The sequence below is a fragment of the Manduca sexta genome, chromosome 6, assembly GCF_014839805.1.
Source record: "Manduca sexta isolate Smith_Timp_Sample1 chromosome 6, JHU_Msex_v1.0, whole genome shotgun sequence".
Taxonomy (NCBI): domain Eukaryota; kingdom Metazoa; phylum Arthropoda; class Insecta; order Lepidoptera; family Sphingidae; genus Manduca; species Manduca sexta.
Genome location: NC_051120.1, coordinates 5,310,858 through 5,376,553, shown reverse-complemented (window position 1 = coordinate 5,376,553; position 65,696 = coordinate 5,310,858). Strand labels below are relative to the sequence as shown.

The 65,696-nt window shown below is 34.4% G+C and overlaps 2 protein-coding genes and 1 non-coding gene across 3 annotated transcripts; 2 read left to right on the top strand and 1 right to left on the bottom strand.

Annotated features, from left to right (window-relative positions):
* Positions 1-1,293: 1,293 nt before the first annotated feature.
* LOC115456000 lies at positions 1,294-1,400 on the top strand. The gene has a single exon (XR_003939843.2). It is a non-coding gene; the product is annotated as a U6 spliceosomal RNA (small nuclear RNA).
* A 5,541-nt stretch (positions 1,401-6,941) lies between these two features.
* Positions 6,942-9,994, top strand: LOC119193768. The gene is made up of 2 exons (XM_037447454.1): positions 6,942-7,197; positions 7,604-9,994. Exons 1-2 carry the CDS (start codon positions 7,088-7,090, stop codon positions 9,468-9,470), a joined length of 1,977 nt encoding a protein of 658 aa, XP_037303351.1. The 5' UTR covers positions 6,942-7,087; the 3' UTR covers positions 9,471-9,994.
* Positions 9,995-46,190: 36,196 nt separating this feature from the next.
* Positions 46,191-48,082, bottom strand: LOC115455980. Its single transcript, XM_030184822.2, has 4 exons — positions 47,854-48,082; positions 47,238-47,451; positions 46,732-46,871; positions 46,191-46,351 (listed from the first exon to the last, which is right to left on the bottom strand). The coding sequence occupies exons 1-4, from the start codon at positions 48,061-48,063 to the stop codon at positions 46,238-46,240; spliced, it is 678 nt and encodes a 225-aa protein (XP_030040682.2). The 5' UTR covers positions 48,064-48,082; the 3' UTR covers positions 46,191-46,237.
* Positions 48,083-65,696: the final 17,614 nt, after the last annotated feature.

Sequence of the window (65,696 nt, the reverse complement as noted above, 5' to 3'; positions counted from 1 at the left end):
AAACCAACCACCAGTAAAAAATACTGGTAATATACATTGTTATGTTAGCCCAATTATTTCTACATTGTTTACATTGAATTTTAATGAGCCTCCACATAATTGGCAGATTACCGTGACATCTGACGCTTTGCAATTCTAAATAGGACGTTCGGAACATCGCAAATCCGAGATAAGAGCAACGTAATTGCTCCCGTTTTTTAACCGTTCTATCTGATTTCTCTTCAACGTCACTGTCCATGTTTGGGTCTGACCAAGCGGGTTCTGGTCTCACATCAAAAAGAAACTTTACTTCTAAATTATTAAAGCTCATGTTGGCTTCTTTCAAGATTCTCCAATGGTTTTCAGACATCTATCAGGCTGGACAACCGTTCTTTAGAGCGAGCAATTGGACGTTGGTCGGATCTTTTTAAATCGCCACGATTTACGCGAAAATAATAGTCGGAAAGCAATTTGAAGGAGTTTTTCTCAGGTTGAAGAATTGGAATCTTTTAATTTGATGGATTAGACCAGTTTCTTTTATCATAGATTGAATAAAAAAAATGGATTTTAAATTTCTCATTGTTATCATCAGTCGGCATTTAGACAAACAGAAAATAGTATCTAAAATATTATTAATTAGATGTAATATTGTTGGAAAAGAAAATATTTTTGTGAAATATTGTGTACGGACCGAAGCAATTGGTCATTGACTCACGTACCGGTCGGTTGATTGATATCTTTCTGAAAGTATTTCTGTAAATTAAGTGGTAGATATTTTTATTTACATCAAAATCGTTTCAATTCCTAACAATGTATTAACTTGTGGAATTATATTAATCAGTGAGATGACGCAATTCGATGACGCATTCAGTTCATGTTAATACTACATGAATTATGGACTGTTTTCAAATAGTTTCTTTAAATATTTTGCTTTTATATGGTTATTTTATCACACATTTATAAAAAGGATTTAAAAATCTATTCCAATAATTATATGTGAGAATAATGTCACCTCCAGAGGACCGATCTACCATTGGTATGTAAAGTTTTAATTATCACCCGATAGATGGCGCTGTACGTGAAACGCGTATTTCATTGGAGAAAAAAACGATTACTACAATTTAAATATTAAAATGTTATCTTAATTAGGATGATAATGGTTTATTTAAGTTTATAGTTTATTTATTTTGCAATTTGTACTCGTAAAAAGCGTCAAAAATCGTTGTTAAATGAAATGTAGAGTCGAAACCTGAATCGCGCTGGTAACATTTTCCGCACGGTAAGTATATATACTTAGCGAACAGCATACCAAGTGTACTTGCTTCGGCAGTACATATACTAAAATTGGAACGATACAAAGAAGATTAGCATGGCCCCTGCGCAAGGATGACACGCAAAATCGTGAAGCGTTCCACATTTTTTGAAAATACTCATTTCTTACATTCTATATACTTTACGTGTTTAATTCCGATAATACGAAACAAACAGTGAGTCATCAGAGAGCATGGTTCTTGTATTCTTGTACATATTGAAATAGTGTTTTTATATTACCAGAACATTAATGTGTTTTACTCTTCACTATATTATCAGGTCATATTACTCCAGCCCCGGATCTATGGGGAGGGGGGGGGGTCAAGCCGGGGCCCATGCCCCGATGATGACAAAGTTAAAAATATAGGTGGTCGGGGACGGGATTATCCAAATTTTGCCCCGCCTTAAAAAAATTCAAGATCCGGGACTGTATTACTCTTTATGTGTATAATATTATAAGTAAGTTAACATGAAACTATTACAGAAGTGAGACAATCTGCTAATAAATAAATTACTGTTTAGAATCAGTCACACATTAAAAATCATTGACAACTGCACATATTCCTTAATATATTAAAAAGAAATAGCATTTGCACTATCTTCATAGAACCAACATCACAAAACCAATATGTACTTCACAAAATCCATCACAAAGATTGATATTAACACGATGCCATACAAAAACTTCACCCTTTCGCCCTAACCGAATTCACAGACGCGACGACCATTAATCTTAGTGTATGCAAATTTGGACTGATAAATTGATGGTCAAGTCGGTACAGTCTGGATTTACATTGTTTAATGTTTGTAGCTTGTTTTGATGACGTTACTTCACTGATCCTAAAATTCTTAATAATATAATAATTAATCGTGTATTATATACTGTCTCATTGCTAGGCACGAGTCTTCTTTACTACTGAGAGGGATAAGGCCTTAGTCCACCATGCCAACCTAGTGCGAATTGGTAGACTTCACAAACCCTCAAAATTCCTATAGTGAATTTCTGATGTATGCAGATTTCCTCACGTTTTTTTTCAAAGATAAAGCAAGCGATAATTCACAAAAAATACACACATGATTTTAGAATATTTAGACGTATGTGCCCTTGGGATTTGAACCTGCGGACATTTGTCTCGGCAGTCTGTTCCACAAGTCGTACTTACACGGACTTATACGTACGTACGTACACTAGTCAATGAAAGTTAAATGATCACCTCGAGCCTGCCTAATACCTTTCTCTGCGGATCTAGTTCACATAACCGAACGAAAAACTCCCATATAAAGTGCCTAACGTCGGATTAGAACTCCGGACCTCCATTGCCATATTATTCAGCCATCAAAACAAGTAGGCAAAACATTTTCACTTACAATATAAATAAGAAAGTAATAATCAATAGCGATTATTACGGTTTTTTATTCGCAAGACGCTAAATAATCACCACTAGCAGCCCTCTCCCAGCAGTGGGATAGCGTCATACAGGGCTGGTACTATTATTAATATTTTAAACAACCTATATAATATATGCACTTCCACGTCTTTATGCCTGAAAGGATAGTCAGAGTCGAAATTATGCACAAACTTTTGCCGTATTTTCCTTCCCATGATAGAGGCGACTCTATCGCCATATCAATCACTAATTCTAGACTTCCAGCTTATACTGAGCTCAAAATCCAACCTTAGTTCACCCGGGATTAGAACCCGAAACCCGAGAGCGAATCGAACATCCCTATATTAGTATAATCAATAAACAATCATACCTCGATACCTAACACTCCTTCCGCTCGCGGCGGATCGACCCCACTTGTCCCGAAGGCGCCTGGGTCGCTGTATAACCATATAGCAAGTGTAATCCAATTAGTGCTTCTGGTATGCCTTTGATGTTCGTACGTTGGTATATCGTTACGTTTTATTTTGTTTTGACAATAGGGTACCGGACTCATTTTTGTTCTTTATTATTATCAAATATTTACTTAATATAAATTACAACACAGAAAGAATTATTTAAATCCGGTAAAAAATCAACAAGTTATAAGTCTTTCAATTTCGGTAGAAGGGGTAAGTAACAAGAAACAGAAACGAGGCGCAATACCCACGTGTGACGTCATCGGGCATTACGACGCGTGCGAAAGAAAGAGATGAAGCGATATTCCCACTTCGCGCCCACTTCGGCACATAGTAATATTTGAAATATGAATTACTGGCTCATTTTTTAACCAATTTTTATGCAGTTTTCGCAAGAGTGCTTCTTTTTCGTATTATTAACCATTACATATAAAATAATGTACAAAATCAAGCATAGGCCGGTCCCCTATTGTTTATTTATTTATTTATTAGGTTTTCCAGCAGACTTAACACTACGATTACAATCATTTAAATGTTATAACTTATAGCTATAATGTAAGCCCAAGTTAGGAAAACTCAATATGCAAATAGTTTAAATAGCAGCTATGAGAAACATATATACATAGTATCACGCCTGTATACCATAGGGGTAGACAGAGACTATGGATTGCCACTTTGCTAGATTCTGGCATACTTCTCGCGCTTTCTCCACCTACATTAATCTTTTCATGCATTTTCGCCAATTCCGCCGAGAAACTATTCTGGTGGGTTAATTCTTTTTTTATTTATTTAGGATACTAATGAAAACGAGCGTGTCTCGTAGTCAAATTTAAAAGTTTGGCGAGTATATAGTAAGCATTTGTTGTATTCTTTTTATAATAAATTATAACATTGCAAACACAAACATGAATTTTAGTAGCATAAGTCAAGAATACAGATTTTTTTAATATGCGAGTCAAAAGCTTACTTGCGAATACAACTAATAAAACAGACCGGCATAATTTTGACGTTGGTTGTTGCGCACAACTCTCTTTGATTTTTTTGGGTAACGTTCTAATTAGCATTAGAACTAGTGCCATCTGTGTAAGTGATTTATAAAAATGTACATTAGATATGTAAGTTTTAGTATTCTAAGTTTTTATATTTATTTTCTTTATAATGGCTTCAAAAACTGCCTAAAAAGTAAGTTTTGTAAAAATAACAACAATATTATTTAAAATTATAAAAAATATGTGTAATATTGTACAATAAATCAAATAAATACGGACTATAATTTTTATTTCTACATTCACGAACGACGCGTGCGGATCAAAAATTAAAATAATATAAATCAAACAAAAATTAAGACATTTTCTCACGCCTCTAACATTAGGCTGTAATTACAAATACATTTAAACGTGACAAACGATTTAAATCCACTCATGTGTGAAGACGCGTGTTGGTGATTCTAACTTAAGTTAATTTATTCCATTTTCAATCTTATTGACAGAGCAAAAAAGTTATTACTAAAAAAACGTTACATAACTATATTCTACAAAATATTTGACAGGAAATTGAAAAGCCGAGGTTTAAAAAATTTTGATATAAAGTTTAAATTTGGAACGATATTTATTTCTTGTTTAATTTTTTTTTCTGGAGTTTACATAATGATTAAGGTAAAAAAGTTTTATTCATGGCATTTGCAATAATATTTGGATGTAATTTTAACGCATTTCATTTAATTAATAATCAGATGCCTAACTGTCTTCATTAACCCTCAAACTAAATCAAAGAGAATTTATTCCGAAAATCAAAAGTGAATATTTCCTCTTTAATCTTTAGGCGCTTTTAACAATTATATATTCTACCTTTTTACTCAAGTCTATATTCTTTTTAAATTTAAACCAGAATTCTAAAATTCATAAAAGTAAACATATCACACCCCTATATAAGTATTTAAGATTTATAGTGAAATAAACACATGTATTTGTGTACAATGCGCCATACACCCAATTGATTGTGCATTACTAAGCATGGGACATTAACTTTGTCGCCCTTGGGAAATATGCTCTAAAGTGTCATTTAATTTATGTTTTTAAACATCGTGGGAAGGTTAGTGGCCTGTAGAGAATTAAAAATAAAATCTCTCTATCTATACTAATATTAAGAGTTTGTTTGTACGCGCTAATCTCAGGAACTGGTTCGAATTGAAAAAATATTTTAGTGTTAGATAGCATATATGTAAGCTATAGGCTATAGGTAATATAAATGTGTAATTTGGTGATAATATTTGGGTATTAGTAAAAAATAAACGGCAAAACCGCTAAACCAATTTAGGTGAGATTTGGCCCAAAGACTATGGCTATACATTAACATATTAAATGCTAATTTTTAATTTTTATCCCAGAATCGCATGGCACTTATTCCAGAAAATTCTATAGAAGACAATTATACTAAACCTTGCTTGCAGCTTCTTCTGAATTCCTTTGTTTCTTGTCAAAAAAAACATTTACAACACCCTTATCTAAACAGTGTAACCCTAACAACTATTTGTCCACTCACAAACAATAGTGAGGATCAAGGAAAACGCACGATTCACTCAAACGGCACGTCCTGCGCGTTTAACTTTCCTAATAGAATGGGACGGAATTAGGATGATACCGGGGGTCTAATTCATAAGAATTTATTAAAAATTAAATAAGTCAAGTAATCAATATAACTACTACTACATATTTTTGTTATATGTGCATTTTATAACTGAGCATATAAATTGTAAGTGGTATCTGTTACATATTATGTTTTTGTTGGAAATAAATAAATAAAAAATCCGTAGTGGCATACAGGCGTGAACCGACGTAAGCGGCGCCGCGTTTGATATCTACACTTAAATAATTAATTTAAGTATGTTCATATTATATGACATTCCTTCCGGAGTCTGCTGTAAGACTTATCACTTAGTTTTTCATACTATCAGCATAATAATATGTTTTTGTAAGGCCCAAGACTTCCACTGTTAGTAAATTACTTATCTGTATATTCAAAATGTAAGCTAGAAGTCATAATTGCTGTATCTTTAAGAAAACTTTAACATGAATTATTACTTATTTACAGCTTCAAATATAATATTATTATTAATATAATATAGTCAATTAAAGTAACTAAAATAAATTCTATATATTTTGAAGAAAACGTGTTAAATAATAAACTGTCTACAAGTCCCCGTATCGCCACCCAAATCCCTCCCTACCCGATCGGAGTCGGTGAAGTTGGCAAGGAATTAGACTGGACATTGATAGATGTGCGCCGAGCGATCCAAATGACCGCTCTGTATGTTTTATCCGACAGACTTTTAGGACACAATTTAGTTGGATTTTGTTGATTGCTACGGCTTTGGTATTAATTTAGTCAGACAATTATTTTACGCGGTAATATTTTTTTAGTCTTGTTTAGTTTAGGGTAAGAAATTTGTGACGGTTTGCGAAGAAAATATAATTATAAATTTATTGTGTTGTAAATATGGTATATGTTCTTAGTAATTAAATAAAGTTAGTAAAAAGATGTTATTGACACGAGTGTTTATTTCGGACTAAATAGAAGTAACTATGGCAAACAAAATACGATTAGTTCTAAAAATAGAACATATAAAAAATAATAAGTCACGACGAAGGTTACAATCTCCAACAGCCGCCCTTAATCGCAGTTGTGACAGAAACAAAACAAATAAAATAATTAAGTTTCTAAACCTAAGTTAACTACACATCGTTTGTGTGCTAGAGGTCCGAGGGCCTTCGTTAGTACATCAGCAGGCATATCGTTACTTTTTATATCGCACCCACGGTGCAATAATGTCACTTATGCATTTTATGTTAAAATAAACTGAGTACGCAAAAAGTTGTCTAAAGTCCCTCTGCACTTGGAGCGTTATTGTCACTTTTGTAGTACGTTTAGTTTCCGTGTGAGGGCAGAAGTGTCTTTATGGTTTTGGCGCGAATGCACGGGTCACCGGGAGAAATAATGTCTCATTGGTCAGTTGCGTGCAGCGCCCCGCACGAGCAGGAGTCTCTTGGTGCTATAACGACACTAAGGTAATTGTGACAATTTATTTCGTTGATTTTGGGGCAATAATGACACAACTACAGTAGTGACATTCTTTCTTTAGAATTAAATTTGTTTAATAATTTTGACTTGTAGCAACAACGACTCTTATGTATATAACGACATTGTTTCTCCAACTTACTTTTAATTTCAAAGTCCAAATTGTGACATTGTTTCTTCGGAACTCAATCAGTTCAATAGTTGGGTTTTGCAGTTAACAATTTTTATAATTATTTGCTTAATAAGTTTAATTATGGAATTGACTTTATACATACAATATAACGGAACCAAATATTATAGTAAAACCTTTTTTTATGAGTAAATTCTAACAACTTTATGCGATTTATTCATTTAATATATTTTAGTTGTAATTACTATAACTTATATTTGTTTTAGATCAACAATGCTGCCACGTGGTAAAAAACTTGTGCTACTTGCACGATCAAGTAGCAATTTAAGTTATAATTCTAGAGAGCAAACAGCATCAAATGATACCATTCCGACCGCACCAGTAAGAACACTACCAGAAGAACATTACACTGTTATAATTCATCAAAGCATTACGGAACATGCACCAGCAACCAGCAGCAGTACTATTCTGGATGAGCCACTAGCACTACCTTCACTGCAAAATGAGACTATTATATCACGCCCAAACTCGCCGTCTATTTTAGGTGACAATGATGTTATCCATGAACAGGAAAACCAGCTAATGGTTAATTTTTCCGGAACCGATTCTAGTGACGAGTTTAGGCCTAGTCCTAATAAGTCTTCATCCGATAGCTCCAGTAGTAGTTCCAGTAGTAGTTCCAGTAGCAGTTCCAGTAGTCAATCGTCCGATGATAGTAGTTCTGATAACAACGATGTTGAAAATGAGACCAGCCATCCACCAAACCTAGCACCTAAACCGAAAGGAAGGAAACGAATTCGTAATCCAACAACCTGGAAAAAGAACATCGCGAAACGATTAAAAAATTCTGGCCAAGGCTATACTTCAATAAAAACTAAAAAAGAAAATTCTGCTAAGAAAATGGGTCCCGTATGCTCAATAAAATGTCGGCTGTCATGTTCATCGAAATTTAATGAAGAAAAGAGAAATGAAATTTTTCAGTCTTATTGGCAGTTGGGAAGTTTAGAGAGACAGCGAGATTTTTTAAATAATTGTACGAGACCACTGAAATGTGCATACCGTCGCATAAAGACAAATAATAGGAAATACGAGAGGAAAGAAAATACTGCATTTTACTTACTTAATGAAAACAAAGACATCCGCGTCTGCAAAACTTTTCTGATCAATACTTTAGGCATAACACAAAGGATTATAAGAACCGTTATTGATGGCAAAGCACGCTCCGATGGTTTTATTCCAACAGATTTACGTGGAAAACATGGAAACCAATGCACATTAGATCCAGACGTAATACAAGCTGTAAAAGATCATATAGAATCAATTCCAAAAGTAGAAAGCCACTATCTCAGGGCTAGTACGAGTAGAATGTTTATTGATGGTGGCTTATCAGTTGCAGAGTTGCATAGAAACTATATAAAAATTCAAAAAGAACAGCAGAAGCCATTTGTAAATTACGATGCATATTCACGAATATTTAACTGTGATTTTAATATTGGTTTTTTTAAACCAAAAAAAGATCGTTGCGACCAGTGTGAGGCATATGAAAATGCTCCGGCAGAAGAAAAAAATAATTTACAGGCCAGCTATAAGCTACACCATGAAGAAAAAAGCTTAAGCAGACTTGAAAAAGACAAAGATATGAAACGATGCCACGAGCCCGGGGACACATCAATTGTTATCACTTATGACTTACAAGCTGTGATGCCTTGCCCTGTAGGAAATTCGTCAGCTTTTTACTACAAGTCTAGATTGAATTGTTACAATTTCACTATGTCAAATGCGAAAGACCATGAAACAACGTGTTTTTTTTGGCATGAAGGCTTGGGCAACAGAGGAGCCATTGAAATCGGATCATGCGTGTATGTATACTTAAAGGACATTGCTGTAAAATATCCAGGGTCGGACGTGATTTTCTACTCAGACAATTGCTGTGGTCAGCATAAAAACAGATTCGTATTTGCGATGTACTACTATGCAGTTACAACGTTAAATATAAATTCGATCCAACATAGCTTTTTGATTCGCGGACATACTCAAAACGAAGGCGACACAGCCCATTCAGTTATTGAAAAAGCCATTACCAAGGCCAAAAATCAGGCCCCATCTATGTTCCTGATCAATACATATCCCTAATACGCGGGGCAAAAAAGACTGGTAAACCATTCGTAGTGAAAGAAATGACCTATAAGGATTTCTTCGATCTCAAATCATTAGAAGTTAAATTAAATTTTAACATGACAAAAAAATATTAATGGAGATGTAATTAGAGTAAGTGACATAAAAAGTATTAAGTTCTCTAAAAATAACAGAAATTATAAATATCGCACAACTTATAAGACTGAATTGTGGGACGAGGCAAATGCTAGAATAGAACCAAGAAGAAAGAATTTACGCGGGAATAAAACAAACATCCAAAGCATAGACAAGATTTCTTTGAAACCGGCGTACTCTTCGAAGATCCCAATTCCAAATCGCAAGACGCGTGATCTTATGCAACTAGTCGAAACAAATATTGTTCCACGTTATTATGAAAAATTCTACAAAGATCTAATTTAATTTTTCTAATTCTATACTAGCTAGGCGAGTAATTAGTATCTAATTGATTTTTGATTTATTCTTACTAAATACAAAGTTTCTGTAATTTAATTAAATAAAAATGTTTATCTATACTATTATATAAAGCTGAAGAGTTTGTTTGTTTGTTTGTTTGTTTGTTTGTTTGTTTGAACGCGCTAATCTCAGGAACTACCGGTCCAAACTGAAAAATTCTTTTTGCTTTGGATAGCCCTTTGTTCGTGGAGTGCTATAGGCTATATATCATCACGCTATACCCAATAGGAGCGGGGCAGTAATGGCTAATCTCAGGAACTACCGGTCCAAACTGAAAAAATCTTTTTGCGTTGGATAGCCCTTTATTCGTGGAGTGCTATAGGCTATATATCATCATGCTATGACCAATAGGAGCGGAGCAGTAATGAAACATGTTGCAAAATCGGGGAAAATTATGAGTTTTGAGAGCTTCCGTTGCCTGCGCTGCGTAAACGGTTAAAGTTATGCAACAATGATGTATGACGGGATTGTTTCACTTAAAAAGTTCTAAATAATATAACAAAAGTCCCCCGCTGCATCTGTCTGCCTTAACGTGTTAAACTCAAAAACTACCTAACGTATTAAGATGAAATTTGGTATGGAGACAGTTTGAGACCCTGGGAAGAACATAGGCTCCCGGAAAACTACTATTTTTATAACGAAAAACTTTAGCCTGAAAAACTTTATAACGCGGGCGGAGCCGCGAGCAAAAGCTAGTTTTTAATATTTTGATAGAGATGTTAATGAATGACTGTTGCTATAAATACAGGGTACAATTTAGAATTATATTGTTACTGCGCTCATGTAATTTAAAGTCTGATTAAACTAAGATAGTAGTTTTGTAAGCGTATTTTCTATATTTTATAAAGAAATTTTAATAAAACTTTGGCTGATTTCATGATCGTTGGTTTTAATCACTGTGTCACAATTATAATTTATACATTAGTTTAGTGCCACAACGTCACTACTGAGAGGGTTTTATTATTAAAAACGGTCTAATTTCTTATAACAATATTTTATAATATTTTCGCTTCTTTTATTATAATAGTAAAAGTATACGTAAAGATATGACATACTTTTTTTGTTTTAATTAGGAAGTGTAATTGTTTTTAACAACGGTAATTTTTCAAATACGTGTCCTGTAAAAACAACTTTTTGCACAAGTGACTTTATTGCACCGGAGGTACGATATATTCTAACTTAACAATATTATTAGATACCTTTTCCCTAATAAAGTGAAACCTAGTATCTATATGCTTCGTCCTGCTGTGGTGTACAGGATTTCGAACAAGATTAATGGCACTTTGGCTGTCAGAAGCTAAGTTAACTGAACAAAGTATACCTGTTATCTCGTATATAAACCGACGTAAGTAACACGCTTCCTTCGTGGCAGACGCTAATGCCATATATTCTGACTCGGCCGAACTTAACGCAACAGTAGGTTGCTTCTTGGATTCCCATGATACTGGACCTCCACTTAACTTGTAAACATAACCGGTGTATGACCTTCTGTCGATTGGACAGTTTGCCCAGTCTGCGTCACAAAAACCCTTTAAAGGTTCTCTATTCTTCCTGTAAACCAATGAATAGTTTAGGGTACCTTTTAGGTATTGCAGAATCCTTTTAGCAGCATTCCAGTGTTCTTTAGTAAAACACGTATTAAATTGACTTAAATAGCTCGTGGCGTAAGCGATGTCTGGTCGTGTGTTTACCGCTAGATACATGAGGCATCCTATTAAGTTTTGATAAGGATAAGACTCACCGACTTGACCATCCATTCTTTTTTTCCATATTCTTTTTAATTAATGGAGTATCCACGGCCTTACAATCCTTCATATTAAATTTTTCTAATATAGAAAGAATATAATTTCGCTGGTTCAACCTTATACTCTCGGAATCACTTTCAACTTGTAGTCCCAAATAACATTTCAGTATTCCGAGATCTTTTAATGAAAAATATTTCGACAAATCATTCTTGACAGTGTCAAATGTCAAATCAGAATTAAAGAAGACTATTATGTCATCAACAAAGATTCCTAATATTACAAGTTCTTTACCAAAAAGTTTAGTATACACACAAGGTTCGGAAGGAGTTCCTATGAAACCTATTTTAGAAAGCGTTTCATTTAACTTTTTTATTCCAAGCTCGCGGTGCCTGTTTAAGACCGTAAAGAGATTTCTTCAATAAACAAACTTTGTTTTCTTTACCCTTTTCAATAAAACCAAGAGGTTGCTCCATGAAAACTTCTTCTTCTAAATCTCCGTTAAGGAAAGCTGTATCGACATCTAAGTGCTTCATTCTCAACTTCATATCTGCAGCTATCGCAAACAACGTGCGGAGGGAAGAATGACGAATCACTGGTGCGAACGTCTCGTTGTAGTCTACACTTTCAACTTGATGAAAACCTTTGACGACGAGTCTCGCTTTATACTTGATAATATTACCATAAGCATCCCTTTTAATTTTGTAAATCCATTTACATGGTATAACCTTTTGTTAGGTCTATCTACTAAATTCCATGTATGGAGTTTCCTTAAGGAACTATACTCATCAACCATAGCATGTTGCCACTTATCAGCATCATCGGCATGAGTAGCTTCGTAATATGTCGTAGGTTCATTAAAATCTACCATTGACGTATTGTAAGCTTTATAAAAATTTGTTGCTTTTCTATCTCTGGAAGGGTATCTGCGCTCAGGGTGCGATTCCTGTTCCAAATTCGCTGTCACTTCTTCCACACTAGGCAGCCTTAAGTCACTGAGAGACTCTCGCTCTTCCAGAGTCACTGACTCTTTTGCATTTTCTAGATTTACTGGTAAAGTTGCTTCAGCCGCCGGGCTGATACTCTCATCACAGTCATAGAATTGACAGTCATGATCAAACTCAGACTCAATCTCTTTTTGTTCATCAAATAACAATATAGATTCTGACTGTGCGACAGATTGCTTCTGCTTTAGCGCTGTAAAGCAATTTTCAAAAAAGGTTGCATCTCTGGATATAATAACTTTTCGTGGGTTAGCAGGATCCCTAAAAATATAAGTGCCTGGATTTTCAGAATAACCGACGAAAATTGCTTCCTGTGCCTTGAAATCTAATTTCTTCCTGTGATACGAAGGTATATGGACTAGAGCTCTACAACCAAATACTTTTAGATGGCTAAGATCACCTTTTCGTCCATACCATTTGTCATAAGGAATTTGTCCACCTAAGGCTCGATGAGGAGACCTATTTTTAAGGTAAATGGCAACTTGGAATGCATCTTCCCAGAATGCTTTCGGTAGTGAACTTTCAGCTAGCAACGTTCTTGCCTTTTCTGTAACCGAACGATGGGTGCGTTCCGCTACTCCAACTTGCTGAGGACTATAAGGCGTCGTTGTTTGATGTTCAATACCTTTTGAAGCAAGATAATCAACAAACTCTTTATTCACGAACTCCTTACCTCCATCAGTCCTAATTGCTTTAATTGTTTTATCTAACTGATTTTCAACAAAACATTGAAACACACAAAATATATCTTTGACTTCTGTTTTAGAAGAAATAAAATAAGCAAACACTTTTCGCGTATAATCGTCTACTATTGTCAACATATATCTATTTCCTTGAAAAGAAGTTGTAGACACCGGTCCCATCAAATCCATATGGATCAGTTCCAAAGGGGAAGTAGCCCTATTAAACGCTAACCTTTTGAAAGGTTTTCTTGCTTGTTTACCTTCCACGCAAGCGATACAACTAGTTTTATCTACTCCTGTATACTTTATACCTACCTTGTGATTTTTCAGTTGGTTCATGCCTATACGACACAAATGTCCTAACCTCTTATGCCATATTTGATAACTATCCTGACAACCAGAGTGCACATCTTGTGTCAAAAATTATCCGCCACATTCTCGGAAACATTTACAGTTCCATCTAAAACGTACAGTCCACCACAGGGCGAGGCATGAGCAACAGATTCACCTGTAAAATTAAAAGTATCAGATTTATAAAAGTTACATCCATTTTTATCAAAAACACAAATAAAACCCTTTTCAACAGTTTTATATACAGATAACAAACTAGCTTTCAAATCTGGTATATAAGCAACATCACTAATATTGTTGACCACGTTCTCGGGCGTGTTTATTGAAATATTTCCAATTCCGCAGCACTTAATCTGTTCTCCATTTGCGACAGTAACAGTACCTTGATTCTGTATCGAGATATTCTGAAACCAGTCCCGTCTAGAAGTCATGTGTCTAGTACAACCTGAATCTACATAAATTATGTCCTTTCTTGGGTTTCCAGAAGTATTAAGACTTGTAAATATCGTATCATTGGTATTTACCGCATTGCCTTTCTCCTTCTTGTTTCTCTGTGGACAGTCTGGTCTCTTATGTCCAGGTGTCTTGCACTCATAACAAACTATATTCTTCTTCATTGACTTAGGCTTCTTCTTCGCATGAAAGACAGAGTCTAATGATGTAGCCACATCTTTGGACATTTCATTAAGCAGTTTTGTTTTCACCAACTCTGTAGTCACGTCTACATTGCAATTTTCTAAAGCCATAATGAGAGGTTCATACCTTGGAGTTAGACCTCCCAAAAGTATTGCAGCAATAGACTTGTCCTCTATGACTACATCAATATCCGCAAGATTCTGTGCGGTTGACATAACTGCGTTAATATATAGTTCAATATTTTTGAACTCTGATAGACTCAACCTGTACAGTCTACGCTCCAAAAATAATCTTCGTCCTATTCCCTTATCTTCAAAGGCTTTTTGCAAACAAGTCCATGCCTCAGATGCAGTTTTCGCACATCTTATATGGGTTATCGCTGCACCTTCTACTGATAAGCATATCTTTGCTAATGCCTTTGCGTCTTTGCGTACCTTTGTAGAGGCAGGGGTTGTGTCTCCATTTGGGTATCCACTAATTGTTTCCCATAAATCCTCATGGATAAGGTAATTTCGCATCTTGAATTTCCAAGTCGGATATCCATCTTTTATCCTCAAACAAGGAAATGGAAAAGATGTGATCGACGCAGGGGAATTTTTCATACTCGAAACATCTTTAGATTCATGTGACATTTTCAGACTATTACTATTTCCTAGTCACACAAAAAATATATTCAACTTTATTTTACCAAATAACGTTAAAAAACTAAGAACTAAGCGTTCGTGCTGATAACGTGTTGTAAATATGGTATATGTTCTTAGTAATTAAATAAAGTTAGTAAAAAGATGTTATTGACACGAGTGTTTATTTCGGACTAAAAAGAAGTAACTATGGCAAACAAAATACAATTAGTTCTAAAAATAGAACATATAAAAAATAATAAGTCACGACGAAGGTTACAATCTCCAACATATTGAATGGTATAAAGATATATTATAAAGCTTACGTTGAAGCTTCGAGAAGGTAAACAGAGGCACAACTAATTTCCTCTTGTCACGTCTATTACGAGTAATAACGCAGGCTCAAAATTATTATCAGACGAAATAATCGACCCCAAAACGTCTTATGTTACAACTGGACTAATATAGCATTTAACTAATGAATATTAACAAAAATATTAAAATTAACTTTCATACTTATTCCTTGAATCTGGAACTTTACTGAAACCATATTTATTTCTATTTGTATACACAAAACCTAATTACAAACGTTGTTAAGCCAAACACAATGACACCATACTTATCTCGCAAATGCAAATCCTGTTCGACGTACGCCTTTCCCCTCCGCTCCCCTCCGCACCGCTCCGCACCATCCCGCTCCGCATCGCACCGCTTCTCCGCGCCATACCGCATCGTATCGCAATTAGTGTAAACGCTTCGCGCGTTACTGTCCGAACAAAGCTCACTTGATCCGTGTTCCAGCTTTGCGACAGGCAAATCCGATGTATATATGAAGAATTAGGAGTTCTAGATGTGGTTAGCATTAAAAATATAATAAACTGTTTATATTTTTTTGCGAATGTCGGTAATACAAATATTTTTATTTTATTTTATGCATATTAAATGTTACCTTGTGCCATTGATTGGAATCAGATTTAATATTATTGAATTTTATTTCGATATCCAAAATATTTACTCTACTCTATATGACCTTAATGATAATTTATATATCAACACCAATATTATGTCGACTTAGCAGTAGCGAAGGATAAAACTTTTAAGAGGTAACCGGAGGCAAAAATGAATTAGTTACCATACCGCGGCCAATTAAACAGAAAACAAAAACTAAGCCAAACCTAAATAAACCTAAAAGAGAAGCCGGTAAGAATCGGTTTGTATTAATGCCTAGTCACTGCAACATAGTAAGAGTCAATCGATTTTTTACCGCTGCCCGTACACGACTCGCTAGTATGAACCTTTATGAGAGATTTGCATGTAATAACAGTAGTCCCCCACTAATTAAAACTTCAAAGAAATATTTACAAAAAAAATATCACTTCCAAACTCCAGATATATTTAAAAAATATTACCACTTCCAGTGCGCTATTCCAAACCAACGTATCAGATGTATTTGTAGCATTTTCGCGTGTATCTATCAAAATTAAATTTTATAGGATTTCAGGCTTTAAGCCCGCAGCGCGGGATTGTTCGCTTTGCAAACGTCGCTTCATATTAAATTTCGTGTCATTTGTCCAATGCAGTTCGCTTTTTTACCTTCATAGTTAATTTAGTAAGTTCTGTTATGACTTGTTTGTGTTTCGGGTTTGAGTTATTTATGGCTTTCACGGTTTATTTGATCTCGTTAATTATAATATTTTCAACTTAATTGGTCTTTACCATTTTTCCTATTCAGTGGTCGCCGAGAGTCTGGAATTTGTGTTCGATATGGCGATAGGCTCACCCCTATTACATTATGGGACGGTATATGCATGGTGAGAAGTGAGTGCACCAGTTGCGCCTCTGCCTATCCCTTCGGAGATAAAACGCGGTGTTTGTGTGATTTTTAAAAGTCTTCCAAGAAGGGAAGAGGTTATCAATTTGTGATTTTTTTTATGTATTTACACTGATTATTCTGAAAATTATGGGAAAATAAAACAGTTTTCTTTCTCATCAACATTATCAGTACAAGAAATTGCTTTCACATTTTACAAAAATATGGCAAGGTTTTTATTATCCTGGTCAGGCTATAATTATTAATTTACAAATAGTAAAATTACACATTACCGACAGCCGTCACACAAGCCAGACCAGCATAACTTGACACCTCATTCATTCAAACAATTCCATGTCCAAAAAATTGAAACTACATTATGATCGCGAGTGACGATTGATTCATCGCGGACACGTGTCCGAGTGATGTTTAGTGAGCGATCGCTTCCGAACTCGGAAGACGTCATAAATCATGCCGCTTTGTCTCTTGAATGATCGACAATGTTTTTTTTTGGACTTGGATGCTTATACATTATAGTGGTATGTTATATCGTGTGTGACTCCGTGGCGTAGCTGTAACTACTGCGCGGTCCTGGGTTTGAATCCTGGGATGGGCTGCAATAATTGTGACTGGGATTTTCAATCTTGAAAATATAATTCAGTCGCAGGTCGTAGTCAGAAAGTTGGCGGTGTGATACCCCCATGCGTCGGAAAGCACGTAAAGCCGTTGGTCATGCGCCTGATCTCTCTCCGCTCATGTTGGATTACCGTCTCACTGAACTATGAGGAAGAAGGAACAGAGAGTGCACCTGTATATTGCTTACACACTTGTGCACTATAATATCCCCTGCATAGTTGGTTGACTTCCATTGAGATTGGCCGCCGTAGCTGAAATTTGATTAGGAAGGAATCAATCAATATCCTGAGTGGAGAACAGTCTAGATTTTTAAATGAAAGACAAGGGTTCATTGTTTCTGGGTGGCGCTGACGCATTGCAATCGAAATCACAGCGAGACGAAAGCTCTACGCGCCCGTCCAATGAAAAAAGTCTGAAGCAATGGTCCCTTGATGTTTCTCTTGCCCTTATTCGACTAGATACTATAAAAATTAATTTACTACATAAATCTATTTTTAATTAGCAACAATTAATATACGTATTAAATTAACAATTTAGAATACCTACTGACGAAAATCAGGTAAATAATTCAACAAATTTCATCGCTTTGATAACCATACTGGCCCATAGAACGCATTAACAAAATTACTTCAACAAAAATCCTAAGCCTACACAAATCTTCGGCTAAACAATAGACAACTCAAACTACACCTTTGTACTCCACATCAAAGGATTCGTTCGCTAACTGTCAAACATTTAAACTTAAAGCGATATGTATGTAAATGTTGGGTTCGGATGGTTTATTGTTATTGTAAGATGGCCTAAAATCTCTTAGCGATGCTCAAGTTTCGGCGAATACATACGGACGAAAAGGATTGCGAATATTTAAAAATGTAGGAAAAAGGATAGGCCATTCAAAAGTATAAATAATAGTTTATAATTTGATCAAAATCAGTCATGTGTAAAATGAACGAAGATAAATAAAGCTCATGTCTATATGCGAAATCTCTTTCATTTATGTTATTGTAAAATCGATAATAACTTACATAATTTGATTGAGGTATTCTTTATATAAAGAAGACCCATGATTTAAGAAAATTTTAATTTTACTTACAATTTTGTTTTTAAGAACAAGATGAATACGTTTTTGCCGACACAAGAAAAATATTTATTTATTATATAATCCGAACAAGTTTAACATTTTTAATAAAATTAATAAATGTATTTTTTCGCGGTTTTTATGTTTAATTTTCCTTCCGATGTTTCATAAACTTTGTAGGCTTGATTTAATAAACAATAGTTCGTGAAACCTCCAAGCAGTGTGTCCCAAAATTGGCGGACCATGTCTAAGTGCTTCGCATCTCGATGTGAAATTCAAAACAGCCTGTTTGCGCGTCGATGGGATTCTGCGCGAGTTATTGGACGATTTGAACTGAGCATCCGATTTTATGATGTCCCTAAATGGTGTACAAGACGTTTATTGTGCGCATTTCAATATGGAACATTTTATTGCTCGAGAATTGTTTGTAATCCCTGGATTTCAATTTCTATTTCACTGTAAAGAGTATCGCCGCCATTTTGAAAATAACGGATCGTATTCAAAATGTTTTATCTAGAGTATTTGGCGTTAAATTTGAAAATTGGAGCCTTACATGACCGTTGGATATTTATAGGCAATTAAAATATTATTAATTTTCGTTCTGATCAGTTTTGTCTACATTTCTATTTCACTCAACTCAATGTAAAATATGTTTTGTTGAAGCATAGTATTTATGTAACATTTGTATGGAATGCGGCGGCGTAGTTGTATTGCGTACGCGGCACGATCGGCGCTTGCGATGAGATGCCCAGGCAGTGATATTGGGTTTTTCTGATCAGAATCAGAGACTGGAATTTGTTCCAGATGTGGCGATAGGCTGGCCGATCACATCATAGGACGGAACATTGGCCAAAATTGGGTATCCTGGTCGAACCTATGCTACTTCTTCGAGGAAAATGACATTATGTGTTTGTTGGGTTTCTTAAGTCGAAACAGTATAGAATTCCAATTAAAACACACATTCAGAATATCAAAATTGAACGAAGATTTATTAAGCAATCATTTTCCAAAAAGCAGACTAGAAACCTCAACAATCCTTTCCAACTGACAAATATCAAACGTTCCCAAACTGTTCCATTAGTGATATTAATTATTTACCATCTCGCATTAGTCCAGGCTAGGGAGTGACTTATCACCAATCTTGCTGAAAGTTGTCGATTCATTCCCATTAATATCGGGATCTTAAGTTTTGAAGGGCTGTTTGTAAAGGATTTGAATTGTTATGGGGTTTAATAACTAATGCTAACGTATTCGGGTTAGAAGGAATTATGATTTGTGCCTCGTAAATGGATGAATTAACGGTGAAGGAATACATCGTGAGGGAACCTACATAACTGAAAATTTCTCGATAAGAATTTTGAGGGTATGTAAAGTCTGCCAATCCGCACTAGGCCAGCGTGGTGGACTAAAACCTTAATCCCTCTCAGTAGTAGAGAAGACCCGTGCCCAGTAATGATACACTATGTAGGGCTGATATTATTATTTATATTATAAATGTATTGACCGTTTCCAATAGGGCAATATGGAAATCTTTAGAGGAGGCCTATTTTCAGCACTAGATATTCTATGGTTGATGATAATGAATTGATAATAGTCGCTATGTGTATCTTGTTTACTATCCCTTTTGAATGAAATATAACAAACTGTTGAAATATGGGTGTTACACATCTACGTAGACTGGAAAAGCAAAGAAGCATTGGTATGTATAAATGCTGGGTTCTATGCGACTTTTATGCACTGGATGTAGGTCGCTTTCGACGGGTTCGTCTGGAAATCTTTAGGGGTGGCCTAAGTTCAGCAGTAGATTTAATGTGGCTGATGATGATGATGCGACTTTTATGATTGAAGTGAACTCAGTATATCGGCGTACACTGAATTACAGTTTGGTTGAAATTTATTTGGTTCTATGATCGGTAGCGATGGCATATTTAACTATTATGACAAATTAGATTGTATTTTTCCTTTCGTTTGTCTTTTATGTATTGACATGCGTTAAGTTCTTATTCTTTCATAGATTTTTTTTATGGATTTTTAAAGACCGTTTCTTTATAATAATAAACCAACTGTACCACCTTGCATACATTTGTTTCTATATAAATAAAATAAAAATAACATTTCTTCACATCGATACATCCAATCCCTACTAACAATTTGTAACAGCAGTTTGTAATCCGTCTGTCTGTTGCAAACAATACTACGGAATACATTAACTTGAAGTCAGCGACAAAACCGCCTTCAGAACAGGACATCCCCACCCCTTCCACTTTCAGACCCGGCCTTTGACGGTACACGATGCTAAATTATCCCACGCCGAATGGGTCGCGACAATCGTTTTGTCTTCAATTCTGTTTTGTAGTTAGTATTCATCTTTGTTGATGTTTGGGAATATTGTGTGTAAGGTACTATGAGAGGTTTAAGAACTTATTATTTAATTTTTAATTGGCTGTGCTTCTAATTTATTATATAATTTTATAAACTATTTGATGTTAAATGGCTTTTACGTTTTCTTAGTTGGCAATAAATTGAATTGGTAAAAATTTTATAGTAATTTATTTATAAAGATACAGTAAACAGATTACTGACAATAATAATCTAAATTACATTACAGTGGATCTAATGGCCAGTCTGAATCCAATTAGAAGTGAATACAACTTATCCAAATTAGGTGACACGTACTAGTTTGAATAACAAAAAATTATATTATTTAGTAATTACCAAGAATAATGCCAACTTATCGTCTAGTTTCTTAAGGTGAAAAACAGAGTGCATCATCACGGTCTTTTTAAATAAAGGAGCTGCATCAAGTTGCTATTGTTTATAAATTGTTAATCATCTATTGCATGATTGTTCATATTGCTAGTGGTAGATTATATTTTATATCCGCCCGGATAGCGACCACACACACACACACACGACACAAGATTTTAGCCCCGCCATAGTGGGCCACGTAAGTGTTACGTTCCGGGACCAGCGTGTATATATCCGATCACAACTGGCCGGTATAATTGTGTCGACTGCCGATGGGTAATCATCACTCGTCAGTCGACATTCTATTGGACCCCTATATCATCAGTACAGTTGCGTCACTTTGCAGTGCCATAAAAAATCATTGTTCATAACTATTTATTTTATTGATAGCCATCATTATTTACAAAACCAATGAATTGGTAGTAATATCGTCGCAAATCATAATCCCAAATTGGTTTCCAAACATGGAACTTTAAAAAGGAATCTATGATTGAATCAACACGCGATAAATCGACCCACGGTTCGCGAGGGTCCTTTTGTGCTTGTTTGATATTTACTATCTGGAAGTGACAAAGAAATAAAATGAAATTTATAAGTTTCGTACTTGTTTTTCTAAAAATATAAAATGAGCCTTTATAATACTACAAATACTCATTCTATTAAGAACAAAAATATTTTCGAAAAAGTAATGGGATTGTGTATTGCTTTTTTTCAATTAGGTGTTTATAAAAAGGAAATATGAACGTTGTTTTAGCGTGTAAGGTAAATACTGTCTTTACAAATAACATTTGCAACTCTACTCATTAATCATATTGTTAAAGTAATCAATAAAAAAATATTATTATTAACAAATAAAAATGGTGAAAACACTATTTGTAATAACAATTTACTAATTAACAAAGCTGACAATGCCGAAAGCTGAAATTTTTCAAAGGGAACTCAACACCACATAATAAACTAATATACATAAATGCAGTCTGTAAATCTCTCTAATGCCAATTAGGTATTACATAAATTACGAAGAAGAAACCGATAAGAATTTGATTATATAGACTCTTCGACACTATAACCTGATCAAGTTCATTCAACCTACTACGCTTGACACTCAAAGTCGCTTCCTTACTTCCTAATTCATCCGTATTGTTCGCAATAGAGTGAGAGCAAATAATTGTGAAGATGCCTTCGGATTACTGGGGCTATAAGTGATACATCAGTGTCGTACGTATCCGCTATACAATACGGAAATGTGCTTTTGAATTCGGTTTTGGTGAATTTCGGATTGTATTGTCCGATTTTGAAAAGGCGTTGGATGTTTTTATAAAATTTATTTTGGTGACGCTGATGCTTTTGGTGAGGTGATAACTTTGTGTGGGTAAATGAATGTTTTAAGAAAGGTTTCTTCTTTCTTCTAGGTAGAAGGAATATACAAAGATATATGTTAAATAATAGTTGTTAATTTAGAAATAAAGCAGTTGAGTTGAATGATAATTTTGATACTGAGGATGATACCAGTTTCGTATTCGTCCATCAAATATATGAAGTATTCTACATTGGTGTTTTGCTATTTCATGGTAGATTGGCTTTGTGAATTATCGCTTGCTTTAACGGTGAAGGAAAACATCGTGAGGAAACCTGCATACCTGAGAAGTCCTCTATAGGAATTTCGAGGGTGTGTGAAGTCTACCAATCCGCACTCGGCCAGCGTGGTGGACTAAGGGCTAATCCCTCTCAGTAGTAGAGGAGGCCCATGCTCAGCAGTGGGCAAGTATATACTTAATACAGGGCTGATATATTATATTATTATTATGGTAGATTGAGTAACCATCACATGAGCGTAAAAACTTTGTATGAAAATCTTCCCAATGCCCGCTCTATTTAATATTAAAGACACCACACTGATACAAGAATATTTTTAACAAAATGATCAATGAGGATCAAAGTTTTCACATCAAATCAAGTAGTTCCAACACAACCATTGCCGAGTAATTAAATAACAAACGAAACGACTTTCTGAAAACTTAAAATAAAACGTAATAATTTCGAAAAATATTTTCACAAACGCTTTGTTTACAAGAGGAAATAATTAGAGCGGATACAAACGAGATAAATAATACAGGTAAAATATAATCCGAGATTTAACAATGGGTAAAATACGGAACGAGACGCAACGGAGACGGGAAAATTAGCTATTATAAAAAACGACGAACTCCGAGTGGCTCGTTTTAAAAAGGTTTTGTTTTTGTAATACAATATCTGATAACCCGAAATAATTGGTGTATTATTACTGTTTGTTTTTTTTAACCATATTATGAGGAAATGATTTCTTATGTTTACGCCAATGTTAGACATTAAAATTAAGTAATATGAGGAATATAAAAATACCGGTCTTTACTTAATGTAACTCATTGTAATACAATAATCTACCTCAACAATATGCTACCAACGAATCCTAAGTTACTTTGTCCATTTTGCCCGAAGATAACCAGAAAACTTTGACAAACTGCTAGTTGTAGGGAAAGTAGACGGTAAAAGACCACGTGGCCGAGCACCTACCCGTTGGTCTGTTCAAATAAAAGGTATAACAGGACTTCCTATTAACATTGCCCTGAGGAAAGCCGAAGACAGGAAGGCTTGGAAACAGCTTGTCATCTTGTCATCGACACCGTCAAGAGGTTTCAAGACGGACACGACCTTCATTAATGAATAATACGATCAGGAAGAATACAATAATATTATTTCCAAGTACCGACGTAGTATTGCATTTGCGGCTCGACAGGCGCTCTGAGGTCCTAGTTTCAGATTCCAGGTAGGGAAAAGTGATATAGGATTTTCAGCTCAGTGAAGCCCGGAATCTGGTCTATGTGCCCAATATGGCGATATGCTCGTTTATCATATCATGGGACAAAATAAACATGGAAAAAAGTAGTTGCACCTCTGTCTACTCTTTCGAAGGCAAAACGCGTGAAGTGTTTTGTACTGATATTAACACTATTTAGTGCTAGGCGAAATACTTACCAGAAGAATTCTGTTCGTAGCATCTTTTAATGTAAACTTATATTATATTGGTTAAGTAAAGTTTATATATAAAAAGTAATCATTGAAATTAGTGAACGTTTTTTTATTTATAGAAAGATATATATCTCAAAACACATTTTTTATGGCTTTAACGCAGATATAGTAAGTAATTTCGAATGAACTAGCTACATCGGTGTTTCCCGAGCGTTATGACTTGTTCCTCTTTAAACGAGGTTTAAAAATAGTGCTCACCTCCCAATAGGCAACGGCTTAGCTGTGCTACTGGCAATGCTTTTTAGTCCACGGGCGGCGGATGCTGCTAAACATCAGGCGGACTACTCGCTCGTTTGCCTACAAAGGCAAAAAAAATTAAAACCTCATTTTCCATCATTCCTAACCTACAATAAAGCATCTGATCTATCATCGAAAATCTTCGACAAAATAAATTATAACACGAAATTTGTAACAGATTTGTGTAAATCCTGCCGTTGGGGTGTGGATCATAAATATTCAACGGGCAGTGTCGCGCACTTGTCCCTCGATTAAGACAGATGGCGCTGACTGACCTCTTCAAAGGGGGGTTAGTTTTCCTTCGCAGCTTTATTGTGGTAGAAGTTTATTTCGTTGTTATATATATATATATAGCTGAGTCGACAGACGTTGATCCTGTTCTAACTATGAATATTGAATTCGAATTGATATTATTAATTAAAAATGTATGACTAAAAACATAGTGTTTTTATTTTAATGCTCTGATACGCGCATTCTGTCAATTGCTGTCAGTTATGCAAAATTTATATTGTCATTCAGTTTTCTTAAATTTTGTTATATTCTGCTCAACTTCTTTAATTTATTCTTTCATAAGAATCTTCTCCTGACAATAATTAACGCAACAAAAAAGAATTAGCGAAATTGTTCCATCCGTTCACGCGTGATGCAATGACCAAGGGTAATAATCATTTTTATGTATATAGATATAGATTGAATAAATATAATGAATTTAAATTCAGTGATATTATTTTGTAAATATTATTTGATTTTTTACTATAATAGAAAAAAAGACACAATCCTAGAAATAAAAAATCCTCTCGCAAAAGATTGAAGAGCTGTAGCAAAGAATGAAATTTTCCGAAAAGGATCCTCTCAACTTATAGACACTAATAATATGCATAAATGCAATCTGAAAGTCGTTCTGATGATAATTAGATTTTACATTAATTACGAAAGGGAAGCCGGCAGGAATTGGGTTATATCGACCCTTCGCCAATGTTAAAGACATTGTTTTTTCTGGTCTTTCCACAGTATCAGCGCTGATGGCTGTCCAGTGTTATAAAAATTTGTTTTATATGCGGTACTCAGCCTTCAGGCATTTCACCTATAAGACTTATTTTAAAAATACATATTACAGCTTGCATTGATCTATTGGTTGTAGGTCTCTCATGTGTGAGAGTCTGCCTGGGTAGGTACCACAACAATGTCTATTTCTGCCGCCACGTAGCAGTGTGTAGTCACTGCTGTGTTCCGGTTTGAAGAACATTGTAGCCAGTATAACTACTGGACATAAAATGACTATCTAATGTCTTAGGATGGCGAGCGCAGTGGAATACCAAACCACACTTAGTAATTAACGTTGTTGGATGGTGTTTCTTCTGTTTATGAGCGGTCGTATCGCTTACCATCAGGCGAACGGCAAGCTAGTCTCTTCATTCAAAGCAATAAAAAATAAAACTGCGTAAAGGCTTCCCATATACAAAAAGTTACGGTATGTCATTCATAGCTTATGTTTGATTTGCATACGGCCGGCACGTGCTGTGTGTCGCTTCACGCGGATTACATTTATTTTCAATCTTCTATCGTGATTGCTCGAAGGATTTTAAACGTCATCAGCTCCATTGTTGTTCGAATTAACTTTTGCATTTTTAGTATTTGTAGATGTATGAAAATAATCTGATGAATCTTGAATTTAATTCTTGCCTGGTTATTATTGCATAATAAGCTATTATCATGCTTAATAATGGAAGAACAAAAATACAAGGAATACACCTACTATTTTGTTAGCATAACAATAAAGAGTCTTTGTCCATGTGGACTAGATATATGAAAATTAGTTATTTATTAGTATCGAAAATATATCACCTCACCTTATTTAGTGCATGTAAACTAAATATAATATCTACGCAGCCTATAATCATTGAATACCAAGTTTGCAAGGTGGTGGAACGAACTGGTGGTGAAACTGAAGTCGCTGGGTCCAAGCTTCCAATGATTATGGTTTCACATCCACACTCATGTCTTTTATTCCCAATGGAGTAGATAGAGGCTAAACTGGTGCATCAACTTCCCATCGTATGAATTCCGTCCCATGATGTGATAGAGGTCGTATTTGTTGCCATATCGGGCACAAAGTCCAATCTGATACTGAGTACAAAAACCCAATATCACTTTGCCTGACATGGGAATGGAACCCAGGAACCTCAGCACTGGCCGTAATATCACTACGCCAGTGAAGCAGTAAATTATGGTATTAATAATGTTTCAATTTGGTTTTGAGAGTTCCAACAAAGACAACTTAAAAAGAGTTTAAAGTCTTAAACCTAATTAAGAGTCAAGATGGCGGGTTTTGACTTACAGCTGATCGAGTAAATTTGTGTTTTAACTAAGCATAGATTTGTGATTTTTTTATAAGTAAGACTGAAAGAGACATATTTTTAATATGTGATTACATTTCATTATTTGCTCTTTCCATACACTCTAATTCAGAAGGTTTGTTAAACAGACAAAACTCTACTTAGTATCAGATAATAATTACAAATCAGTTTCACCTTTAAATTAATTAATCCACATAAATCAATGAACCATTTCAAAGATGTCTTAACTCTTTGATAATTATAAATACGGTAATCTTAAGAAACATTAATTCAGTTCGTTGATTAAGTTAAAAGGGGATATGAATTAATACCGACGAAACATTCGGTTATTAAGAGGACCAAAGACTCTGAAATTGTAATATTAATAGTAAATAAAAAAAACTTACAATATGATTAAAATGCAACAAGTGGCCTATAAGAACACTGTTTTTTTTTTAATTAAACCACCTTCAATAGCCTCTAAAACAAAAAAATATTTATCATTACCTATATATTGTTTACTAATTTTAGATATTTATAAAGACTAGCTGACCCGACAGACGTTGTCCTGTCTTAGCTATGAATTTGCAGCGCGCATTCTGTCAATCGCTGACAGTTATTTCAAATAATTGACAGTTATATAAAATTAATATTTTCATTAAGTTTTCTTAAATTTTCTAATATTCCGCGCAATTTTTTTTTCTTTCATAAGAACCTTCTTCTTATAATAACAACCACAAGAAAAAAAAAGATAGTGAAATCGGGCCAGACGTTCACGCGTGGTGGCGTGACCAAGGGAAATAGGGATTCATTTATATATATAGATATAAAATTTAAAACTCCGAATAACTGTCGACGTAACACATTTTTACAAGCATATCGCAAAGACTGTTTGAATTAGCTTTTTTGACTAGAAATCTGACGACAACCCTCTATGAGGGATGACAGACAAGATCTACTAGAATAATGTACCACCATAGAAAAAGTATTCTAAATTCCAATAATCATACCAATAGTTTAAGAAATAACAAAAATCAGAAGATAATTGACAATCCCTATCAATTTCAATTTTCAAAAGCAACATTATGCCGATTAATACGAAACTATATCATAAGCAATGTACTACCAACAAGATATAACAAATAATAAGAACCGAGAAATTCTCCAATATCCCGCAAATTACTAATTTGATTCTGTATGGGGGTCAAAACACCCAAGATGTCCGGCGCAGTTTGTCTTCATACGCGACAGGTTTATGACGAGGGCGCGGTAAATAATATCAACGCGGGAAACGTCATGCAACATTCATGGTTATCGGAGATACAGGGTGTTACGGTTTTGAAAATCATTAATTATCAAGACTCTGATTTGTAGTGTGTACTTAGTATATAAGTCATGTCTGTATAGTATTAAGTATTATGAGTGCAGTCAAATAAAGAGCTTAAAACCAACAACACGTCTCAACATATATCCATCCTTCCATTACAGATTGTATTGAGACAATTTTTTTTATTTGTCTTTTGTAGAATGGATACGAATATATAGGGTACCTAATCATAATAGAATATTGCTAAAAAATTATTAAGGTTAGGGGGCCCTATTCCGTCTATAAGGGTGAATTATTTTTTTGCAAATACGGGCGTTATGTTATATTATGTTAATTCAGGACAATACGGTCTATCTGTGTTCCAAAATTCATCTAAATACTGCGTTTACTTCTAACAAACATCCAAACACTATCACATACATTAGCAATTATGATATAAAAATAAAATATCCTAATAAGAATAAATGCAAATCAAACTTAATTCCAATATATTAACTCTAAAACTACTAAAAACTTATTATTACTATATCTAATATAAAATGAAACACCCTCTACACGCGTCCATAAGTGGAACTCGCAAAATACCTCTGCCCATTGTCTGTAGAGCCGAACAAAAATTATAGAGAGGCAGCTGGCGCCGATTCTAGAGGAAGTCTGGAGGAAGCAATGTGTTCTCTGATGGCTGATATATTTAGTAAATAAATAAAAATATCGCTATAGTCCTTGTAGAGGTGAAAGTGTTTGTGCGAAGATGCATATTGAGATCAATATTGTATGAAACTAAGACTAATAAATCTAAATTAGATGTTGCCTAGTAATAATAAAGTAATAATATTAGCTCTGTATTATATACTGTTCCACTGCTGGACTCAGGTCTCCTCTACCACTAAGAGGAATTAGGCCTTAGTCCACCATGCGGATCTAGTGCGGATTGGTAGACTTTACACACCCTCAAATTTCCTATAGAAAAAATCTCAGGTTGCAGGTTTCCTTACGATGTTTTCCTTCACCATTAAATCAAGCGATAATTTACGAAGGAAACACTTATAATTTTAGAATAGTCAGAGGTGTGTGCCCTTGGGTTTTGAACCTGCAGAAATCATCTCGATAGTGCATTACACTCCCAACTAGGCTATCGCCATTTTTGTTCTCGCCTATAGATTATTCTAGGTCATACTTTGTCTGTCAATCTTAAATATTCAGCAATTTACTGTTTACTTTAATAAACATCTTCAAAAATGTTCATAAAATACTTTATATTACATTAATAAGATTACAGATGTATTCCATCAATCAATGTACGCCTAAATCGATCAAAAACACCCAAAAACACTTACGGTATTATGATAATGAAATTTGTAAACGGTGTAATATCTACCCCAAAATCCATATAATCCGTAATTTCGCCCCAAAATGTGGTCAAACTATTTCTGGGTTTAAGTAAAAGGGAGATGTAATCTAATCAGTGGGGACAGATAATCTGATATTATGATACAGTTGGTTTTTTGGATGGGTAAGTGATAAATAATTGCGTGAGTGAAGTATTTTACTCCATACATTAAGAACTATAATACTGCATCTGATGGTAAGTATGGTGCGAATATATAGATTAATTTAATATGAACATCGATGTTTATAAGAATTATGTAATCTATCTTTCTCAGTATGGTCTTACTGGCCTTTAAGTATGCCCTACCGTGGTAAGGTTTCATTATGTGTTGTGTATCATTGATGTTCAACCAAAACCGCTGCTTCCCCGAGCAAAGTAGTCCATTTCTAGAACTTTAAACAGCTTTAGAATTTGCTTAGGTTTTCTTTCTACTCAATAACGAATATAAAAACAAACTCACTGGGGTAAAAAACAGAGCAGTTTATAGTCACGGTTAACAAACTACATCATTGAATGTATTTCAATTATTACTTCTGTTTTGTTATTTTATTTTCATGTAAGTGACTTTTGCGTCTTTTAAGAATAAAACTCTATAACCTTAATCTTTATAGACTATCAACTAAACTCTATTTTTATAATCCTATTGGCGAAATCAAAAAAAGCCAAGTATTCTATATCCGGATCATAAATCATACATTACCTGGAGATTACGGCTAGGGTTCGCGGCGAGACAGGCAATTTGTCATGCGAGCGCTCAAGCGCCGTGGAACATGATCGTACCCTTTGGAACATTTGAATTTTGTTATTGTTACGCCTTTGTGAGTTTTGGGGTACGGATTGAGTTCTGGCTTTTTGTGATGAGATTTTTTCGACTTATTTTGCGGGTTTGTTTAGGTTTGTTATTTGTAAAAAAATATGTACCTCAGTGGCGAAGACTCCATACAAACTGATTCTTGTAGCCTTCCCTTTCGTAATTTATGTAAATCTAATAATCATGATAATTGCAGACTGCATTCATGTCGGGTTGCGTTTTAGAAAGTTTTACCCTTCGCCACAGCTGTACCTACATAATATGTATATTAAATTAAGGAACCGCCGAGCTTCGCATGAGTAAAGCATATACCATGCCATTTTTTTTCTGTCATACGAAAAAAGAATAAATGATACACTTAAAGCTTCCTATTGAATCACTCCGTCCATTGGTGAAAACCGTATGAAAAATCCGGTCGGTTGTTTTGGAGTTTATAGCGTTAGACGCGACGGTGGGTTTCATTTTATGAAATTTTGTTAAGCGGTAATGAAAAGGACACAATAATAATTACCCCAACACAAATAATGCACCTAGGAAAAATAATGACCAATTAACAAAAGACCGTCAGAAATATATCTCCAATTAACAATATTCTTCTAAATCATTCGTACGTTACCCCATGTTACATGGGGTACTGTATGCTCCATACGGGGTGGAAGTAGGTCATGCGAACATCGCTTTTAATCTGTTTAATTAACATGGTATAAGTTCGATTTTCACCCTCGGGGATACGGCTAATGATGTGTTAATTTTTGGGGTACCGTAATAAAATCGAAGCCATAGAGGATCAAATTGTTATCAATCTGAATTTTTAGATTTTTTTTCGAGTTTTTGGTAAACTTAAAATTATTTTTCTTATTTTATTTATCATTAAATAACAAACAAATGGCTGTAATTAAATCTGTTACATATTTATTACAGATTTTGTATTCCTACGTTCTATTAACTCCTTTAGAAGTATTTCTATTAAACATCCCAGGTAAATTCACAAGCATGAATAAAAAAATGTGATATTTTTATTGAGTTCATTTCTATCTTCCTAAACTAAAACACAATAGATAAATATCTACAAAATAAAATTAATGTACGGAATCTTAGTGAACAATTCTACCCCAACTTATCCATTTTTCAATATGACATGGGGCTACAAAAACGTAAAGCCATGTTATATAAGCCTTTATTAACGTTACCACGAACCGTGACTAATAACGATGAAAGCTGATCGGCATGTGGTTTACGCTAATTATATTTTTAAATCAAATTTTATATGAATTTTATTTCTAAACCGGCGTTATGAAATAAAATTCATATAAATCCCTTTTTTCTGGATATTCATGCGTTTTGAAGGTAATATTGTCAAGACTGGAGAAATTTAGAGTATATATTGCGATGTTATATTATTAAAGAAATTAACGTAGCGAAACGCCATTTTCTGTTTTCAAGTATATGTATACACATTACACTCACATTTTGCCCACTATGCTAGGATCTTATAATAGGGAGAAACTGAAATATCTATACGTTTGTAACATTTTTATATACTCGTTCAATTTCTACTCACAAAAGCTGTAATAGCGACCCCAATAATCCCATACAAATTGCTAATTAAATGATTCCCAAATTAACAATATGAAGAGACTTTAAAATTGAAAGCAGATGTGTCCGATGTCTTCTCATTATATCCGGGACGTGGCAATCGTAGTGAATCGAGACCCGGGAACACCTGGGACCTCGTAATCAGGTGATACGGCGAAAATTGTTAGTTTCATTTCCCACGATTTTGTTTTGGAAGAATAAAATTTGTCTTTAGCATAGAAATCTTTTTTGTCTTTGTGGTGAATAAAGGTAATAAAATGTATGTATTGCTAATTAATATTTACATCATATACCTTTTTAGTGCCATTTGTAACCTATATTATATACATAAGAAGCAAAATGGATAAACGTTTTAGAAATATGTTTGTATTGCTTTAAGAATACAAACATATCTCCACGCTGTTAAGTAAATAATTTCAATTACTATAAACTACATTAAGCAAATTGCTTTTACATAACAAGACATTTTGTGGCAGCAAATAAAAATATTTATGTTATTCAAAATCCCCGACAATCCTCAACCTTAACCACCTGGATTACATTACACAAATCACAAAATCTTTAACAAGGAAGATCGTTGGAAAATCGGGAAAAATATAAATGCTCACTTCAACGTACAATATCCAGGGATTTGCAAACCGCGACTTTTAACAAACAGCACAGAGAAATACAAGTTTTACCACACACTAATAAAGTCGTAAATCACTTGCCACGATCTAGAAAATCGAGAAGCCGTGTAACCCAATAGAATTGCTTTACTAAATTTACCCCATTGACTCTACATTCGAATTTGTACGTTACCCCATTCGGATAAAAATGTTTTTAGGTTGTACTAAGCAGGAAAGTCCTTAATACAATTTGTACGCATCTCGTCAAAAAACCGCCGGAGCATTAGAGTGTAAATCGTTTCTTAGGAACTTGTTGAGGTCACTTGAATTGTTCCGAGTGAATTTGGTAATCGCTCAAGCGTGGCGGATTGTGACGAACGAAAATAGGTACGGCTTTGATTTTCAAATTTTCGATGAAACCGATCATGGAGATTAATTTTAAAATTCTAAAATCGTTCGTAAAAATTATGTTTTGGATTAAGCCTTATTTCTGGATGAAGTGCAGTACACTAATTACTTGCTTGAGCAATTTATTTCAACGGATTGATTTCGAGTCGTATTTACATGGTCCACTACTAATATCCACACCAAAATAGTTAGTTTTAAAATCGCGATATCTCGCGAACGGTGATTCGTACGAAAAGAAAAGAACATTTTTTGTAGAGAATTGTATGATCTACAACTTTTGTCTGACCAATTTTACGATAATACCTACGGTTCAGAGAAAAATGGGAAAAACCGGAATTTTTTAACTTTGACCTTGAATAAAAAATTTTGCACACATAGGATCGATGGGGACTTTTGACATTCTATTGGTGATGACATATTTAACATCTATGCCAATTTTCAGCTCTATGCGAATTTTTCCTAACTTAAATGTTAATTTGACTGGATTATACAATGACGATTTACAAATAGACACGTCATACTCTAACAAAATGGCACATAAAAACGGCGCAACTACTTGCTATATTCACGTATCTGTACATATAATTACAAATTGGCTCGAAGAAGAAATAAAAAGATGCAGCACACATTCGTTAGAAAAGGATATATATACATCGACAGTTACGTAACAACGTTAGTGCCGCACGCTCATTGGCTGTTAAGACGGGCAATTACCTTACTTTCGTCTTGCCAGTATTGAGCTCGGACAACGTAACTATGTAAAAAAAATATCTTAGGGACTATATATGTAAGAATCGATTAATCCACTAAAACATCAATCTGACACAACATACATAGAAGTTTGTCTGTAACGTGAATGAACCGTAATCAAGACAGTGTTTCACGGTAATCTGAGTTGAAATGGCGGCTTTGTTGTATAACCAGTGAGATTGTCCGAAGCCGAACTTAATCCCCATTAATCCTCCTTAAAGGCTGGCTATGATCTTGTGCTTTGGCTATGTGAGAAGTAATCAATTAAGGTAACCTTATCTATTTGCAATATCGTCTCTTATGGTAAAACCTATGAAGAATTCTAGGTTGTGCTCGTAGCTAGGTTTGAGTGAAAGAACTTTTCGCGTTGAAGGTCCTAATGTGTATTTTCTCGGATTAAAAGTACATTGTGGTAATCGAATGGATTTATCTTTGTGCCACATTTCTACCAAATTCATTATAATATTAGTAAGACAATTGCAATCAATTTAAATATTTCATTATTACAAAAAAGAAAAAAATACAAAAAAATGTATAAGTGTATAACTATATTGAATTGTACTTATACTGATTTACGAAACGGAATAAAGAGGCTATGAAAATATTTTTAGTAGGATGATAAATTAGTCGGGACTTGGAAGCAGAATATTTAAAATGTACATGTATTGTGCACATATATTATTATAGAGTTGTAGTAAAAGAATTATTCAAAACATTCACGAATAACATGAGCGTCACGCATAAAATATTCGTCCATTTCGCATTTATCTTCCTCAAATGTAAGACAAAAACAGGGATTACCATGCGCCACATCATTTTCACCCCTATTTCCACGTAATAAAAAACAAATGATTATTGTTATATCGTGACAATAAAGTGTCATATACACTACGCAGACGTGTAGCTGCGTTTTAAAAGTAACCAAAAGTTTAGTATATATTTCAATAAAAAAATATATACTTTCCAAAAATGTTGTTGTTCGTAAAAAAAATTCATCAATAGGTAATATGATGATTATATTATAATAAAAATGAAATTAAACCTCTACACAATATGTATGACCGGAAAGTCATCCACCTGATGTAGACTTCTACAGTCTATAAATACCCTTAAATTCAAATCAATCTTAAAGGATACAGTATTGTTAAAAATGTTTAAGATTTTAGTCAAATTATATTACTTTTAATACTGATTACTACCATAAACTTTTACTTTAATTAATACTTGACGGATACATTCATAACAATACCCTCATAGTTACAATACATTAAAAATAATTTCTCGCTTCGTCGCGCGTTTTTCGGTTAATGTAAAAACCACTTAAGATTGTGTTTTTAGTTCATTAAAGGTGCGTGCGAGCGGAAGCCGTCGCGCCGGATGCCTTTCTCGGGCGGCTTGTCTTTGGCGGCGTGATCAATGGAGTAGAGTAGGGTGTACATCAATCTCTGTTATTAGAGGAAGGTAAGATGTTTTTGTAGTGGTTTAGATAGAGACGTAGATATTAAAAAAGGATCCTACCCACCAGTGGCGATCGGTTAAAATTTTCATAAGGTAACCCGAGGCAAATAAAAATAGCCTAACATGGGGGCCAATTTAACAAAAAATTATAACTAAGCCAAACGAAAATAAACCTAAAAGGGAAGCTGGTAGGAATCCAGTTATATGGACGCTTCGCCACTGCTACCCACAGCATGGTCGAAAATGAGCCGAGTATGCCAAATTAGTTCTAGTCTATAAGGTCTATATTTTCCATAAGTAAAAACATGTTAGTCAAAATATGTTAATTTGAACTTTTTATTAACAAAATATAAAGTCGAATATCAATGAGTTAAAATACAATTTAAACATCAATCTTCACTATTTCAAGTGTCATTTTGTGGGCTGGATTATTTTTGTGTAGCTACGTTTATAGGTTTTGTTAAAAGTAGGTATTTTTAATAAAATTATTTCTGTGTGTGTACCATGACATTAAATGTTCCAACAAGATTTATTTCCAAAAAGCCTTTCTTAGTGCTCGCGTCATTCAATTTATAATTCTAAAATCACTGGTTTAAGTTTATTTTCAGTCACAGTGAACAGTTTTAACTAGTGGATTTGCGTATCTAAAAATATAAAATCTATTTGACTGACCTATACGCGGCAGATATTAATCCTGTCCTGATTATTTTTAATAACTAAGCTATAGCAAATTATCAAATTTATGTTTTAAAAGACAAGTAATTCCAATGCTTTTCTCCCTCTTAGATTTAATACTCTTACTATTAATAAAGGACAACACGAAATGGTACGTATATTTATTTTAAAGATCATATTGCAATTCCCAGTAAACCCAAAACTCTAGCCACAATATTTGCCGCATAAACAAATACATAGATATGAAAGCTTCGCATCCTGAGGGAATCTCTTTTGTCGCATCCGCAGCTCTGAGGTACCTCAAACGTAGGATCTCAAAAGGTAGCATTAATGAGATGCGTCTCTGACGGTGTATTTTTAAGGTAATCTTTGATGGATTTTGCATATTGTTGTTTGCCTATTGATGGTTTTGTTTGATGTTCTTTTTATGAAATTCATTTGTTAAAGTACGCGACTTGTAATGAACAATATTCCTCTGGGTTTTAGAATATATTATCAGTTTCATTATGTGATGTTACGGAAATCGCTGTTTGTAATGAACAATTTTATTCAGTGTTTTAGAATATTTTTCAGTTTTATTAAAGTTACGAAAATAAAATAAATATTAGTTTCAATATGAGGTTGCTCCGTTGAAATATTAATTGCGCTGTAGAAGTGCTACTACGCTCTACACCCGTAGAGCACGTAGCACGTGACTACGAACGATCGTAGCTACGATACGTTTAAAAATTAACTTTCATGATTGGTAAACTGTAAGTATGTATAAGTATCGAAGAGTCCATAAAACTCGATTTCTGTCGGCTTCCCTTTATATAGAATGTAATTATCATCAGAACGATTTGCAAACCATCTTTATGCATATTAGTACCTATATGTCAGGTTTCTTTTGGGAAATTATCACCTTTTTTTTGTTTTGAATGACGAGACGTGATTGCCGTTCATCTCATGGTAAGCGATACGACCATCCATGAACAGTAGAAACACCATCCAACACCTTGAATTACCAAGTATTGTTTGGTATTCCACAGCGATCGCCAATTTGAGACGTAAGTTGTTAAGTCTCATTATGTCCAGTAGTTACACTGGCTACAATGTCCTTCAAACCGGAACACAACAGTGACTACACACTGCTGCTTGGCGGCAGAAATAGACATTGCCGAGGCACCTACCTAGGCGAACTCTCACATATGAGAGACCTACCACCAGTAGGTCTTAAGATATATTTAAAATTATGTTTTTAGCCATATTTTATTTTAATTTAATAAGCATACATATGGGTATAATAATTATGTCACATTCATTTCATCATTATACTCTTTTCCCAATAAAAATACTAACAGAAAAATTATTTGCTGTAACGTTTTGGCCTCTATTACCAATTTTATATTTCCTTAAGCAAACCTTTCCTGATAAACTGAATTTTGACCACCAACTGAATTTCCCGCAGAACCCTTGGGTTCGAACAATATTACGTCAATTTCCTTTCAACGCCTCTGTTTTATTCAATTTATTGCTTATTTCTGGGGTCCGGCCGAGTGCTTCCTTTTGATGTAACAAGAAGAAATATTTTCCGTGAAACATATTTTATTTATAAATGGAAGATTTTATCTCGAACATTTTAAATTAGTAAAATTTAAGCTGAAAATGGCTTGGAACAAATTTACAGTAAAATAAGAAATAAATTCGCTCAACCGAATAACACAATCTCACATCACATTTGATCTAAAAATATTATCACTAGCATTGACGTATATTGTATAGACACGAACGTCCATATAAACTATTTGTTCAAAATATGAACTAAAGTGGCGACCATAACGTCACTGTTATAACCTATTTATTCAATTGAAAAACAAATAATTTTACTTATTTGACTAATATTTTTTATTCAAATCCAGGTTTACATTTAGCGCCACTCCACACAACCACAAAGTGTCAATATTGTCCATACTAAAGTCAGTTTGAATGGATTGCAGTTCAATTCGGTTGAACACAGTGAATGTTCGGAACGCCAAATCTAGTACGTAGTACATACATGTCGATGATTACAAGTATCACCAATGCCCAAGCGTAAAATTAAACTGAATTTCAAAATAATCCCATGTAGGCACTAAAAAAAAACATTTTCCTCCTAAATAAATCAATACACACCGTACCGCAAGTTAAAGAACCTTAAGTCATCGACCCGCGATGGTAAATAAATAAATAACATTCCCACCTGAAATAAAAGGACAGTAAACGCGGGTAGTCCCCGAAACGTAGTTAATCGCATTCGGAGACCTCCTCCCGGCTCCAATGGCTTCATTTACGATTTTTATTTCCGGCTAGTGTTGGGCAAGAATCTTATACTTATCGATGTGTGGATTTTGTCTTTCGGTTTTGTTACCTTATCTCCCTTTCTATTAAGTAATGCTTTGTGTTAATTTATCTTACAAATCGAATTTATTACTTCGGTTTCGTAACTTTTTTAACATTGAATTGGTGTTTTAAACCGTTAAATATTTAAATCCTTATTTTTAACTGACCCGACAAATTATAACTTCGATCTAAAATGACTTTCTCATCAGCCGTCAGAATTATTTTGTCCCCATACATTACCTTACTTAGTGTCCGTACGTCACCCGGAGTGCCTCATTGAAAAGCGCTGCGGTATTAGACTGGTACTGCAGCAAGAAGCTGAATAAGGGTTCCCATTGTTGGCACAATACGTATAATTTATTTTTCTAACTTTTATGTTTTTGTTACTATGTGCACGTTATACTGTTTGTGTGCAATAATAAATCTTTCTGTCTTTCTTTCTAGAGCACGACTCATCAGACCGAGCTACTATGAAATTTTATCGATAAGTTCACCTCCCATCACTAAAAATAATAAGCGCTATCGGTGTATTGAGATTAACTTTCGTTTTACTGCGCCAGGTTAGTGAACATTAAATTTAACGACCCCCCACACTGACCGTTCTAAATTGGCAACAAAGATGGTGGCTATTTTAACTATTTATTCCGCCACGTAGTCGTTTTGATGTCGTTAATGCGATTAAATAGAGAAAAACAATGGACATTGTTGTGTGTCGTTTTATAAAATTACTGTGATGTTTGCAATGGACTTTATATGAACTGGTGGAGTATTTTTATTGCTATTTGAATGACGAGACGAGATGTTTGCCGTCCGCCTGATGGTAAGCGATACGACTGCCCATAAACAATAGAAACACTATCCAACAACTTGAATTACAAAGTATTGTTTGGTGTGTGTGTGTGCTGTGCTCGCCATTCTGAGACATTAGATGTTAAGTCTCATTATGTCCAGAAGTTACACTAACTACAATGTCCTTTAAACCGGAACACAACAGTGACTACACACTGCTAATTGGTGGCCAAAATAGAGATTGCAGTGGTACCCACCCAGGCGGACTCTCACATATGAGAGACCTACCACCAGTAAGTGACTACTGAGTGTTGTTGGGAGTCTTCTTTTTGCAATATATTTCATTAGAGGCAGCAAATGTGTGAGTGCTATTACTTGATGGTAAGTTTTATAATTGACGCAGTCGAGCTATGGCACGTTGTAATCAGCCAGATTATAAATAATAATAATATCAGCCCTGTATTATACACTGTCCCACTGTTGGGCACGGGCCTCCTCTACTACTGAGAGGGAATAGGCCCTAATCCACCACGCTGGCCTAGTGCGCGTTGATAAACTTCACACACCCTTGAAAATTTCTAAAAGAGAATTTCTAAGATATGCAGGTTTCCTCACGATGTTTTCCTTCACCGGTAAAGCATGTGATAATTCACACAAGCCAGATTGCACCAATAATAAATACAATACGGGACTAAAGTAACGATCTTACCGTGATATTTCGCGAAGATAATGGGTTTGTTGGAACCCATTTTTTTTTAATAACATTTTTTTAACTTTTTTAATCAGAGACCACTGGAATTCCGCCCGCTCGTGATGACGCGATGCCTATCATATATCCTCAACCACAACATGACACTAATCATTCTTCACCGCAAGATAACAAATATTTTTTTGCAGTAACTCAAACCAAATATTTACATGTTCTCTATTATTTACCATCTATACACGTATACAAAACAATGATGTGTGTAATGAAAAGCGACCCCGCGCTAACGGCGACTAATTAATCGCGTGGACGATTTTCAATAATCCTCTGGACGCTCGAGTTAATGAAAAATCGACCGGAAATGTCCGCAAGAATCGCGTTTTGGAGATCAGTGTTCCGTTATAATTGGACGATCGTATGTGTTTTGTCATAAGGGTATTTTTTATACATGTAACATATAAACACATGTCGCACTCATAATAAAATAATATCCTATTTCAAAATTGGTAATTTGTGGCAGTCGTCGGAAAACAAATTTTTATTTGCTACCTTTTTTGAAGTTGCTATAAAATTGAGCTTATTAAAGATAGGTAAAAAATGAAACCTATAGCATGAAAAATAGGGAAAAAACTAAAAGGTCGCAAACAGAAATTAGTTTTCCGACGACTGCTACAAATTAACAATTTTGAAATAGGTAATTATTTTACTAAGAGTGCGATGTGTAGCGATGAATAGAAGATCGGGTCACCAACGCCTCAGTCTGCTCCGTGAGCACGAAGACAGTCTTCGAAGCATCGGGAGAAACTTAAATATTAAAACCGTGATAAAATCCACAAAATAGGTTTTAAAAAAACGTTGCCATGTATAAATCTAAATTCGAGGCAATTCCCGAAAATATGAAACTTGTTTCAAGAAATCTAACAGAATCGGGAGACATACTGGCGTTAGGTCTCTTTATGTGAGAGTCCGCAAGGTTAGGTACCACCGCAATGTCTATTTCTGCCGCCAAGCAGCAGTGTGTAGTCACTGTTATGTTCCGGTTTGAAGGACATTGTAGCCATTGACTTGACATAAAGAGACTTAACACCTCATGTCTCAGGATGGCGAGTGCAGTGGAATACCAAACAATATTTTGTAATTCAAGTTGTTGAATGGTGCTTCTACTGTTTATCGGTCGTATCGCTTACCATCAGGCGAACGGAAAGCTTGTCTTGTTAATCAAAGTAGTAAAAAAATATATATATAAAAAATTAAACTGCCTTCAAAAACCAGCCAAAACTCAAAAATAATTTAATCCAATAAAAAAAGCATCCCGCTTTAACAGGTAAAACTTGCCGCAAAAACCTCGCTCTATTTAAGGCTTAATACAAAGAAAACTGGGGAAAAATGTAAAACGCCTCACACTTCACCAGTTCTTCACTTCTTCGAACACATCAGGTGCACAATCATTCCATCACTGACTATAAACAAAAGATGTCGTTAAATTAGAAAAAGTGCCGCTGGGGCCACGCTCCATGCCTTTTACGATCCTATTATAAAATGGTCTTTATGAGAGGTTTTATTGTTGGATGACTTAGGTAATTTGGGGATAAGATGAGATTTGAAGGCTATTAAAAGTTTAAAGGTATTTCGGTCAGTGGTTGGTGTCGGAATGTTTAATTAGTTTTAGGGGTGAAGTTTACCCCTTATGTTAAGGTGTCGTGGTATATAGGTTAGAGTATTGATTAAATCATTTGGGTATGTATAATTAAAATAAAATAAAATAAAATACTTTATTTATTACGTAGGCAAACAAAGTTGCACTTATGATACGTCAATACAAAGCATAAGAATAATTATTATTATTTCTGAACAACTATTAAAATTACTTATATAACTATGGATATTTTAAATTAGGGTGTACCAAATGTAGTATAAATAAAAAATATGGTTACAGATCATGGTCAAAATATCTTGACCTACTTGCTCTTAAGTTTTTCTTAAATTATGTATGCCTAAAACTATTTCCATCCCACGAGTCTGACCTGGACCTCATATTTATTGAATAATGTGGGCGAATTTAAAAGTGTGTTGTCAATTGTATAGTGTCAGCTTAAAAGTATGAGAAGAAATTTGTAGGCATCAATCAGAGTGGACGTGCATTGCGATATAGTAACATATGATACACCTCCTAAAACACTAATGAAAAATACGACATTAGGCACAACCCTGTTTCCAGATTAGATATAACCTAAAAACACATTAGGCTGAATAAATAGATGCAACTTTAGGTAAAAAGCGCTACATCAGCGGAGACGCTGTCAAATTAATGTCAGCATCTTAAGGTCCTTGCATTTCCATAAACTAATATCAATAACATCTCAAATTGTATCTTAAGTCACCGCATGTTATGGGTTTTACAACAAAGTTTAATTTACTAAACAACGCTGACTCGGCTGAGAACAAGCTCTTAAACGTAGCTTATGCTCCGTTCATTATATTGATATTATATTGATTGATTGATAAGCAACATTTTTGAGACACTAAGTTTCATACATATTTAAAATCAGTACATATTTCTATATATTTTTTAATCTACTTAAAAAATTTCGAAAAAAGTTTCGCCTAAGTCAACCTTTCAAACATCGATGTATTTTTAATTTATTAAAAAAATTGCGAAAAAAAAATATCGTCAAGTCAATGAACCTTTCAGTCGTCGATATAGTTTCATACATAAATGTCTACTTGAGATCCTATTCAAACATGAGATAAATCTATAGCTCCTAAGTAAAATATCGTGTCTAAAAAAATAATGATTTACGCTTTCTTATCGTTTTGTTATCTAGGTACTGTTTACTACCAAACTCATTAAGAAAAGTTAATGAATGAAGATTTTTTTTAAAAGTAAAAATTATAATTTTTTAGATCCGATAGTTTACTTAGGTGTCATCAAAATTATAAATACGGACCATTATCTTAGATCCAAACTTCAAACCTTGATGATTATCTATCAATAGACTAAAAAAGCACCGAACCCAATAAAAAGCAAATCGAATATTTCAGTACTTCCAATCCGTTTTCCTTTATTGACGTCACATAAGGCGTGTATTCCATCAAACGTACGCATAAACAATACATATAAAACAAGCCAAGTGGAACACCCCTTTATCACGGTCTCAGCGTGTACAGGGGTTCGATTTCTGACGTGGAAATGGTTGACTTCCGTACCGTTTAAATGTATTTCATATTCGTATAAGAATAACTTTGATACCTATAATTTTAAGCGTAATGATTGTTTATCTTAGATGGAGCGAGTTTTGGACTTTGAGCCATGTTGCGGTAGGGTTTGAATATACTTTTGCGCAATAACGAGATTATTTGAACGTATTCATTTAGATTACATTGAATTTATTTTTATTTTCTCGAAATTTGAGTGGAGATCACGAACTGACAAGCGCAGTGTCGGACCTCCACCCAAGGCGGTCAGATGACCTCATATAAGTAGCAGGAGGTCGCTGGATGCGGGCCGCTTTCAATAGGTCAACCTGGAAATCTTTGGGGGATGCCCATATTCAACAGTGGACATTCTGAAACTGATGATGATGACTCGATTTTTATATTATATACATAAATTCTTTTTAACTTTACCTTATTAGCCAAACTCATAAAACATATTGAATTTCATATATCAACATCTTCTTGAAAAAAAAAAAGTTTTTATAATGCTTATTGTGCACACTCTGTATACGAGTAACATTTAAACATACGTAGGCAGATGCAACTGAAATCAATCACAGAGCGACACGACACCTGATGTCCGTCCGTTACGTTTGTATATAGACATCCTTTAGCATAAAAGGGTAAGCTTTTGTTGTCCTCAAAAAATTCCGTATTGGAAATGGTGCCTTAAATTAAAAGCATACCCACATACGTTTTTTATTCCCTAAAGGGTAGGCAGAGGCGCAACTGGCGCACCCACTACCCATCGTGTATATTCCGTCCGTGATATGGGCCAGCCTGATGCCATATTGGGCACAAATTTCAGACCTTTGAGTCGTAAATTGATTTTTTTATATATGTATTACACAAACAAACGTCGTCACAAACATTCCCGTCTGTAACATTAATGATGACTATGTTTGAAACATGCTTCGCTTAACTATAAAAAGGGTCCTAACATATTCTATTAATTTATAAATACCATTGTTACATATAATCTATCGATTACTTACTTGTTGGTAATGTATTTTAGTCTATGACGTAGATATTATGTCTCTCTCATTCAGAATAATTTTTACTTTCTTACTTGTAATCCTATCTTACTAATACTATAAATACGAGTTTGAAGAATATTTTAATGTTTGGACGTTTTTACAAATAAACTCAACAGCTAAACGTATTTGGCTAAATTTTTTGTTCTTATATATTATTTATTATTACCTATTACTAACAAACTTTTAGATACTAGCAACACTGATATTTTGTTATTTTTTAAGTCTGGTCTCCCTTCTTGTTTCCGATCACTGTAATGGTACTATGCTACTGCATAATAAAAAAATATCTTTATCAAATACTGAGAAGAAAAACCCAAAATTACTTAGTCTGACCCGGGGATCGAACCCGAGACCTCAGCAGTGCCGTGATACAACTACGCCACCGAGACAGTAAATTAAAAGTATTTTCCTTCCTAAAAATTTTTTACCACTTCTCTTAACCCTTCGGCGATAAAGGCGTAATGTGTGTTTTTGTTTTTGTGTGATAGCCAAATGTTCTTTCAAACTTATATCAACATGAAATTATTCACGTAACATTAAATTAAATTAAAACCAGACTAAAACTTATATTAGTTATTATATTTTATTTGGATCTTATAATATAAATTATTACTTGCTTCACACGGTTGAAATTATAAGATCTAGATAAATTATTAAGAATTAACATCACATTTTCCAAGCATTAAATTATCAATTTAAAAGCGTTATTTGCGATGGTCGTGTTGGTCAGCGGTAACAAATTGTTCGGCAGCACGCCACCATCGCATGCCCGATGCTACAATACACCAATAAAGGGAAAATAAAGTGATATCAAAGAGTATGAGGTAGATAGGTTACATCTTTGAAGTTATAATATAAATAAAATTAAATAGTAGATCCAAGAAATATATTCAATGACTACTGTAAATTTTCAATCACTTTGTTAATTCGGTGAACTATTTTTTTATGCTATGGGGCAAACGATCATATGGTTCACCTGATGGTAATTGATCACCGTCGACCATGAACACCTACAATACCAGAGGTCATAGAAATGCGTTTAATTGCTAAATATTTATTTTTATTACGCTCAATGAGCTAAGTTAGTGTAAATATCACTTTAATAGACTTTGGTGATATCAGACTATACTAAACTACTGCCTAGTGCGTAGCACAGCATACATTTTTTATAATATAGTCCCCAAGGAGTTGGCAAATACGACTAATATTTTGTAAAAAAGATTACATTTTGAATAACACTCATTTATTGAACGTGAAATGACTTTCTATGCAAATTTATGCATAGTTTTTTAATATATTAAAAAATGGCAGAAGGTAGTTGGAGCTGGTGGTAGAATATATTTTATATCCGCCCGGATAGCGACCACCGTACACAAGGTGTTTAAACCCGCCATAGTGGCCTACGAAAGTGTGTCGCTTTCTGGAATCAGCCTGTACATCGAGTTACAACAGGCCGGCATAATTATGTCGACTGCCGAGGGGTAATCATCTCTCGTCAGTCGAGATTGTATTAGACCCCAACCCACTTACCATCAGGTGCGGTGGGATCTCTTTGTCATCCCCGTATAAAAAAGAACTTCCCGTCTCTTTATACACCAAATATCTACTCTATGCTATATAATAGTATTGTATATGAGCATTCGTGATACCGCCTTATTAGCTGTTTTTCTTTATTGCTTACCATTATGGAAGATAATTTTGTGTCCCTTAACGTTATGGTTATTGTAATGTACATTACTTAATTCTGCTAATTTTTGAGTTAGACCACTCTAGTATATAATTTGAGTCGTAATTTCTTATGTTTTATTAGTTTTATGAAACGGCTTGACAGTTATCGCTTCAGTCTGAGGTGTCAAGGTTAGTCATGTGTTAGTTTTTTTAACTTTTACGTCGTTTTCTGCGTCTTATAAAAACGTTTAAAGAAGACTACGACGGGCTAGAATCGATTCCAAGATTGTGGATTACCTAGGGTTTCCAGGATTAAGTGTAAATCGCTATTGTCAGATAGGACGCCGGTCGTTAAATCTAAGCTATATCCTTTCTGGAACATGATTGAAGGCGTCTAGTGAAGCAAAGGTATTTTAAAGAAGATAATCAAATTACTTTACTGAGCTAGTTTTAAACTAAAATTACTTTTGTATTATTAATTGGACGAAACAACCTCTATATTACATAATAATTTATTAACACAATTACATTATGTTTTCACGTCTACAGCATCAATATATCTTGAAGCGTATTCTCGCATATTTTTGGTAGTCTCTGAGGGCCGCGGACTCTGCTCAGAAACTCGTAAACCGGCTTCAATTGTTCTTGAGTCACTCCCTGGATAAAAAAATACTTTCAATATTACAGTACAGTCCTTATTAACTGGTCCAGGCGAGCCGTGTTCAAGGGTTGGCTTAATTCTGGCACTATAAGGGATGCAACGTCTTTCGATGGAATGATAGTGTAAGAGAAGAAGAGGTCTCTTGATCATCAATCTGTCATAACATAATATAATATGTTTCATGATTTCCTATGTTAACGCGAATGTTACACATTAAAAATAACTATGTTTTAAATTTTACCGCGGTTTTTATATTTTAATTTTCTCCCGACGTTTCGAAGATTTTGCAGCCTCTAATATTTTTAAAGGCAACTGTACTTCCAAAAAAGTATTCCGTGGAGTACCTTTACTATATTATCATCTAAGAGTGAAATACCTGAGTTTTCCGATAAATGACAGCAGAGATCAGCCGGCCCCAAAGTATTTGCACCAAAAACGGGTCTGATCCATCCGCAGCGTCCATGAGATGAAGCTGCATCATCGTGATAGCATCACCCGTTTTAGATATATCTGAAACTTAGAGCTCAATTTTCAGTACATTTATTTTAGTAGAAGATAAATAGCAAGTCTTTTTATTATAATTATGATGCTCTGCTCTTTGAGCTTTTTGGAGATCACTTACAAAAAAGATGATTTATTTATTATTTTACTCTGGATAATAAAATAATTACTTCATATACCATGATTTCAACGTTTGACTTCTTTTATTAACTAGACGTTGTTCGCGGCCTAACTTTCTCAAAATTACCTACCTACTATTCATTTGTATATAAATTCAACAGATAGTATACCTTCTAAATTCTTTGAGCGGTTTCTGGGACTTCTAGAAAACAAACCTCATCACAACCTTTCACATTTATTTGAGAAAAGTGGAGTACTTACGGACATCGTTCACAAGAACATGCCTAGGATTACTCAGATCTAAAGACACGACTTGCTGGAAGCAACCATTGATCCCCTTCGCAGATTTAGACCACAAATCGAAGGGATGTTCGGTGTGGTACCGCTGTCTCACTACAGTGCCTTTGATAGTGTCTGATAGGGGAGTTGTTGGTCTACCGTCTAACGTTTTGTTGACGAGCCATCGCAGACTTGCCTGGAAAAAAGTATGATGATGCAGTCTAGTTACCATCAATGTCTAGCTCTTCATTCACAGCATTTCGTTATGTTTTGTATTAGCAATTTTAAACCTTGTTAGTCGGAGAAAAACGCTGATTATTGGATAGCCACTGAGTGATTGCTGAAAAGCTTTTCAATATAAGGGTTATCTATTCAATATGAGGTCTTATGTTCAGTCCTAAGTTCAGCATCGATCCACATATGTCTTTTGCAACTTCACTATTCTAGTTTCATTCAACTTAAATAATATAAAATTATTGCTGGCCTATTAATACCAACTAAGAACTAATAAGTACATTAGCTCTAGTAAAAAAATGATTAAATCTACTAAAGGTATATTTTATTTTACCTTTTCAAGATTAAAACATATTTTACCTACCTCATCAGTTTCACTGATCTCCACTTTGTAACAAACGATATCCTTATCCGGAAACAGTCTATCGGGGAACACAGCAACCACATGCCAACTTCCAATAACAGTCTTCAAATTGAAGTTGGCGTTTATTCCCTCACAAGGAGTGTTGGTTTTGACAACTCCCGCATTTGTCAGGGTATGAATCGAAAGGAAGAAAAGCAGCCAGTACATCATGACCCGTGTAGTATGAATGCTGTTTGAAGACTGGCGTTAGAGAATTGGTGTCTTCCTAATTTAAGGTAGAGTGATGAAACGATAAGACTTACTAAAGGTATAAAAAATAGTCTTGTGTCTTAAAAAAGTAGGTATGATTAAGGTTTTGGGCACCTTTGTTTTAAATATATTTGATTTAAAATTTAACGGAAAAATAATATTCAAAATTCTCGAAGTAATACGTAAGTTATAAAACTTTGAAATATCCTGAAAAGGGTAGTTGCCTAATAACAGTAATTGGAAACTGTGACGTCACCGTGTGTCACCGATCACAACGGTGCGTGCTTGAGAAAAAGATAACGCGATAACTCCACTTTTACTTGCAACAATATTTTACGTATGAATAACTCCTATAATTTTAACCAATTTATATAGGTACTGCTTTCACAGAAGATGATTTCTATTTCGTATTAATTTCGGGTTAATAAAAGATCTTTTGATAGGTATTTTTATTAGTAAACATAGATTGTAATATTCAACATAGAATACTGGTATAAATTCAAGGATTTCGTGCCTTGCTATAGGATTCCATAATATACTATCATAATAACTACATTAAAGATATAATACTGAAAAACAATATAGTTTAGATGTAATAAAAATAAATTTCACAACTACGAAATTCTTAAATACTATTATCATTACTTTAAGTCTTGTCTACGAGTTTCCTGACTCTACGTCCTTGAATGTTAAAATTCAGCGTGTGAACCACGCGTAGGAGGTAATGTACAACGAGATAATGTGATCCAAATCGTCTGGCGAGAAGTCCAATTACCGTAAGATGAACGACCGGCGCTCGTTGACCTAGTTACTGCTACAATTTGACCTAATGCGAATTTTGGCAGTGAAAATGTGACCAAGTCGGTAACTATCCAGTCTATCATTGGAAGTTGGGAATATTTCGACGTCTATTTCGGTTTCCCAACTTTTTTTGTCATCGATCCTCCTCGGATTATAAATAATATTTCATCCCCTTAAAATTTTCAGTATAATAAAACTGGCATTGTTTTGCCCACGTCTAATTTCAGTGTTACTGGTACAAAATGAACTTTAACAGAATTTAAATCGGTTTTATCAACAGGATTTATATTATTAAGAGTATATGTGAGTTAGAGAAATAAGTATAAATGAGATATTTAAGCTTGCATTATCTGTACCAGTTTGTCGATTCTAGGTTCGGTTTTTAGCGTTTTTTTAGTGTTTACTTTAAGCATTGACTGCCTCGGTGGCGTAGTTGTATTGCATGTCCGGTACAATAGTGCTCTGAGGTCCTGGGTTCGAATCCCGCGTCGGGCAAAGTGATATTTGGGTTTTTCTGCTCAGTATCAGCCCGGAGTCTGGAATTTGTGCCCGATATGGCGATAGGCTCGCCCCCTATCACATCATGGGACGGAACATACTTGGCAAAAAGTGGGTGCCCTAGTTGCGCCTCTGCATACCCCTTCGGGGATAAATGCGTGATGTTATGTATGTAATTTAAGCATTTAAATAATTTTTCTTTCGAAAACGCAAACACCTCGCGCCCGCCTTGGTATTCCTTTACGCCGCCCTGTTTGGGCACTTCTGATTTAGAGTGGTAGTAATTGAAATTACAGCAAGTTATCGACATATTCGACGTCTGTTAGTCTTGGTAATTAAAATTATAAGAAGTATTTTTATCCTTCACTTAAATATGCTATACATCTGTAACACACGTATTTGCAAGCAGTACTATGAGGACGCACAGTGCGCCCTGAACTTATAGTGTCAGCAATGTCATAGTTTTCTTTGGCTTTCTTTACCTTTTTTATTTGACAACTATAGGTAACTGTGTTTGTAAATGTTGTAAGTAATTGGTATATGTGTACTGAGCTATATATAAAATTAAGTAAAAAGATGTGTTATTGACACGAGTGTTTATTTCAGAGTAAATATGTAACTAGGCAAACAACAATATTCAAATATTTACAAAAGTAGAACACATTAAAAAGAATATTGGTCACAATAAAGGTTACATTCTACAAGTAAAGTATAAATATAATGTGGGTAGGCGGACAGAAGAATAAATTCAGTATTGAGCACGCCGTGGTGTTTGATTAGCGCATAACCTTTACAACAGCCAACTGAAGTAAAGTTATATCTCAATATTAGCCAATCAAAGTGCCTATTCCTATGCATTACGAAGGCCATCATGCCGTAAGAACTGAGAAACAAAGTTGTTATTGCTTTTGTAGGTTATGTAGGTTTTGACTTTTTAAACAATGACCGTATTTTTGTATGGGACCAAGTATAATTCTCGAGATGTTTTTGAATGGTTTCGGTTGGAAATAGCGTTGGAAGCGTTGTCCGTTTTTCGAACGATAATAAAGGAAAGTTACTGGCAGTTTATTGTGCATTTGAATTTCGTTTTGTAAAGAATTCGAAATTTAAATTGAAAGATTCGATTCCTCATTGGTTATCCTTTATAGTCCATTGAAAAGTCACATTTGGGGTTGCGTTTTTTAGAGGATGCAATTTTATTTTTTTGAAGTGTAGGGGGGTCAGTGTAAAGCTAAAACCAAGTTTGTGGAGTCGCCACCCTTGTCCCACGGCCGCCATCTTGAAAATAAGGGTTGAAATGGTTTTACGATGTATCTATTAAACTATTTATATGAAAAAATGTATAAATATTTTTTGTTGCAAATTAAATTCTCTACAACTTTGGTCTAGTAACTATTGTCGTAGAACTATAAATAAAAAAGTTATAAGCAAAAATGTTAAGAAATTCAATGTTAAGCAATGTCCATTGCAACGTCATTAGAACGTGTGTTTATAAGGTTCATAATACTTTTTTTTGTACTCTCATTAATACCCAAATACCCAAGGGACCATTAGGGAACCAAAGAACATCTGCCTGCTATTATTATTATTATTTCTAACCTTTTTTATTGTAAGAATAGCTGATAATATTGTGTTGAAGTTGTCGTTCAACTTATATCTTTTAGTTGTGCTACATATTTCTGTACGTGCGGATGTATTTTATTCTGTTTTTTTTATTAGCATTTTGACTTTTAAAAGTCTTTTAAAAGTCAAAATGCTAATAAAAAAAATTTGGTTTTCACTAAAGTTAAAATCGTGTCTAAAATCATTCGAAATCGTCTTCACAATTAAAAACAGAATAAAATACATCCGCACGTACAGAAATATGTAGCACAACTAAAAGATATAAGTTGAACGACAACTTCAACACAATATTATCAGCTATTCTTACAATAAAAAAGGTTAGAAATAATAATAATAATAGCAGGCAGATGTTCTTTGGTTCCCTAATGGTCCCTTGGGTATTTGGGTATTAATGAGAGTACAAAAAAAAGTATTATGAACCTTATAAACACACGTTCTAATGACGTTGCAATGGACATTGCTTAACATTGAATTTCTTAACATTTTGCTTATAATTTTTTATTTATAGTTATACGAAAATAGTTACTAGACCAAAGTTGTAGAGAATTTAATTTGCAACAAAAATATTTATACATTTTTTTTTTCAGATAAATAGTTTAAGAGATACATCGTAAAAACCATTTCAACCCTTATTTTCAAGATGGCGGCCGTGGGACAAGGGTGGCGACTCCACAAACTTGGTTTTAGCTTTACACTGACCCCCCTACACTTCAAAAAAATAAAATTGCATCCTCTAAAAAACGCAACCCCAAATGTGACTTTTCAATGGACTATAAAGGATAACCAATGAGGAATCGAATCTTTCAATTTAAATTTCGAATTCTTTACAAAACGAAATTCAAATGCACAATAAACTGCCAGTAACTTTCCTTTATTATCGTTCGAAAACGGACAACGCTTCCAACGCTATTTCCAACCGAAACCATTCAAAACATCTCGAGAATTATACTTGGTCCCATACAAAAATACGGTCATTGTTTAAAAGTCAAAACCTACATAACCTACAAAAGCAATAACAACTTTGTTTCTCAGTTCTTACGGCATGATGGCCTTCGTAATGCATAGGAATAGGCACTTTGATTGGCTAATATTGAGATATAACTTTACTTCAGTTGGCTGTTGTAAAGGTTATGCGCTAATCAAACACCACGGCGTGCTCAATACTGAATTTATTCTTCTGTCCGCCTACCCACATTATATTTATACTTTACTTGTAGAATGTAACCTTTATTGTGACCAATATTCTTTTTAATGTGTTCTACTTTTGTAAATATTTGAATATTGTTGTTTGCCTAGTTACATATTTACTCTGAAATAAACACTCGTGTCAATAACACATCTTTTTACTTAATTTTATATATAGCTCAGTACACATATACCAATTACTTACAACATTTACAAACACAGTTACCTATAGTTGTCAAATAAAAAAGGTAAAGAAAGCCAAAGAAAACTATGACATTGCTGACACTATAAGTTCAGGGCGCACTGTGCGTCCTCATAGTACTGCTTGCAAATACGTGTGTTACAGATGTATAGCATATTTAAGTGAAGGATAAAAATACTTCTTATAATTTTAATTACCAAGACTAACAGACGTCGAATATGTCGATAACTTGCTGTAATTTCAATTACTAACACTCTAAATCAGAAGTGCCCAAACAGGGCGGCGTAAAGGAATACCAAGGCGGGCGCGAGGTGTTTGCGTTTTCGAAAGAAAAATTATTTAAATGCTTAAATTACATACATAACATCACGCATTTATCCCCGAAGGGGTATGCAGAGAAGCGCAACTAGGGCACCCACTTTTGCCAAGTATGTTCCGTCCCATGATGTGATAGGGGGCGAGCCTATCGCCATATCGGGCACAAATTCCAGACTCCGGGCTGATACTGAGCAGAAAAACCCAAATATCACTTTGCCCGACGCGGGATTCGAACCCACAATAACTTCAACACAATATTATCAGCTATTCTTACAATAAGAGAGGTTAAAAATAATAATAATAATAGCAGGCAGATGTTCTTTTGTTCCCTAATGGTCCCTTGGGTATTTGGGTATTAATGAGAGTACAAAAAAAAGTATTATGAACATTATAAACACACGTTCTGATGACGTTGCAATGGACATTGCTTAACATTGACTTTCTTAACATTTTCGCTTATAAGTTTTTTATTTATAGTTCTACGACAAAAGTTACTAGACCAAAGTTGTAGAGAATTTAATTTGCAACAAAAATATTTATACATTTTTTTTGTCAGATAAATAGTTTAAGAGATACATCGTAAAAACCATTACAACCCTTATTTTCAAGATGGCGGCCGTGGGACAAGGGTGGCGACTCCACAAACTTGGTTTTAGCTTTACACTGACCCCCCTACACTTCAAAAAAATAAAATTGCATCCTCTAAAAAACGCAACCCCAAATGTGACTTTTCAATGGACTATAAAGGATAACCAATGAGGAATCGAATCTTTTCAATTTAAATTTCGAATTCTTTACAAAACGAAATTCAAATGCACAATAAACTGCCAGTAACTTTCCTTTATTATCGTTCGAAAAACGGACAACGCTTCCAACGCTATTTCCAACCGAAACCATTCAAAAACATCTCGAGAATTATACTTGGTCCCATACAAAAATACGGTCATTGTTTAAAAAGTCAAAACCTACATACATTTACTTGAACAAAGGCAGTAAAAGCGGTTTATGGACTTGTTATTGCCGTTTCGACGGACAGTTCGTGTGGAGCATGTGACGAGTTATGGGCGGTATTTGATTCATTCACGTTTAGTAAAAAAATCTCTCTATTAAATATAACGTAAACAAAGAACTAATAAGTTCTAATTTTTTTTCTTGATATTCCATTAATTTTTTCTTGGTATCTGTGCCCAATATGGATAGGTTCGCTCCCGTCACATAGAACGGGTCAAATAAGGCGAAAAATATGTGCTCTGGTTGCACTTCTGCCGACTTCTTTGCCGATAAAGGCGTGATGTGTGTTCCGTTTCTACAACTTCTAAGACAGAAGTACATAACTTAAGAACGTAAAAAAATCTTTGTCTTTGTACAATCACAATTATTGTTCTAATAATTTTCGCTTATAACTCACACCACACTAGAACACGTAACGGTTAAAACAGATTTTAATGTATCCTATGAAAATCTTCATTCAGAACTTTTCTCCCTTTGAATTTTAATATAAATCTCGAATCGGGACTTTATTAGCGTGGATGAAACTGTAATAAATGAGAAAATTATGTTGGGAAATATTCTGGCAATGGAGATGGGAAATTGCTACTTCAATGTATGAATATTTTGAATATTTATGTCTGTATAATATACTAGATTGTCTTGGTGGCGTAGTTATACTGCATGCGCGGTACGGCAGCGCTCTAAGGTCCTGGGTTCGTATACTGGGTCAGGCAAAGTGATATTTGGGTTTTTCTACTCACTATAAGCCCAAAGTCCGAATTTGTGTCCGATATGGCGATAGGCTCTCCCCCTATCACATCATGGGACGGAACACACTTGGCGATAAATGTGTGTGTATGTGTTAAAATGATATGTTCATGAGTTTTTGCAGAGGGATAGGCATGATTGCAGTCATTAGTGATGAGTATTTTTTTATTGTGATGTGGTATAAGTAGACTTGTTACTATCGACTGAAAAGTAAGTATTTTTGAATTGTATTTAACTGACTTGGCCGACATAGTAATCAAACCCTCTCTAGTTCCAAATATCAGTACGAAAGTAATATAAAACACAAATTAATTAACAAGAAATTTATGACAAGAAAAATGGCTGCCATTTTAAATATTACATTACTCGTCGTTAAAATATGCAAAAATATTTATAAAGAACATTCTAGAACAAAAATGTCAGTAATTAATCTTACCCTTTCACGAGTTGTTAGCCACATCAAAATATCACATTTATTTGAGCCTCATTAACTACGAGTTTTCATGGAACCCAACAACCCTTTTGTCAAAAGGCGAAATTAAAATCTCTATCAATAAAAGTCTAATTATGTTTGATCCCTTTTAACCGACTTCAAAAAAGGAGTAGGTTCTCAATACGTCTGTATGTTTTTTTTTGTTTGTTACCTCAGAACTCTTGATTGGGTGAACTGATTTTGATGATTTTATTATTTGAAAGCTAGTACTTCCCAATTCCCATATAAATTTCATTGTTGTTGGACCATTGACTTCGGAGATACATCAGAAAACTTTTAAAATGATATTCTCAACGTATACTGATTTTTACTAACACAAAAAAGCAAATTTTTTTTTATTAAATTGCTAGTTAAGCTAGATAAATACATGTACGAAAACAACGTTTGATTGTTATTAGGTACCGACTCCAAACTTAGTAAACAGTGTATAGGTAAGGTTATTTTTTTTGGTTTTTAGTGGTTTTTGAAAGAGGTATAATATTTTGTTAAAAATATTTTATTTTTTGCTTTTTTGTATTAGTAAAATCAGAATACGTTGAGGACATCATAGTTGACATCATTTTTAGTTCTTAGGATTATTTGACTTCACAAGCACAGATATAATGATTACATCAACCTTGTATTATATACTGTCTCACTGCTGGACACGGGCCTCCTCTACTACTGAGGGATTAGGCCTAAGTCCACCACGCTGGCTTAGTGCGGTTTGGTAGACTTCACATACTCTCAAAATAGGGAACTTTTAAGGTATGCAGGTTTCCTCACGATATTTCCTTCACTGATAAAGCAAGCGACAATTCAAAAATACACACATGATTTTAGAAAAATCAGAGTTGTGTTCCCTTCAATTTGAACCTGCAGACATTCGTCTCGGCAGTCCGTCCCACAACTAGGCTATCACCTCTTACACACATATATATATATATATTACGAAAAATCGTCAATCCCTTATTTAATTACAGCATAAAGGACAAACTAAAAAACATACTTTCGCATTGAATATTTGATGACTTTATAAGTACAAACATAAAAAAAAAATATTTTTCAATTCAATAAAACGGCTCAAAAAAGCCATAATATACTTTAGACTTTTAAAACAGCTACATCGAACTAAATAAAACAGTAACAATCTAAAGCACAATCTTTACTCTCCAATATTCCTAATACAAGTGGTAGAACAACATAATAGCGTGCTAGGGTGACGGGGTGACAGGGTGACGGGTGACGGGTGACGGCGTCTGTCACATTTAACGACGATATGTAGAACGTCTTGAAGAGCTGCAATCACCCGCCGATCCCGTTTATTGAAATCTCAGCGTTGGGTCACAGAGTAATGTGCGGTTACAGAGATAGTAAAATAAAATTAACTTACTTCCCATATAATTATAAAAAAAGATCGTCAGTATTGATATCAAATGTCAATATTAGTACACAAAATACAAAAAAAAATGTGCATTTTGGTTCACTGAGTATAATATTGCCATAAATCAATAGCAATTACTGAATAGAATAATTATTATTGCTGAATAGCTTCAAAATGCAATTATTATTTGCATGATCACTATAAACTGTCACATAGTGAAAAACTAAGGCGCTTCTTTCTTAATGTTTTAGCACGACTTTGATTACGGTTTTTTATGATATTAATTTTCAAATTAACTTACAATTAAGTTAAATTTTTTGACATACCATTCGCTATTGGTAGGGTATTTGTATCGGATTACCGTACACAATAAAACAAGCCGCACTGTCCCACGTAAGTACGTCGCGTTCCGTAATAAGACTATATATATTCGGTTTTAAAAATGCCGAATATAATTGCATCAACTGGCGACCAAACATTTCTGTACAGAAGACACTCTATCTGAACCATACTTCACTTACCATCATGCAAAGGTGTCATCACAAGGCCGTGTTATATAAAAGAAAATAACAACAAACGTTCATCCATGCAAAACACATTGTGTACCTGGTTCCTTCTTCACCTACCATAATACAAAGGGATTATTGTACGGTCGGACTGTATAAAAGAAAATCCTTGCGATCTCTAGTATACCCTGGTCTACCAGGAGATGATTGTCACCGATAGCCGCGCGAGGGCGTGGGTTCGTAAAGTTTTACGACTCGCATCCGACACGACTGCCTCACACTAATTCTGAGGGGTCTGTGGAGTACATGCGGACCTTGATTGGAAAATTTTGTATGCCTTTATCGATCGAGTTGAGTGGTAAATACTTAAAATTATTCGTCGTTGTTATATCAATATGTCGTGTTTACATACTCTTTTTATCTTAACTTATTTTCAGGAATACGTTTTTTTTTGTACTATGTAAAAAGATTTTTTTTCGGTAAGGGCATAATTTTAGTGTCTATTCAACCATATCCTTAGAAACGGATTGTAAACGTATGACCGTCTTATTACAATCAAATATACGATTATTTGATATGGTATAAATACAGTGATTATATATACTTAGGACCTGTATCGCAAGTTATAAGTTAATTTAATTTGAAAGTTCTCTTTACATAGTACTCATTTTATTACTGTTTATTTGGGAACATAGATTAGAGTGACTTTTGTCAGCCTATATAATATTAATTTGACAAATAGCATTTACTCAGAATTTGAGAAATGGGCGCAAGTGCTAGCGCACTTTGTGCTTTCCAGAGAGCTATGCATTGTACTCATAATTATTATATTTTTTGTTACTTTTAGATTTTCCTAAAAATTATGATTAGTGTTTAAACTATACGGGAGAAGTGATGTTTTGTTCATGGTCTATGGAAAATAAAACAATCTGTTACGCAGCGCTCTTGATTTTAAATTCCATTAGAAACATGTGTCGCGTTCCTGAATCAGTCTATATATACCATAGAACCGTGTGCGGTGTTCCAGGACCAGCCTAAATATACCGGTTTCAACAAGCCGGCATAATTGTATCGACTGCAGGGGTAATCATCTCTCGTCAGTCGACATTCTATTATACCCCATTCCACTTACCATCAAGTGCAGTCACTTTGCTGCGCCCGCAAAAAAATAAATATTTTCTTTCATTAAGCAGTGCTAGAACTACCATATAATTTGAAAAATACCTCTGCCCATCCTTTTCCATTAAAAGCGCAATAGTCTGACAAGTGACATGACCGCTATTACCTTAGGTCGAGCTGGTAAGGCGCGCCGGCACACCCGCCTTATAAATAGTGTTGAAATTCCCCTGGCACCATCACTTGTTATAATAAACAGGGCATTTGTATTGGTGCATCCGTTGTTAGTCAAAAGTTAGAGTGACTATGTTTTTGGAGGAGTTGGGAAAATTATATGGATCTGTGAGAAATTAATATGAAGTTATCCCTTCGCGTGATACTAAAGAGCATGTCGAGGAGATTTAAAAAGGTGTTTAAAATCCGGTATTGACTTTCTATAAATTAATTTTTAAATGTAGGGAAATGTGGTTTACTTTCTTATAAATTAATATTTGAAAGTTACTCTTACACATCATGTGTTTATCCCCGAAGGACTAGACAGAAGTGCAACTAAGGTACCCACTTTTCGCAGTGTGTGTTCCATCCCATGACGTCATAGGGGGCAATCCTATCACAGCACTAATTCCAGACTCCGGGCTGATACTCAGATGAACCCGATATAACTCTGCCCGGCCTAGCATTCGAGCCCAAGAACCTAGACTGGCAGTCATATTGCAATCCTAATGGAATATTTAATAATTTATATTCAAATCTTAGTTATAATGATTACGAAAAGTTTTGCGCTGCTAAGAAAATTTTATTGGAAAAAAAAATCATACATGCTCGGCCAAGTGACCCATTTACCTAATGATAAGTAGAGTAGGGCCAATAGAATGTCGACTGACGAGAAATGATTACCCCTCGGCAGTCGGCACAATGCCGGCGTATTGAAACCGAATATAGACAAATATACATATGTTTTTTTTTCTAGAAATAGAATATTTGTCCAATTAATTATTTTATTTGTAATTTAGTGTTTCAAATTGTAATGTGCGTAGCTTTTATCGGAGTTTTAATTTAGCACTGTTAACACTATTATATGCATCCTTTTTTGTATATTTATAATTTATAATCTGTAGCTATGCCTAAATAAAATTAAATTAAAATTATGGTCACCACACACATATCACAGTGATGAATGCCATTACGTTAAGGCGCTCCAGGCTTCGTTTAAAGCGATGGAAGCGCTGAAAATGCTTTTACATATCCATGAAAGATTGAACGATTTCCTGTAGTTACATACAAACCCATCTTTATACTGTACTTCTACGTTGATGTATGAAACATCAAATTTGTTTGGATTTCTGGGCTAATCTTTAAATTATAATTAGTTATGGAATTATAGAAGTTCTTTTGATGGGAGGTTATATTTGATTTAATGTTGGAAAAAGATTTACCATTGATATAGTTATGGGCAGAACTATTAATTAAATATTAGTAAATTTTCTGAAAACTAAGTTATAAATAATATTATGATCAAATGTTATAACATGGAAATTACTAATACTACACTACTGAAGTCTCGAATTTGATTTAGATTTCTGTTCGAATCAGCTAGGAGTCTAGAGGCCCATTAAATAGCAATAAAATAGCGCTTATTAATAAAAAATTGCTAGCGAAGTTTAATGAGAAACACCTGCACTCCGAAAAAAAAATCAATAAATACTTAAATGTTGTTTAAAACTATAAATATGAACAAATTATCTACCAAAAAGATTTATCACCTTCATTCAAGATACTGCCTTAATCTCATTATTGCCACCTACCCCAAAATAAGACCTCTAACCAGTCTTCCCCAGGCTTGAGGAAAAAATTAACAAGCCACGATTCAAAGCCGCATAATTCGCATCGCAGATAGTATTAATCTGGTAATTAGAAGTGGCAGATGCAGGCTCTTAACTAATTTCACACCTGGCTACCCCTTTTAAAGCAAAGGGTGAAGTGGTGCATTTTAAATCGCGTCTTTTAACTGTTTAAAGGGCACGTTTTGCCTTGAAGGTGTTTAGGGAGTGTAAAGAAATTGTAATTAAAATAAATTTTTCGTATTCAACAGAAGATTGTATGTCTTAGTGTGTTGTTCGCGAATCCGACCACGTGATATACCTACACGTGGCCTCTTATACCTTCCGGGTATAAGAAGCCAGTTTGTATTTTTTAACCAACTTAAAAAATAGGAGGTTATTGATTCGACGTCTATGTGGAAATACGACAATTTTGCGGATTTTATCTCCTTTTTATATATGATAATTTTCTGCCGACGTTTCGTGGTTACGGCGTGTTGGTCATCCGAAAAGTCAAAGTTACAATATCTACCTACAATTTTTAATGATACAATAACATCGACATACAACTGTGATAAAATGTCTTAATAGTTTTATTTCAATGTCTAACATTCGCGTGAACATAAGAAATCATTGTGTGTACAATATAAATTATGGTTTATTTTTTACATTGTTTGTTACATCAGAACTCAGTCATTTATAAATCTTTATTTAGGCACTGACTCCAAAATTTGTAACCAAGTAGGTAATGTTAAATTATTTTTTGGTTTTTGGAGGCGGTTTAATTTTTTTGTAATACATGATAATGTAGATTATAGTGATACTTTCGAAACATTATTAATATTGACTGAGATATTGTATTTTTGTTAATTCACAGCCACAAACAATATCACCCTTACTCCAAACAGATTAAGCGAAAAACTTTATTAAGATAAACCATTGTTGTAATGAAATTGCGATTCGGTTTGAAATTTAAATGTGAAGCGTTGTTTCCAATTAAGTCGGTGTCTTGCATGACGGATGATCGTCTTCCCTCGGGAACTGGGTTACAAACGACAGTAGCAATCTCTGGATAACAATATTGTTGTGTTCTATATATTTTAAAGCAAGGATGTTATATTTTACGGTGTTGATGAATATTGATTTATTTAACGACATAATAATAATATCAGCCCTGTATACTGTCCCACTGCTAGGCCTCCTCTACTACTGATAGGGATTAGGCCTTAGTCCACCACGCTTAGTGCGGATTGGTAGACTTCACTTACCCTCAAAATTCCTATAGAGAACTTCTCGGGTATGCAGGTTTCCCCACAGTGTTTTCCTTCACCGTTAAAGCAAGCGATAATTCACAAGGGAATTATGATTACTAAATTATAATAGCAAGCAGGATTAGCAAAGCCTAGATTACGTTGATGACTATTTTGAATAAATAGGAACGTGTAAACTAATTCCACTAATAGAAATGCACGGCGGCCATTCCTCGGTTTACGAGCGCTGCTAAATATAAAACCCGCTTGTAGAATTGTTAATTTCGCCAAACTGCATTTTTGATTATATCCTAGTGTGTTTTCACGGTATAATCTGGTGGCACAATGAGAACTGCTCGGTTTCTTATAATGTAACTACGACAATAGGTCTTAACATTAATTTTTATCGTAATTAATATTTTATCATCTCCGTTCTCAAATATTTTAACACTAGCTGCGACAACTCTATGTAAGCCATTAGTAAAAGTCTTATTGCAAACAGCTTCAGATTCATCTGTTAAATCCATCTCATTGCCATTCTTCCTAATAACTATCAGCTACAATTTGATCATCACAACATACAGTACCCATACGTTTCTTTGCCTTTATCTTCCTTTCGGGCTTTCTACCAACATACTAATTTATCACTGCTATTATGTCCAGTTCATTATTAAAAATTCTATTAAATACATCAACGGTTTCCAGTAGATCTTCATTCTTACGTAATCGAATATTAGAAGACCAGCCATGCACGTGTTTATTCATACCATTATAGGCCGATTTCAATATACGATCCTGAGGGCTATGAACCGATAGCAATGGACCAATCAGAATTCAATTTTTTACAAATAACTGATTTTGATTTGTTTATTCTTCTTTTGATCCGGTGTTAGTGATGTGGTATATTGAAATCGACTAAAGACGGTTGTGCATCAACCCTTACTGCTTCTTCACAACCAACTCCCAACCCAAAGCAGAGATACAGAGCGTCGTATAAAATATTTTAATTATATTTTATCGCCACTAAAACCGTGTAAATGAAAAACCGGTTCTGTTGCTTTTATGAAAATCGTAAAAACTTGTCTTTTCAACAGCGTTGAGATTCAAAATGGACTCAACTTTTGATGGCTTTGCATTGTTCGAGTTTCATTGAGATTTTTTTATTACAACGCTCTTTATGAATAAGATTTTATTAGTTCGTTTTGAAGGAATTATCTGTTCAGTTAATTAGTTGCTATGTAAACGTTTTTCAAATCTTGAGTAAAATTGATTTACTCGTTCGTTACAATTCGGAATCGGGAATAAAAATTGACTTAGTAATCTTTGACATGCTAACAAATTCTGTTATTGTTAACGAACCGCAAAGTAATTCTTAATTTGATACTAATATTATTGAAGATTGATAAATAGCTTTTAAAAAAAGAATCATGATTTAATGAGGTTGTAGATATTGAAATAAAACTATATATCGGATTTTATCGTGGTTTTTTATATTATAATTTTCTCTTTACGTTTCGAAACGGTCTTCCTGGTATCGGAGGGACTGAGGTTTTGAACATCCGAAAAGTCAAAGTCACAATATCTACCTACATTTATAATATTACAATGTATAATTGTAAAACAAAAAGCGCGATAAAATCCGAAAAAAATAGTTTTATTTCAATAATTTTATTCGCTTAAACATAAAAAAGCATGATCATGTAAATCTCTGAAATATAAACCACAATTTACACAACAGAAATATTATATGACTGTCTTACAATGTTCAAGTGAGGCTTACACACCAATTAATATATTGGACAGTTAATGTAGCGGCGATACCCTAGTTGACAGTGGAACGGACTGCCGAGACGAATGTTCGCAGGTTCAAAACCCAAGAAAACGCATTTCGGATTCTTCTAAAGTAAATATGTATTCTTTGTGAATGATCGCTTACTTTAACGGTAAAGAAAAATATCGTGAGAAAACCTGCATACCCGAGAAGTTTTCCATAATAACTTCGAAGGCATATGAATTCTACCAATCTGTACTAGGCCAGCGTGGTGGACTAAGGCCTTTCCTCTCAGGAGTTAGAGCCTGTCCCGCACCCAGCAATGGGACAGTATCTATATATAACTAACTATAACTAATATATATAGACATATTACAGTACATATGACTACAGGCAGTATTCAGTGGATCACTATTCATTTGGCAGTAAAGTAGTCAGTCATTTACAATTGAGGTTTCGCATTATATTTAACAAATAGCATAATTCAGACGTCGCGACATGAAACAGGCTTACAAACAATAAATATTCCAACATTAGTCAAGCATTGTAACAGCAGTTTTTAATTAGTAGATAAAATGTTCACCTCCCTAGACTCCAAATAATTAGTCTACGTCAAGTCGTTCCCTAGCGATCTGTTAACTTTTTATTTCAATTTTATATTGCAATGGAATCTTTGTTTTCAATTTCCTTTTGGAAGCACTTAATTGTGCAATATTTTGTTTGAAGATTAAATTGGATCGGTGCGTTAACTACTACCCTATTGAAAAATATAATTGTTAAATGAAAAATGAATTTGTAGATGTTGACGAAAAACTATTAAAGAATCTATCAGACAGTTAAAACAAAAAATCAAAAAAATCATTATAAGGACTCCTTCCAATATTTTAATCGAAATCCAAATTAAATATCGATTAACGACATCGATATTTAATTTGGATTAAACCTGTTAATCATCGTCTACGAATCATCAAGTGCACTTTGATATGTAAAAATAAGAAATGAAAATACAATAGTATCTGTAATACAAATTCACAAAAAATCCAGGTCCAAAATACATACTGATATAAATGTGGATATTTGTACAAAAGATATTCTTGTCAACTTAAAATTTTATACAAACTCACCAGAACTCAGCTAAAAAAAAACATCTACAATACTATTACAGTCTTTGAAGAATTGGTCCAGTGTAAAAGGTTGACTCAGCTTTTTTACAGCGACCTGTAATAAATAAAGTGAAATAAAGACAATGAGGGCAAAGAGTAACGATCCTGAACAGCTCCGATGAATGTTTTACTTCACACGGACATTCATAGAGGTGTTACGTCTAAATTAAATATTAGAAACGCAAACCTTCTAGCCTCGATATGATATGCAAAGCCGCGATTAGTGCTACCACTTTACGCTAAGTGGATTCCTTTATATGATGTCATAGGGGACGTGCTTGTCGTCATATCTAGAAAAAATTCAAGACTACAGCTCCTGACCCGACCAACCCAATGTCGCCATTTCCAGACAGACTTGTTATAATTGGTCTATACATCACACTTTGGTTGAATATCAAATTTTGACTTTAGCTTCGTAAAGCTTCTTCTATCACTACAATATTATGACGTTTTGTCACCCAACTCTTTTAAAACCCGCCATAGGGTCGCGTTCCGGGATCAGCCTGAGTATATACGGTTCCAACAGGCCGGAATAATTGTATCAACTGCCGAGGGGTAATCATCTCTCGTCTATCAACATTCTATTGGACCCCACTTCACCTTCCATCAGGTACAGAGGAGTCATTTTGCCGTGCAAATACAAAAAAAATTTTACGCTGCCGAGTAATGTAACAACTCTATACAATTCCCTCGTTCAGCTCTGCTGTCTCCATCGATCCGCTCTGATGAGGCCAGATAAGGCACAGACGGGATTGGCCAGCAGTTTCTCTTTCCTTATTTATTGGACCGACAGGCGGACAAATGTGGCCAACTGGACAAATGGCACCACTTTTTTTATCAAGTTACGTTTGACTAGGTAGTGTATTGACAATTTTTCACCAACTAATATGTTTGTTTGTTTTATTTTCTAGTATATTATCCGGTTTCTTTTTTTTTAGGACAATTGATCCTTGGAGAATCTTAAAGTTATTGCTATGAAAATTAATAAATACGGAACATCCTTTGAGAATATGCTAAAAAAATGGCTAAAAGTTATTAAAACTCAAAGCTATCTTTCCTTTAATCATCATTATTGTAAAAACTTATCTTAAAAAAATTATAAGCTCCAAATTGTCAATTTTCACCTCAAAATTGAGTCCTTAATACACCTCACACATCTCAATAACCGAAAAACCATTATAACTTGACCTCCACGTGGGAAATTGAGCAAAAGCCGTAAATATTGCAAAGGGTTCTACTTGCGGCCACCAGGTCCATTTAAGCGGTCGCCTGACCGCTCATCGTGTTTAGGGCCTGTGTTTCGGACAGCGCATGCATAATTCAAGGGCTTATGTTTAGAGGGTTATTTTCAATGTAAGTAGAATTTTCTATTTTTATTTTTGGTGTAAGCAGAATGAATTTTTACTTGTGCCGAGTGTTATTTCTTCTGCATTTCAAATAATACCTGTATCTATTTCATATCGGTAAAAATCGAAGATATATCTAAAGAGCTTAGGCTAAAATTATGTTTATTTATTTATTTACTTATTAAAACTACTGTTTATTTATATACTATAATATTTATAATAAGTCTAGAAGATAGTTATGGGAGAAAAATTGATAAGCACATGATTATTTTAAAATAGACACAGTTTCCGCTAATTGTACTCACTGTAAATATATATAAAATATACTAAGGAAAACTATATTATGCTGTAAAAAAAAGTCTAAGTACATATTACTTTATG

What these genes read in the sequence shown, in the direction of transcription:
- LOC115455980 (XM_030184822.2), bottom strand. Translation starts at nt 48,063, where the DNA reads ATGATGTACTGGCTGCTTTTCTTCCTTTCGATTCATACCCTGACAAAT. An exon ending in AGATCAGTGAAACTGATGAG is followed by an intron (nt 47,452 to 47,853) that starts GTAGGTAAAATA and finishes ACTTTTTTCCAG; the next exon opens with GCAAGTCTGCGATGGCTCGT. An exon ending in TGTTCTTGTGAACGATGTCC is followed by an intron (nt 46,872 to 47,237) that starts GTAAGTACTCCA and finishes TTGAGCTCTAAG; the next exon opens with TTTCAGATATATCTAAAACG.
- LOC119193768 (XM_037447454.1), top strand. Translation starts at nt 7,088, where the DNA reads ATGGTTTTGGCGCGAATGCACGGGTCACCGGGAGAAATAATGTCTCAT. An exon ending in GGTGCTATAACGACACTAAG is followed by an intron (nt 7,198 to 7,603) that starts GTAATTGTGACA and finishes TATTTGTTTTAG; the next exon opens with ATCAACAATGCTGCCACGTG.